Source organism: Pogona vitticeps, chromosome 3 (genome assembly GCF_051106095.1).
Source record: "Pogona vitticeps strain Pit_001003342236 chromosome 3, PviZW2.1, whole genome shotgun sequence".
Lineage (NCBI taxonomy): Eukaryota > Metazoa > Chordata > Lepidosauria > Squamata > Agamidae > Pogona > Pogona vitticeps.
Window position 1 is genome coordinate 178,269,750 of NC_135785.1, and position 72,089 is coordinate 178,341,838.

The 72,089-nt window shown below is 40.3% G+C and overlaps 2 long non-coding RNA genes across 2 annotated transcripts; one reads left to right on the plus strand and one right to left on the minus strand.

The window, feature by feature from the left end:
* Positions 1 to 8,306: 8,306 nt before the first annotated feature.
* On the minus strand, positions 8,307 to 22,902 carry LOC144588153 (uncharacterized). Its single transcript, XR_013543522.1, has 2 exons — positions 22,835 to 22,902; positions 8,307 to 17,762 (listed from the first exon to the last, which is right to left on the minus strand). It is a non-coding gene; the product is annotated as an uncharacterized LOC144588153 (long non-coding RNA).
* Positions 22,903 to 33,535: 10,633 nt separating this feature from the next.
* On the plus strand, positions 33,536 to 53,710 carry LOC144588154 (uncharacterized). The gene is made up of 2 exons (XR_013543523.1): positions 33,536 to 45,978; positions 46,465 to 53,710. It is a non-coding gene; the product is annotated as an uncharacterized LOC144588154 (long non-coding RNA).
* Positions 53,711 to 72,089: the final 18,379 nt, after the last annotated feature.

Consider the following 72,089-nt stretch of genomic DNA (forward strand, 5'->3'; position numbering starts at 1 on the left):
TCCAGAGATTCCATCTTTGTGTCCCCCGCCACTGTTACTTCCATATTTGGGGAAAATATGGGAGCAGGAAATAAAGACAAAATGCTATATTTTAATGTGAGCTTTTATGGACAAATCCACTTCCTGAAAACGCACATTAAAATATAGCAGTTAGTCTTCAAGGTGCCACAATGTTTTTGTTTTTTCTTTTTCTTTCGTTTTTACCTGATAGGCTAGATATAGAATGGAATGCTGTGATGACCCAGGGAGTTGACTCCATTGCTCCTAAATGTCTTCTCCGTATGAGGGCCTGCTCTTCTCCATGGTTTGTGGTGGAGCTGGGACCCCTGAAACATGCTAGAAGAAGGCTAGAGAATGCGGAAGAGAGCTCCCTTGGATGTTAATAAGGCTGCAATCAGAAGTACTTCTGGTTGCTATTGTAATGCCATCAAGGCTGCAAAGGGAGCCATCACCTCCACTGGCCTTGTTGTTAGCTGTGCTTTCTAAGGCCCACTTGATTTCACTCTCCAGGATGTCTGGCTACAGCCTTACCCCAGAGTAATCTCGCCAATTGATGGGGCTCGCCCCACCCTGTTTATGTACTTGCCCTGTTTTCACTACCTTTATGGTATTTCATATTTTAAATATTTTATTGTCTATATTTTCATTAGTTTTTTATCTTTTGTTATTTTGTTTCCATGTTTTCTGATTATGTGGGGGTTGTTTGTATTGAGTTATTATAATCTATTTGTTGTCCAGAATAGTGGCTCTGCCACTAGTTGGACAGAATAGATGAATGAATGAATGAATGAATGTGGTGTCTTGATGGATTGAATGGAACATGTAAGCCAGAAGCTGTGTTGACTGAAACAAGATGCATGCTGGGAATGTGGAAGTACATCCTTACAAAGCAAAGCGTGCTGCTTATATACTGACTCATAGCGCTTAATGCTTTCTGGGCACTTTACACTTTAATTATGCAGGTTACACATTCCCCCCCCCCCCCAGCAAAATAAGTACTGGCCTTTGAAGGATGGAAGGCTAAGTCAACCTCAAGCCAGCTACTTGAGCCCAAGATCAGACTCAGGTCGTGAGCAGAATCTTCACTGCAGTACTGCAGTTGAATCACTGCACCATGAGGCATACATTTAAGAGAGGACAATAAAAGTGCAGAACTGGCCTGGATGCTGGAGAAGTATGAAGGCTAGGGTGGGTAGAAAGATCATAAGGTCCTATATGAAAATGAATCATTACTGTCTTTTCTTTTCCCTGTAACTGTGATGTAGAGAACTGTTTCAAACCCAGTAGTGATTCAGAATGTGAACAAAACCTCTAACTATGCTTCCCCTGAACTAATGTAATTCAAAGGTCTTCCTGTAAGAACAACTTCCTTTCATCTTCCATTATACTGGATTAGTTGGCATTTTTTCATATGATTTGAAGGTTACTAATGGAAGAAGACATGTGTATTCTATGACCATTACAGATGCTGATGCAAAACTTTAGTGATATGACATGATGGGAAAGGACTACTCTCATACGGAATGAACACAATACACCTGAATCTGTTCTTTGTAGGACTTTCCCTGCAAATGGAGATGGAAGGCAGCTTAGAAAGACAAGACTGTTTTTAATCATACTTTTTCAAATGAAAAGAAGAGGGGAACCATTATGTTCATGAGCACAACCTTCTCTGAGTGAATAGTTAGAACATCTTGATCACAGAACCTATGGGTTAGGACTGAAATCCATAAGAATTAACAATGTAATCCAGGTTTCTGGTGTGGGTAGACTGAATGTCTTAACAAAGTGGCAGGGACCAGCAGTGTTGGTGTTTTCTGTCTCAGAAATCCAGCCCAGTTTTCTAAACATAACTCTCAAGACCTGAAGAATGATTTTTTTCATGCAAGTATTTACCCAATTATTCTTTTTAAAAAAATAATAATAATGAGCAGTAGGCATTTGTGTCACTGATCTTTTTTTAATTATGACCACCACCACCCATTTCAAAATAGGTATTTCAGTTTGAATGGGAATGCTGTTTTTCGAATCACAAATCCCAAGCTTTCTTGGATATACAGCCAGTGTTGTACAGTTGTCAGAGTGGGATACAGGAGGCTTGGGTTGAAACCCCACTCAACCTTGAAACTCACTGAATGATCCTGGGCCAGTCACACTTTTGGCCTGATCAGATTCACAGGGCTGTTCTTAGGATAGCATAAGGATGATGGGAGCCATGTATTTCACCTTGGGTTCATTAGATGTAAAACCAGGCTATGAATGCCAAAGCAGAGAGGAAGAACAAATAAGTTCTTATTCTCAAATAAGAACAAATTAGCTGATTAGTCCTCCTTCCTTTGCCCCATCAAAGCCAATGATTAAATGGCAACAAAAACACACTTTATTTTTAGGCTGCCTTTCTTCTGATACAGTGGCCCAAGGCAGCTCACAATATTATAAATCGATTCATGCTCATTCACAACACAAAATACCATCTTCCTGTTCTGTTTCTCCTTCTCCCCTTTCTTCTAGTAAACCAAGGTGAGGAAAGAAGTTACATATACATTTTATAAGACTTTTCCAAACTGCATTGTCAATGCTTCTTTGTCTGATAGGCTAACTCAGATTGTAAATGTGGCAGCCACTAAGTACGTTTCTGCATTGACATCGTTCCCAAGGGCAAAGTGTGCTCCTTATATACCACCACATAGCACTTAAAGTACCCTCTGGGTGGTTTACAATTTAAATATGCAGCCTAGACATTGTCCCCCCCCCCCCCCCCGGCAAGTTGGCTTTTCAGTTTGCCAATCTTGGAAGGCTGGAAGGCTGAGTGAAACTTAAGTCAGCTACCTGGATTGGAACTCAGGTCATGACCAGAGTTTTAGCTATAGTATTACAGTTTAACCACTGTGTCATGAGGCTCATGCTTGTCATGGTTCCATAAGAGTGATGTGATGTTTAAAAGTGAATAACCATGCTGTGTATCAACCCAGTCATAAAGGGAGTTTCTACAACTGTAGCACACTTTTCTGATTACTACTGCATGGAGGCTCTCTGTATAAGTGGGATGATCTGAAGTTAGTGGGTTTCAAACCTTTTGAAGTCTTATTGAAATCTCTTGAATCGACAATCTGTATATGTGACACTTAATCTTTGGCTTGTCATTTTAAGTCATCTGAAGAACCCACACAGAAAAAGTGTTGTTAGTGGATAGGCAATTTCCGCTGACTATTAGAGGGATGTTTCTCAAAGGTGGTATTCTAAAAGAACTTGCATGAATTTTAGCATAGATTTGTATAGATATTTTTACAGGTTGTAAGTCTGCAGTTTATATTTATTTGAATTTGCTTCTACGTTTTGATCTGTTGACAGCTGTGCATGACTAAATAAACAATATTGCTGCTGAGAGAATTAGGCAGCCTGCTAGATTTAAAAGAGGTGAAAAAGGAAGCAGGAGAGACTGTATTAAATTGTTATGAGAATTTAAGAGTATTGTTTTGCTGAAATTGCTTTTCTTTTATGGCAGTTTGAAGTTGAAGAAATCTTTCCCTTGGCTATAAAGTCTATACGATCATGTTCAGTTCTTAGCTTCTGAATACTGAAAAAGGAAAGAATGGATGAATAGGAACAGTCCTTTGTTCCAGTCTCTAAATTATATGAGTCTTGACTTATAAGAATTATAACTTGTAGGCAATAGCACTTCTATCTATATGTAATGAATGCAGATTCTGGACCTCAGTGTGCAACAAGACCATGGGTCTAGTTATTTTTGTATTGCCTGTAGCGGTATCTCAATAGCCGTGTGTGCTAGGAATGGGCCAGCCCATGCTGTCATAGAGGTAGACTTCTATTTGGAGCATTGTTTGTACAGTTTTTGCTGCATTGGGAAAGGAAGAGCAGGCATACACTCCTCACAAGAATGGATTGTATAAAATAAAATAAAATAGAACAGCATAAATGAATGAATTTGTAAAAAAAATAAGTAGGGGCAGATGAATCTCTTGGTTTTGCTTTTTCATGCATTCAGGTTTTTTAAAAACCATCAAGTTCTTTCCATTAAATTCATGGAGAAAGTTGGTAATTTTGGTAAGCTCTTGTTTTAAAGAATGGCCTAACTGAAATTCTCAGCCTTACTTATCTTCTGGAAGCCTCACTTGCACAGCATCATGCCTTGACTGGGCAGCAAGAGGAAAATATTAAAGGAGCTTGGTTCAGGTTGTGGGGACCCAGTGGAACTAAACATATTTAACCAGGGAGATCCGTGTCAGCAGTCCACTGAACAGGCAACAAGTGGGTCACCCTGTCTTGGTCAGTAGTGCTTATCTTAAGACACTTTTGGAACTACAAAGAATGCATGTGCTGCTATTGACACCAGAGACAGAAATAATCATATAGTTCATAAGAGAAAAAAGCTTCTGAGATGTCCCTTCTAAAAACAACGTGATTGAAGAACTCAATTAAAGTAATTACTGGGAAAACTAGAGCACTCAGTGCTCTATAACAGTGGTTCCCAAACTTGGGTAACCCAGATGTCCTTGGACTGCAATTCCCAGAAGCATTCACCACTTGCTGTGCTGGCCAGGATTTCTGGGAATTGTGTTCCAAGAACACCTTGGCTACCCAAGGCTGGAAACCACTACAGTGGTGCCTCGCAAGATGAGTGCCCCGTTTAACGACGAAATCGCATTACGACAAACTTTTGCGATTGCAAAAGCGATTGCAAAATGATGTTTCCTATGGGGGAATTTCGCTTTGCGATGATCAGTTCCCTGCTTCGGGAACCGATTCTCACAAAACGATGATTTTTGGCCAGCTGATTGGCGGTTTCAAAATGGCCGCCGGGTAAAAAAAAAAAGGCTCCCCGCTCTTTTCTGGGACAGATTCCTCACTGCACGGGCAGCGAAAATGGCTGCACTGTGGAGGATCTTCGCTGGGCGGTGAGTTTCAAGCCCATAAGAATGCATTAATCGGGTTTTAATGCATTTCTATGGGCTTTTTTATTTCACATTATGACGTTTTCGTTCTACAGCAATTTCGCTAGAACGAATTAACATCGTAATGCAAGGCACCACTGTATTCTATAATATTATAATCTCTCTTTTCTCTCTCTTACCTTGTATTTTCTTGCTGAGAGTTATCAAAGTTTGTGGGGCGAACAAAACTATGTCAAACTGTAGTTTCAACAGTTAAAAAAACCCTGAAAACTCTCCAAAGCTTTGGGACCAGGCTGCTTCAACTCTGAGTCACCTCTGCTTGGAGGCCGTCCTAATGTCTTTGAAATGAGCCACTTCATTTTGCAGTTATACTTCACTGCAAGCAGATATGTCCCAGAGTATCAAAGTAGCACGTACAGGCTTATCCTTACTCTAGCACAATTTATGATGTACCAAGCTAAATGCCACCAGCCTGGGTATTCTAGGCTATTAAAGTGTGACAAATGCTGTGCTTTCGCAGTTCCAGAGAAGCAGGAGTCAAGAAGTATATTGAACCCTTGTTGCATTGCCATTTCCTGAATGGAGAACTGTATCCCACTAAATGGGTCCATCAACTTGTGCAGGTCTGGATTATTGCACTTTATGTCCATATAATCTAGGATAGACTGATCACTAGTGAGCTGATTGTGCTTGAGACAAACCAAGACAGATGCTTTGTCTGAACAGGGATTTGAAACCTAGCATTTAGTATTATATGGCACTAGCCAGGACCATTGGATGTTTTGCTATAGGGATGTCTTTACTGATAGATCCATTACTTAAAATTCAATAAAGGATGTATTCATACCACATTCAAAAACACTATATTGTGAATATACTATATTGTGGAAGATGCTTGGTATGAGATTAGACCAGGGGTCTCAAACATGTGGCCCGGGGGCCATTTGTGGCCCGCCAGATGATAGTTTGTGGCCCCCGCCTTGCCCGCCCCCCAAAGCGCCCACACATCTTCTGCTGTCAAGAGTCAAAAAAAGCCTCACCTTGCTCCCCAGCTCTCTCCAAAGACAGCGCCTCTTGCACTCTCCATCCGGAACTGCAGCCTGTCAGCTGGCCCACCTGTCTGCTAGCAGGCAGGCTGCAATTCTGGATGGAGGGTGCAAAAAGGCATTGTCTTTGGGAAGAGCCGCCTGTGAGGCGCACTGCTGGCCCTTTTCACTGAGCGCCTGAGCCACCGCCAAGCGATGCCTGAGAGTGGAGTTCACTCCCGGACTGTCCTTGAAGAGTGCCTCTAAGCCACCAACAACAGCTGCCGTTGCCGCCGCCTCTTCCAGGGAAGCGGGTCTCTGGCTCTCTTTCTCAGCACCCTCAGCACCAGCCTGCCCAGCAGCTGCCTCAGCGCCCAGTGGTGTTTCCTCCTCCTCCTCCTTTGTCCTGCTTCAGCTGCCTCGGAGGCTGCCTGGGCTCACCTTGCAGAGTTTGCTCCTCTGTCGTGGTGGGGATAGCTGCTGCTGCTGCTGAGTGTGCCTTTTTTTGAGGGGGGCCCTCAGAGGAAGGTTTCCAGACCTCTATGTGTGTGTGTGTTTGTGTGCACACGCACACATGCACCTGTGGGGGAGCCCACTCCATTCTGTTTAATTTCGCAGGTACCAATGGGGGCTTTTCTCCTTTGGCAAGGCAATACTGTGAGGGTTTTTTTTTTTAATTTTGTCATGCCCTCCTCCCCCCCCCCCGGTTAGGCGGTAGCCGGCGCTCCCTCCCTTCTCTGCTTCTTTCTCCTGCTGGTGGTGGTGGTAGTAGTGAAGAAGGAGCTGGAGGGGGTTGTGGCCGGCGACAAGGGCTCGCGTGCCCCTCCTCTTTGGGCCCCAGCCGGGCTAAGCTAACTCCTGGGTGGCTTCCTTGGGCTCTTGCTCCGCTTGGCAGAAAATCTGATGTGGCCCACCCTCACCCAGACTCTGCCTCCAGCGGCCCCCAGGTAAATTGAGTTTGAGACCCCTGGATTAGACTGTCCATCGAATCTAGTATTGACTATTTTGGTTGTTAGCAAAATCTCAGGCAAAACATTTTCCCTACTGTTGTTCATCTAAACAAAGTTTTGATTCAGAGATGGCAACGAGGGTTCAATATATGCTTCAGTGTAAGTTTGAGGTGAGGTGGAGGAGTAGAAGTAGGCATGTACACTCTTTTCTGGCAAACATGCAATTATGGAAGTATGAGCCTTTCTGGGATAACCATGGGACAGAGCAAAGAGCCATTGACAGTGCTCTTCCACAGGGCTGAAAAACATTGCCATGGCTCTCTTATGTTAAATCTAGCATTCATGCATTTTGAGTAAAAACAGAAAGAGAAAGAAAAACTCGGACAGACATGAGTACTGTATTCTTTTTACTTTAGAAATGAATCTTCTTTGCCTTTCCTGCTGGGCAGCTGTTGATTAAATCATTGAAGGGTTGTGGGCAGAGCATCACTAATTTCATATTAAGGGAACAGGAAGGACAGGGGCAGAGAGAAAGGATGTAAAGAACAGGATGGCAGGCCTTGCCCTTTTAAGAAAAAATCAAGAATGATTGTAAACTTGCCTTTTGAATTTCCCTCCCCACTCCCTTCCTGGTGACTGCTTTAGGGACTTCTGAGACTTTCTCCTGGTGGTGGGAAAGGGAACAATAAAAATAAAACAGTACCCATCTCTGTAGACTGCAGCAGCTAACCTTTTGGTCCGCTTGCGCCATTAAGTCCATGCCCTCTGTTTTCAGTTCCTTGTTCACAGGAATGGGATATTCATTGAGAACCAGAACTGTATAAATACTGTCACAGCCCTGGACAAGGATTGTGTTGGAGTGTGACCAAAAGGGCACAGGGCAGGCAGGTCACAATCTGTATGCTATTTATTTGGGCACAGAACAAGTCTGGGGGGGGGGGTCCTCTGCATATTTCTAGTGGTGATTATGTAAAGGAATGCTTTCACTGGAGATATAAGTGCATCACTGAATAGTTCTGCAAATTTGAGGGAGGGGAGGGTCACAAAAATTAAAAACAAACCTTATTTGTTGTTTGTTGTTTAGTTGTTGTGTCCGACTCTTTGTGACCCCATGGACCAGAGCACGCCAGGCCTTCCTGTCTTCCACTGCCTCCCAGAGTTGGATCAAATTCATGCTGGTAGCTTTGATGACACTGTCCAACCATCTCGTCCTCTGTCGTCCCTTCTTGCCTTCACATTCTCCCAACATCAGGTCTTTTCCAAACCTTATTAGAGACATGCAATTTTTTCTCAGATCTATATTTGATTTGGTATGGATTCTATATTTACAGTACCAGTTCCCAACACTTAATGTATGCTGTGCTTTTTGAAAATGAAAGATCAGCATATTTCTAAAAGGTTTCATTTTTTTCCATGGCTTTATTTTTTTCCCCTCTCTGTTTCATCAGGTTTAGTATCCTTTAAAAATCATCACAACATTTTTAATATAAGTAACAAAAGTGTTGAAATGCTTACTTGTTTGTATTACACTCCCAGAATCCCCTAGGCAGCAAAGCTATTGGGGTTATGAGAACTGTAATCGAAAAATAACATTTCCATACTCAGATAAGTACAAATTTAGCTATGTATTCATGAACATTTCCCCCCACAAAAAATCTGTATTTTGCACACACTTTACCACCAACTACACATTGTATATGCTTTTTAAAGTAGCAAGCTTTACCTCAAAATTGAAAGAACTTTGCAAACCTAAAGGTAAGATATATTCCCTTCCATATGTCAGTCAAGGAGGTGTGGATTGAATCACTTTATTTTCAGTGTACAAACCCCTGAAGCATCACTGTCTACTTGTCTTAGTTTGTATATGGCCTTAAATTCACATTTGTCTGCTTGGTGAAGAAAACAATGAGGTCAGGTCCTCCTTCAAGTGAGCACAAGGATCCTGCTCTGTATTTGTAGTGACTTTTCGGCTTGATTCAGTGTTCTCTGCCTTCCTTACACATTTTCATACCAATTATCACAATTCCAGGAAAAATAATATTGAACACAGAGAGACCCACAGTGTCTGCTTCCCCCCACTCCCTGAAATCTAATATATCAGCACTGATGGAATAAATATGCAGTTTGTCATCTTATATTAACAATAAAAGGTTTTTACAAATGATAGAATATGGCGTGTGTGCATGTGTGTGTGCGTGTGTGTGTGTGTGTGTGTGTGTGTGTGTGTGTGTGTGTGTGTGTGTGTGTGTTCCCTAGTAGAAAAGTGAAAGAGATGTGTCTGCAATTTTTACCCCTGTGGACCTAGGTTGCCCTAGTTAAATGTATTTAACATGATTTGCAAGTACAATTTTCTTAAAAGTCCTTGTCAATCATATCCAAATAAGGCACAAGTGTGAATCTTGCTGCAATTTTTGGACAGCACAGTTTTTACCATTTCCAGGGGCTAGAGCTGTATGTCAACATATTAATATCAGGGAAATTAATAATCCTCTCTTCCCTAATCTGTTGATTTACGTGCCTTTTACGTCACATTATATAATTTGAGGTGCATAATTTTTCACATTTTCCTCAAGTAATCTATGCAATTTACCACCGTTCAAGGACTTCCATGGCCATGGATGGTATCCACTGCAACTAGCCAGTGGTCCTGTGATAATCCCCAAGGCAAAGATTAGTGGGATGGAAAGCCTTAGAACGTGACTGGATTTGGTAGCCTTGGCTCAAGACTCATTGGAGAATATTTCCAATATTTCCAAGACTTACTGGAAATTTTGAAGAAATAAAGTATGGATGAAACTATGAACACATTTTTAAATGGGAATGGCTACAAATGCACATAACTGAAAAAATGTACATACATTTTTAGATAAAATGCATAAATGAATGTGCACATTAAGGAAATTGAAAAAAAATTGTATATATCACTGTGTGAGAAGAAAAGAAAGACTTGCAAATAGGAGACTGTTAGAAAATACAGGTGCCGTGTTTTGAAAAAATGAAATTAAATCAGAATGAGAGATTTTTACATCCTTAGCCTCAGTGGTATGATTACTGCAAAAGCCAAATATGTGTTTAAAGACTAACTTTTATCATAGAAGATTTGGGACATTATTGCTGTAAAAGAGTACAACAATGATCTTGGGCTGGCAAAAAGAAATGTTGCCCCACATGCTTCTTTCTATTTGAAAATAATCCAAGTTAAGGGGCTGAAATATTAATTCTCAATTAAGACTTTTCAAAGGGGAAACACAGCCACTATGTTATAAGACTGAGCATGTGTGGTACAAGCTGACAAGCAGGAGATCAAAATGAAGCATTATATACCTTCATACGCAGTGGAGGGAAATATGTATTAATAAACTCCCAGATGTCCTGTCATTAACAGCTCTGCCCGGAACTTGCAATCCAAGAATGTTGCATATTAAGTTGTTCTCTCTTCTGTTCTCTCTTCTCTCTGCTGCACAGAGGGTCTGCAGCAACATCTCAGCTGTTCTTGGTTCTCCCCTCCCCCAACAACCATATAAAAGATCATGTGATGGATCATCTTCTAGGATCTTCTAGCACTGGGTAATTCTACATGAGGAAAGCTGGAATTTGTGTGTTATACTTACGTATACTCATGTATACTTAAACTTCCATTTTAAAAAGCCACAACATCTCACTACCATTCACAAAGAGACATCAAGCAAGGGAAAATCTTGGAACCTAACTCCTTCTTTCATCACTTAACCATTTCTCATCCAAAACCAAATCAATTGTCAGGGTTTTTTCCAACAATTTTTCTAGGTATCTATTGCTTGGAGCCACAAAGTAATCAAATGCCTGGAAAAAATGATAGTGAGCACAAGTGGGTGTCCTGTAGGCCATCTTGACTGCTGCCATTAGTGTTGCCAACATTGCCAAAGGCTTCCCTTTGATGTGTATAGTTTGTCATTCTTTTTTCCTCCCAGTAGCATGGGCATGATATTGTGCAACAACATTGTGCCATTTTGAACCATGGATACAGAAGCACAATATCCCATACTGATAAACTGAATGTTTTAGAAAGAATTGAATTTGGGTCAAGATGTAAGAATTTTGGAAACGTGCCATTCTACTCAGTAAATCTCAAATGATTGGACTGTGTTTTTAAGTGATATTCTGGCTACTGATAAATCACTCTTTGGGTAGGTGGTCTGATAATGCATCAATGGAAGTGAATGAAAAGAGCCATTTGCCTGATAATAGGTGGTCTTCAGTATTCAGGAAGAAGCCCATGACAGCATAGGTAAGATGGCAACCCAGTAACAGAGGACAGGAGATTACAGGGACTGAGAAAAAGAAAAGAGTGATTGATTAGATAGATTACAGTATTGGAATGAATGGAGCAATGGTGAAAATTGTCTTTTTTCTTTACTCCCCCCCTTTTTTTTTCCAACTGGGAAGTCAACATAGAATTTTAACAGGAAAGTGAATTCCTGCATGGTACTTGAATGGCAGGGTGACACATGAACAAGTTGCCTACATTTTTTCTTTTGCAGCCATCTTAGAATTCTAGGCCTTTGTCCTTCTATCTTGCTCAATGTTTTTGTTTAACCTTCTGTGAAATTGAAGAAACCCATCACAGCAGCGAAAGCAAAGTGAATATTGTGTGCGCGCGCACACACGTACATATACACTCTTGTTGAAATTCAGTAAATTGAGACTTTAGTAATAACCACTCTTTATAAATGGAAAAAGCCTCTTTTGTGGAATGGCTTCATACTTCTCATATTACCGACAAAAGCTCTGAGTGGAACAGTTTCATTTTGAAAGGATTTGGTGCTTCGATATATACTTCTTTTGATTTGTCTTTGCTTAACAATTTAAATGCAGGCCCCTGGGACTCTGCATCCACTTTGTTAGCAGAAGAAACTATCCGTATTCTGATAAAAGAATCATAGAACAAAGCCATCTTTTCTTTATTCATATCAGAACATTGGACAACTTAAAATTATGGATGTTAACAGAATAGAAGTCAAATTTAAAACAAATTCAAATGTTAAAACAATTAGATTATTTTTGGACTACTTCAGTAGAGTTATCCCAGCCAAATATTTGCTACTTCTTCTTTTGTATACTTGGTGGGTAGAGATGGGTATGAATCAGAAAAAAAAGGTGATTTGTTTTGATTCATGATTCATCAAGGTCAATGAATCACAAATTACAAATGTACATTTTTTCATTTATTACTTTAAAATCTTATAAAATGCTCCCCCAAACACCTAGAGACACCAAATTCACAAGGATGTGCCCCCTGACTCTACTCTACAAGCCCTGTACAATTGGTGAAGCTTGGACTTCAGAGGTCTGAGTTATACACCCACAACAATCATCCCCCCAGGAAAGCTCCCCTCAGGCACCTAGAGACACCAAAATCATAAGGATGCTTCCTATGACACTCCTCTACAGTCTCTCTGAGTTCGGTGAAGATTAGGCTTCAGACATTCAAGTAATATTCCCACAAAGTAGGTCCCCTCCAGGAAAGTGTCCTTCAGCAGCTGACTTTGGAAAATCCAAGCTTCAAAAACTTGGAGGGTTTGTAGAGGAGATTATGGGAAGCTTTACTCTCATTTTGGAGTTTCTAGGTGCCTGGGAGGGACTTTTCTTGGGGGGCCCTCACTCTGAATATTCCTTTGCTCTTTTATTTTATCACATGTTGGTTGGTCATCCCTTCCAGGAACAGCTGGTATGCTATGGGTTGAGGGCAACATTTCCTCTAAGATGCATGGGTGTGTAGCCAAGCAGCACTGCACTGGGGCCACACACCCACAGACGGTACTGCCGCCCATTTGGCTCGGGTTCTGGCTAGAACCACACATACATGGGGCAAAGGATCTGCCCAGCACCGGTGGAAAATTAGAGAGAACATTAGTTGGAGGTTATATTTGCATACAGTGTCCTTTGGTTTGGATCACTGTCCAGTCTTTTCAATGCCCTCAAAGCTTTCTGGCTGCTTCTTGCCATATCAAGCTCTGTGATAATGACTATCCAGCGACTTCTATTTGTTTCTGCAAAAGTCAAGGCCATATTTCTCTCAGCTTTTGCTGCATGCTCACTAAAAGGATTTTCTTTGAAGTGTGAAATATAATCTCAGCATTGGGCATGTGTTTCTGGAATGAGACCCAGGATGTAGTTTAGACCATCACTTTCTTGAAATGGAAGCATGCAAAAATTAAAATATGGAAGTTACAATTTGATCACAGTTTTCTGGTTGAGGGGAAACCTGAAGCACAGCAGCATTTAGCCTTGTTATAAACTTTCCCCCGTTGGCTTTTTGGATATCACGTCTCCTACGGAATGGTGTAGATTGAGGTCAGATGGCTGAGTAGATATGACTTAGAATGGGTCTGTGCTGAGTGTTTGGAACTGGATCACTTATGCTCCTAATGCATTGTTGAGGTATAGGCTCAGTAACAGCATTTAGATCTGGATTGTAGCCTCTCTGCCACCTGCCACTGTCAAATGAACTGGGTAGTTTAGGATCATGTATAAGGCACATTGAATGTGATTCTGCCCATTTTTATAATGACAATACCATTTTTGTCATCACATTCCTAGCCCCAAATGTGACGGTTGCTGAAATTTCTGATTAGAAAGTGAGTGTATTGGTTTTCCACATTAGACGGCTTCTTAAAGCAGAATGGTATATTAGGAGGTTTGTAAATGTATGTTACTATACATACTAGACACATCTCAGGAACTTTTGTTCAAAACTGATATGTTCCTCTGTGAATTTCTGTGGCATAAAGGACATCACATTTCCATTCACAGCAAACTGAAACTAAGAGGTCCTCTTTAGATGAAGAGATGCCCTCTATATTAATATAAATTATTATCATGGTCATTTTGCTCTTCAGAAGGTTTGCAGAGCAACGCTTCTGGAAATGAAGGATCGGCCAACTGTATGCCATTGCCTGGGGGGGTACCTGAGTGTACTTTCAATGCTTTTGCACCATTTGGAGTGGCTCCTTTTATGACCTCCAGACCAAAGCCATGCTGAATGTATGTACCGATTGCCATAGCTTTTCTAAAATGAGAGCATTGCTATACTGTGAGTCATTCACATTTTCTGAAAGCAGGTTTTTCCTTTAAGCTTGAAAAAAAGAGAGAGAGGTGAGGTGGGGAACCTGGAGGCAACTGCCTTTATTTTCCTGTATGAAGTAGCTTTCTAGGGGAGAAAAAAACAGTCAGTATATTTCTATCCTCCAAAAGTCAGCTAGCTTGAATTGGTTATTAAAGGGAGGCTGCTGAGCTGTGTAAACAGATTCATCAGACCTGCTGCAGTGTGCGTATGTGCAGGTGTCAGCAAGTATTAGAGACAGCACGTGCCAAAATAAGTCTATCTAGCAGAGCTGAAGGGGCCATAAATATACTAGAAAATGTATCTGAAAGCTTTTTTAAAAAAAATGAAAACGAAAAACAAAATTTGAAACCTTTCCTAAAATGCTGCGCATGTTGACTCTTCAGTCTTCAGGGTGTGTTTAACATGGCCATCATTAGCAAATGGCAGCGCAGCACCATCGGGCCCAACTTAGAAACCTTAGCGAAAATAGCTGATGTTTTAATGCTATTGATTGCTTGGGACACTTCATGCCATGTTAATGTTAGTCACTGTAGTGTGTGTATGTTTGGTGACACCTTGCTAATGCGCTATTAAAGAATTAATTTTCATTTTTTAAAAAAATCATTGAAAAATAGCCCCAGGTCCCCCTAAAAATGACTCCCCATTACTCACTGAAACAATGAACAAAGTTGGAAGTCTTTTCTTTCACCCATTCTGTGAGTGCATAACTGCCTGTTGTGTGTATGGCCAGAGTTTTTCCAGGCTTACAGGAAGTGGTATAGTGTATCTCTCTGTGCAAGCATGAATCACATTTTTTACAGGGAGTCTCCAGCATGAGTAACAGCAAGCTTGTGGTTGTGCAAAGCAGTATGGGTGAAAACAGAACACTCACCTTTCCACAGTGTACTGGTCTCAGTTACTTAAGATATGAAAACCCACATTGTGTTAGCATCAAGACTAGAATTTTTAGAAGGGATTTAGCTATGCCTTCATTTTCACACAAAAAAGTTACTGTCCTGTCGTTTCTTGAGAACGGGATGTTAAATCGATCTTGGGCTATAAAATCCATAACCATAGAATTGCTGAAATATGCTTTATGCATCCCTCACACTTAGTTGTAGCACTGGGGTTTGTATTTCTATCACACAAGGGGCTCTTCGAAGGATCCTTGTCTCCCTCCAAGAGATATAGGGCAAGGAGTGCATCTACCCCCAGGGAGTTGCAGGGTGTCTTGTCTTAAGCCTCCCCTACTTCAACCAGTACGTTCCCTTGGGGCAACCACATTTTGACATTTTGCTTCTTCCCAAAAACTGGGAAGTCTCGATAGTGAGTGTCAATCCCCTGCCAGTTCTATTGTCCTTGGAATTATCCACATACATATTCAGGACCTTTTCTGGAATGGTAGAGAACCCTTAGGGAACTGCCAGCCTATTCCACAGACCCATCCAGCAATCTGGATGTGCAGCACACATGCCAGCCTCACCTTTGCTTACCTCTTCTGTGGATCTGGCCCATTGCTTCTGGCATTGCCAAAGAGCTCAGCTTTCCTGGTTCAACATCAAGCCTTCTGGGAGAAGGTTGTCTCTGCAGTTCATACCAAGGCCTCAGTCACAGGAACTACCTGGTTGGCACAGCTGAGCAGAACAAGTAGCCCTTGGCCATGGACAGAAATCTATTCATACAACAAGAACATTTGTCCCCTCCTAGTAAGTGAAGAGAAGGGCTTTTAGATTTAAAAATTAGTCTCCCACATCATTTTATAAGCACTTTAAGCACCATTGAAAGTTTAAGGGGAGGAGACCCACAGTGTTTCTTGTGCAAAATGTAAATTTTCATTAATGGAAATAGTTCTCTTTTGTCCAAATCTTAAAAATCTGAGGCTAGGGAATTGTATTGCAACTTCTTCCTGTATTTCTTTTTTTCCTCCTTTGAGTTTTTAGAAGCCTCATTTGTATTGCTGCATTGGCAAATAACAGATGGCCATCCTGTTAGTTTTGGCTTTGCTCTTCCAGGCTGCTATCTGTTTCAGGATGTGCATCACATCTGGAAATGTGGGTGACAGAAAGGGACCTTGAGACTTGGAATATTTTACAAGAATTCATATCCTTGATGTGATCTGAATGTAACAATTTCCAAAGAAGAAGAAGAAAAAAAAGGGGGGATGGAAAAATTAAAAAAAAAAGATTTTTTGGGACCTTATCTCCATTTTCGAAGGTTCAAGTGACATCTTGGTAATAAATTAAAATGATATTAAAAATAAATGATTTGTGATCTTCAGGCCTCTAGTTGGAGGTAATGAAAGTGTGCTGTGCAGCTGTCTTAATAAACTTCAAACAACTACCATATGTGCAGGTGTCAACACATAAATATCATGAACATTAATAATGCCTTCAGTAAGAGCAAAGCAACCAAAATGAGCAAAGTTATTTTTACTGTGTATGTTCTCTTTGAAGAGATCTATGCATGAGTTTATCTTTGAAAAGGTTTTTTTAAGAATGAATTTATACTCCTCTTAGGACATCCTTAATATTATGAGGTACTGAAATATCAAGCCCATATGGCACAACATATTTCATAAATAGAACAGTGAATAATGAATAAACTTTACTATATGACTGCAGACTGGACATAAAGTGTTTTCAGTCTGTGGCAGCTTCTGAGGGAGGAACTGAGGCAGTGACTGGGCCTCAGACTACTCTGTCTCTTCACAGCTGCTTTCTGCATATGTACTTGAGTGAAAATAATTCACAGTCTCTCATAGCTACAATCACTCTTTCTTTTCTATGACATTTCCCTCAAACATTTTTGGGGCCTTTATTTTTTAAAACAACAACAACAACAACAACAATTATAGTCCATCTTTCACCTTAGCCCATTCATTCCTCAACCAACATTTCCCTCCATCAGTAGGTATTTCTGCAATGATGACTGTGTTGTGTAGGTCAGTCATGCTTCCAACAGTAGAACTGACAGAACAAAATGCACAACTGGCAAGGACAAGAAAATAAATTAGAGGGGGATGGCATGAAAGGTGACATCAGACCAGCAGCATTCACACTCCTGTTGTTGGTCTAGGTGGAGTCACTAAACAAGTCCAAGAAAGTGGCACATGTAAATTGCATATTTTTGCCTGTCTCTCTCCTGCTGTATGCCTCCCCCCTTTTTTGTGTGTAGAAAGACTCATTAAAGCAAGAAATTTTAGAAGTAACAGCATTGTTTGGTATACCATTATGTGCAGAAGCATCAAGTGTTTGGTGCAGAACAAACATGAAACACACACTCTTCCCTGCATCACATCATATCCCTACAAACTCATCAACTATGAAAGAAAAAAAAATCTAGATTTAATTCTAAAATGACCTTTTTTGCATCTTTGAAATTACACCATGATCCACAATGGTACTGTTCTTCCATGTCCCACCCAGTCCCCAATATTTGCTTCTTTGTTTTGGTGTATTTATTTTCCTTAACATAATATCCACTCTGAAATTGAGTCTTACAAAGCCTGCTAACTTCAGTAACTGGCTATTCCCAATGAAGGTATAATCCTGTCAAACTTTTATTTTGAAAAATTCTACAAAATTATTTTGTCCACTATAAAATCATTTTGCTTATTTGCAGCAATCTTACTCACTTGCCACTAGGGACAGGAAAGAAGTACACTGGAATGACATTTTCACATGGAAATATCTAATTTTTGCCTCTTGAGCCAGTTAGTGGAAAAGAATACATCTTGCCTTGGAAATCCACACATTTGCAAGGGATGAATCAGGAAAACATGGGATATATTCTGGAGAGAGAGAGAGAGAGAGAGAGAGAGAGAGAGAGAGAAGCCATAGAATGTGCATGCATTTTCAAATATTTGCATGACTGAAAGTGTATACATTTGAAAAGTGCATATAAAATGTGTCTTAAGTCCAGTGGCTGCCAAATCTGGGGCTATAGATGTTCTTGGACCACAGGTCATACAAGTATGGCCACTGGCTATACTAACTATAGTGTTCAGGAAGATATAATGTAATATATCTGGGATCCCAAGTTTGGGAACCATTGTATTAGTCAATGTAAAAATTAATACACAAATACATAATTCAGGAAAAAAAAGTTTACCAATGTTTGCTCTGCCATGGTGCTGAGTCACCATAGCGAGACCACTTTGCCCTCCTGTCCTGGAAAAGCAGCATTACAGTCTAATGATGCCACCTCCAAAGGGGTGGAGGAACAGAGCCTTTAAGAAGGCAGGGTCCCTCCAGCTCAGCCTCCTCCTTTGTCTGTTGAGCATCCCTCTCACATGCCCTAAAGGTAAGAGTGAGACTAGCTGGTTGCCTATGGAGCCAGATGGGAATTTTTGACCTGCATCCTAATAGGCCTGTCAGATCCAGGTGCATTTTCACCCAACCCATTATTATCGCAGGGTGTAATAAACTAAATAAGATGTTAATAGTTAAAGTCACTTGAGGTCACAGTGGTGGGTAGTGCGAAGAGGAGGGTCGGGGTTAGCTCATGGAGGACATGGGTGCAAAATTATTCCATTTCTCGGTCAGGTGGAACCAAGGTGGCATCTGAGGAGAGGTGGGTTTGTTCATAGTGTGACCCCCCCCAGTCAACAGTTCACTTAAGGACATGAGGGTTGGTGGGCTGAGATGATGGAGGGTAGCATCATCACTGAGCACCTGAAGGTGTGCTGTACACTTGACAGCACAATTCAGAAATAGGAGCTTGCTCTGCTCCATAATAATCCAGAGACCAAGACAGCTCCAGATTTGGAAGAAGATCGCACTACGTTAGGCCCCCTTGCAGTTGGGGGATTTTAGTTTAAATAGTTAATAATGTTGTGGCCCAACTTTAACCCAACTATCTGTGTCTGACCTCTTTATTTCCGGGCTGGGAGGGCAAAATTCTGGAAAAATTCAGGGAGAAAGAACACACTTTTAAATGGGGCTGTTTCCTGCTAAACAGAAACAAGAAATAATGAAATTATTTAAAAATTTGAGAAATTAAGTAAGAATAAGATTGACTGAAGTTCACACATCCTTTGATGCTTAAGAGCTATCTCTCTGTCTCTCTCTGTCTCTTGCTTCTACTTCCTTGGAGTATTTGCTCCTGATTGTTTTGCGGTAATAAGGATCCAAGAGTTGACAGGGAGGCAAGCAACTTCCTGCAGAGACTGTCAAGGGATCTGAACTGCATTTTGAAGTAGGAATACTTCTTGCTGTGAATTCCACAATCCTGGGTATTGGCATTCAGAAGGAGGGTGAAAGGTGAGGTACTGAATTCTGCCAAGAAAATAAATTATTCTGCCAATAATTTAACTAAAGGCTTATGCTATAACTATAGTGAGTTCATATTTGGAACAGTAACGTTAAACTAATGATGTGCCATGTGATCTTGTGTACGTTTACTCTGCATATCCATACCTATGCATGTTTACTCCACTTCGTTCCACAGATCAGTTTCAAAGTAAGGAGCGCATAGGCCTCCAGCTTTAGGATTATTGAGATACTCTGGCAACAACTTTACAAGCTATTCAGTAGAATAGCTTTTGTTTTTAGATTCAGTGAGAAACTGGTGCACCTTGTAAAGTGCTGTACACTTCTTCTCCTCCTACTTCACCTTTCTGACAAAGTTTTGAATTAATGCCAAGTGGTACCTATTTGATGGAAGCTTTGAAGTCAAGGAAGATATACTTCTCTGCTTTTCTTTCCCTAAATGAATATCCTCTTATGGCTTCCTCTGTTGCCATCTTAGTAACCTGTCATCCAAAAAAGCAGCTAAAGTTAATAAAGTTCAAGAAGCAACTCCTTTGGCCTTTGACAGCTGCTTTCAAATGAGCTGCATTCCTTTGAAATAAAAAAGGTACACTGAATAATGGAGAATGCAGAATTTGAACCAGGCTTGCTCAAGTAAATATAAAGGAGAGACTATTAGAGATACACACTAGGGTGGAGGTGATAGTGACAGTTTGGAAAACTCAGCAGTGGCCAGAGGATTGGAAAAGATCAGTCTACATCCCAATCATAAAGGAGGGCAGTGCCAAAGAATGCTCCAACTACCGTACAATTGCACTCATTTCACACACTAGCAAGGTTATGCTCAAAATCCTACCAGGTAGGCTTCAGCAGTATGTGGACTGAGAACTCACAGAAGTACAAGTTGAGGAGACAGAGGAACTAGAGTCCAAATTGCTAACATGTGCTGGATTATGGAGAAAGCCAGAGAGTTCCAGAAAAACATCTATTTCTGCTTCATTGAATACACAAAGGCCTTTGACTGTGTGGACCACAACAAACTATGGCAAGTTCTTAAAGAAATGGGAGTGCCTGACCACCTTATCTTTCTCCTGATAAATCTATATATGGGACAGGAAGCAACAGTTAGAACTGGATATGGAACAACTGATTGATTCAAAAATAGGACAGGACTACAACAAGGCTGTATATTGTCTCTTTGCTTATTTAACTTATATGCAGAATACATCACGCGAAAGGCTGGACTGGATGAATCCCAAACTGAAATTAAGATTGCCGGAAGAAATATCAACAACCTCAGATGATACCACTCTGATGGCAGAAAGTGAGGAGGAAATAAAGAACCTCGTAATGAGGGTAAAAGAGCAGAGTGCAAAAAAAAAAAATGATCTGAAGCTCAACATAAAAGAATAACTAAGATCATGGTCACTGGTCCCATCACCTCCTGGCAAATAGAAGGGGAAGATATGAAGGTAGTGACAGATTTTACTTTCTTGGGCTCCATGATCACTGCAGATGGTGACAGCAGCCACAAAATTCAAAGATGCCTGCTTCTTGGGAGGAAAGCAATGACAAACCTTGACAGCATCTTAAAAAGCAGGGAGATCACCTTGTTGACAAAGGTCCGCATAGTCAAAGCTATGGTTTTTCCAGTAGTGATGTATGGAAGTGAGAGCTGGACCATAAAGAAGGCTGACTGCTGAAGAACTGATGCTTTTGAATTGTGGTGCTGGAGGAGACTCTTGAGAGTTCCCTGGACTGCAAGGAGATCAAACCTATCCATTCTGAAGGAAGTCAACCCTGAGTGTTCACTGGAAGGACAGATCCTGGAGCAGAGGCTCCAGTAGTTTGGCCATCTCATGAGAAGAGAAGACTCCCTGGAAAAGACCCTGGTGTTGGGAAAATGTGAAGGCAAGAGGAGACGGGGACGACAGAGGACAAGATGGTTGGACATTGTTATTGAAGCTACCAACATGAATTTGCCCCACTCCAGGAGGTAGTGGAAGACAGGAGGGCCTGGTGTGCTCTGGTCCATGGAGTCACGAAGAGTCAGACATGACTTAAAGACTAAACAACAACTGAAATGCATGACTCAGCTAAGATTTCTTAACTTATGGCAGATCATATCTAAATGTTACTGGGCAACACGACTTCAGCTATTGTATTTCATGTAGTATTTCCAAATTATTTGTATGTAGTGAGAATAATTCAAAACTTTAGATGTTCACTCGTAGATATATTTGGGCTCTGTGAGTGGATGGGCACAGCTGGAATCAACCTCTGAGTCTTCTCTGACACTCTGGGGTCCTAGCCAAAGATCAGTGGAATGGCGTTCCTCCATAGACCACTACCTAGGAGGAATATGACAGAATAATACCCACACAAGGAGCCTGCAAAGACGATGGAGGGAGAACTGGACAAAGATAGAGTGGAAAGGACTGAGGTTGAGACAGACACAGAAAAGGAGGCCAATTATACACCTTTTCCCCTACTGAAGTAGTGCTCCCCAAGTCAGGAAGGGTTGAGTACTGTAGTTCATGTCCAAAGGAAAAAAACCCTACCATGAATCAACAGGAAACCCTTCCAGTTGTACCTGGTGAGACCCTATCTATGAAGGTCACGCTGACCCAACTGAGAAAGTTTTGATGGCAGAGACAGTTTAAGAGGCTATACCCGATGGTCCTGGACATGAAAGAAGGAAAGATGTGAGCAATTTCCATTTCTGTGTATACTTGAGGATTAATTCCACCAGGAGTGGAGTGGAACCACCAAGGTGTAATTAAGGGACTGGAATATAAGGTAGAGAAGGGTGAGGAAAGTATCCATGGGTCCAATGACCTCTTCGTAAATGGTTCTACACTTTCATTGGTGGTAAAAGTTGTTGGACCTTCCTTATGATTGCTAGTATGCCCAGTGGTCTAACTCAACATCCATTTCACCATGGACAGACCGAACACCCTCACAGTCTGTCCTTCTGTGAGCCAGCTAAAGCTGGCTGGAGTGAAAGAGCTAAGTGCCAGTGTGGGCGGGCCCCCTCAATAACAACAGGACTGTTATCTGTCAGGAAAACACCTGAGGCGGGGGAGAGTGGAGGCCCTGGGCTGTCCCCCAGTGAAACAGCTGCAGCCTTTGGAGAAGTAGAAATAGAGGAGAGGGATCAGAGAAAGGGGAGGTTTTGGGACCGGACATCTGGGAGGATGCCTGGGAGTTCCCACCACCTTTGTCCGAGAAGGAGAGTAGTCTGCCAGAGGAGACTGCTATCAACAATCTGGGAGTGATTTTTGATTATTAAAAGCCTACTCCCCTCCATCCCAAGGCTCCCAAAGTCTGCCCAGGGCAAAGGGGAGCTGGAGGGAAACCTGGAAGCAGCAAAAGGGAGAAACAAAGCTTCAAATTAAATTAAATCAATTATTTCTTGCACCCAGATCTAGTTTATGCTGGCAGAACTATGCCACCAGGATTTTGCCCAATGACTCTCTTGTGTTCCATGAGGGGGTAGGAAAATGATCTGGATCAGTATGTCCCATGCCTTTGACTATGGATAAGAAGAGCTTTGAAGTAAATATAGGATGCATCACAAATGTACCGAGATAGTTATTTATATTAAATATACCTGTCATCAGGTTGGGTAGACAGAAGCTTCCAACGGTGGCAGCAGGAAGTCCCGCTGAATCCAACTTGCTGTATTCAAGAACAATAATGACAACCTCAACAACAATTTTAAAAGCTGAAGAACTTGCATTTCTGTCAGTGTATGACTAAGCAATTCAGTGCAATAGTTGTTATTATTATTATTATTATTATTATTATTATTATTATTATTATTATTATTATTATTATTAGTAGTAGTAGTAGTAGTAGTAGTAGTAGTAGTAGTATTAGTATTAGTATTAGTATTATTAGTATTAGTATTAGTATTAGTATTAGTATTAGTATTATTAGTATTAGTATTAGTATTATTGTTATTGTTGTTGTTGTTGTTGTTGTTGTTGTTGTTGCTGCTGCTGCTGCTGCTGCTGTTGTTGTTGTTGTGGTTGTTGTTGCTGCTGCTGCTGCTATTGTTGTTGTTGTTAGTATTATTAGTATTATTATTAGTATTATTATTAGCATTACTATTATTATTGCTTTTGGAGGAAGTCCAGGTTAAGGCAATTTATACATTCATTCATGCCCTGAAATCAAGTAGTGTTATATGTTAGAGAAAAACCAAACAAACAGTGCTTTCCCAAGATAATTTATATAAAGCCCTTCCTGATTCTCTCGACAGTTTCTTCCATGTGAAGTGTAAAACAAGGTTTAAGGTTAAGAGTGATATTCTAAAGGGAACACAGAAAGAGGAGCTTGCATTCAAAGTCTTCTTTCTTCCCAGATTTCTTTGCATTGCTGGCTGTTTGTGATGCTATTTTTATATCTGAAACATCTAGTTCCTTTTTTCCATTAGCACGTTATAGAACATTGGCATTCTAATGCCTGTAAAGTTCATTATGCACTTGGAAAGTGACTGTCTGAAGTAAAATATTGTTGTTACAGAACATTTCTGAGATTTTCAAGTGCCCTTGCTGAGTTCTATCCTCATTAAACTACCCAGTGTGTGTTCTCAGCTGGACAGCATCTTTATAACTTCCAAGCAAGTCAAGTGGAGCCTTTGCTAGGCACAGAAATGCTTCAAGACACAAGGTAGAAAGGAAGGAAGACTTACTTGTTACAAACAACTCAACTCCACATACCACTGTCTATAAGGTTGCTTCAGATTTGGCACTGTCTCTTGACAAATAAAATCTGCATAGGGTGTTTTGTATTATGAGTGATAATATCCACACAATCATTTCTGGAAGTACAAGGAACCACTAATAGATTTGCAAGCCGACCTGGCTTGCACAGAGCAAAGGACCAGTTCTATGAATCAGTACCAGAATGTAATTCAGTATCATTTCAGAAATGTAACAAGCATTTCTTACATGTGCTGCTGTCATGCCTTGGGTGGCACTTGTTCTTATTTTGTTAATCTTATGATTTTTTTGGTTTACTTATAATTTATCATTGTATGTTTTATCTATTGTTGTACACCTCCCACAATAGTACTTTGCACTAGAGATGGGGGCTTCGTATTCGTAGACAAATACAAAGTCTGTCAGCACAGGTGTCCGGCCTCATTACCTCCCACCCACCAGAACCTGCCGGTCCACTTACAGCATGATGCGTGTAGTGGGCATCATTGTCAGTGTGCCAATTCATGGCAGTAGCCTGGCTGCCGCAACCTCATTTCCCTGCCCACCCGGCTACTCTGCCAAGGGGGCAGGAGGACGAGTCTCCCTCTCAGCAGGGAGATGGGGTGTGGCAGCCATCATGGGATAGGGATGCTGCTGCTGATGCTGGCCATGCATGCCATGTGCCATGCTGTAAGTGGACAGGCAGGTTCTGGGGGTGGGAGATAATTGGGCCTGCGACCAGTGCTGGCGTGTTTCATATTTGTCTATGAATATGAAGACCCTATCTCTGCTTTGCACTAATGGGGTGGTATATAAATCAGATAAATAATAAATAGGAGAGAGAGCTATGGTGTAAATCAATGGGACTATGTGTTTTCCCCCTCCACGTTATGTAACTAGCCCAACATGGTCCTGCATAATTTTTTGAATATGTTTTGAGGATTTTTTTAGTACAGGGTTTCAGGAGAACCATTACCTAATTTTTAAAAAATTATAACCCAAAACATCTGTAAGAAGTTATAATTCTAGCAAAAGGGCGTATTATCTATTAATAATACTGTTGTCTGTGTTTACTTTCTTATTCATTGTTACATATTGCCAAGTTGGGACCAACTTATAGAGACCCTGACAGGGCTTTTATTTAATGAGTGGTTTTACTAGTTCCACTCCCCCAGTGGATTTCCATGACTGAATGGGGACTCAAACCGTAATCTCCAGAGCCCTAGTCTGTCACTCTGTCCACTACACCAGTGGTCCCCAACCTTGGGCCTCCAGATGTTCTTGGACTTCAACTCCCAGAAATCCTGGCCAGCAGAAATGGTGGTGAAGGCTTCTGGGAGTGGTAGTCCAAGAACATCTGGAGGCCCAAGGTTGGGGACCACTGCACTACACCACCCAAAGGAGCTCAGAATCGTGTGTCCATTGTTCTATGATGGTCTCTCTTTCAGAAACTCTTGAGGGAGAGACACTTTGCTCCAGCCACTGGATCTTACATCTGTCCATAGAAAAACACTGGTGAGCAAATTTAGACACGTTTCTCAGAAAGCAAGTTCCACTGCCCTCAGTGTAACTTGTTATTAAGTACATGCACATATGGTTATGACCTAAACAGTAACTTTTTACAATGTAATTTTAAACTGGTCAACACAGAAGGGTTTTTGGTGGGACTTACTCCTAGAAAAGTGAGTATAGTACTGCGACCTTAGTGCTTCATGGGAGGCCCTTCAAGAACAATATGTATGCTAGGAAAGGTGTGTCTATGGGTGTGTGAAAATACACATGCAGGTCTGAACATGAAGGTATAAATGTGCACATATACATACATTGATATACATTTCAATTAAAAAAAATCCCCACCCCAATGAGAGGTTGCACCATTTCTTTATAGTGATGAACCTGAACAGATATGCATGTATAAAAATTTATTTATTTATTTATTTATTTATTTATTTATTCATTCATTCATTCATTCATTCATTCATTCATTCATTCATTCATTCATTCATTCATTCCATTTATACCCCGCCTATCTGGTCATATTGACCACTCTAGGCGGCTTACAGCACAAAACACAAAATACAAAACCAATATATAATTAAAAGCAATTTGTACACGATTAAAATTCCACCCACCACCACACTGAGATGAATACTAACAGACTTGTTAAAGGTCCTATCAGTAGCTGTTTTGGAACTCGAGATACCTGGGTGGGGTTAACAAGTTGCCTGGTATAGTATTGCACGTGAAAAGAATTGATGGTTGGAAAGGTGCATGCATCCTCTTCCAGCACACAAATTCTTTGTTTCAAATTGAATCCTTCCAGCGCTGCTTGGCCACACAAAAGATGTGTGGGATAAGGTCTGTGAGTTCCATTGTTTAACCCAGTATACTGCATAGGTTCCTGCAAGTGCACTGTAGATGTCAAAAGGCAATGGTCTACAAAGGAACTGTGACTTAAATAATTGAATGATCAGTTTACGTGTACAATCAGTACATTATTTGTCCACTGCCATGATGCACCTTTACGTGGCGTATTTTATTTTCATCTGTTAAAAATCAGTGAAAGAGGTGGGTTATTTTCAAACTTGCTTTGCCATTTTCCATTATGGGCACCATCATCAATGACAGCTACAGTCTCCAGACCCCAAGTTCCTAGTGGCAAGACCACTCTTAGCCCTGTTGCAGTCAAGGAGACCGTCATCGCATGCAAAAGTAACCAATCAGCAGGTATGGATTCCTCTAACAATACAGTAAAGCATGTGCTGGAACTCTACACTGGAGACAACTGTAGCGGTCATGTTAGTCTGTGCTAGCTTATTGGGCAAAACCAAAATAAAAATATAAATAAAGAAGACAAAAATGTGGTGGGACCCTAAAGACTAACTGCTATATTTATTGGTCTGAGGAAGTGGACTTACTTGTCCATAAAAGCTCACATTGAAATGTAAGTGCCACAATGATTTTCTTTATCTTTATTTTCTTTTTGCCTGATATGTTGGAAATGTAGTTAGATCTGAAAGCATGTTCATGTTGCAGAGAGAGAGAGCTGAAGTAGTCTTTCTGTGTTTGTGAAGAGCCTTCCGTGGAATCCCTTGTTTAAATGCAAAAGACCAATCACTAAACAAAGTTAGCTAACCTGCATAATCCTGGAAATGAGAAAATTTCATGCTGTGACACTCAAGAGATTAAAATTCATGAGCTATTTGTAAGGAGAGGGCTTCTTTTTATACACCACAGTTGCAGTCCAAAAAAATGCAAAGCTTTCAGGCTGGACTCAACTGGTTTTTTTTCCTGGCCATTCAGAAACAAGCTACTATTTTGGATCAATGTGGGCTAGAACTTGGTCCCTTTACCCCATTGATCTGAATTTACTCATGCCTGACTTCTCTACTTGTAGTCAGTTTTCTACATTGGTATATAGTTATAGTATATGGTTCTCTGAGAGCACTGTCTGGCATGGGAAAAAAGACCTCACCCACTTGTGATTCATTGAGATGCAAAATAGCTCATTGTTCTGCCATCCCAGACAGGTACTAAGAGTTAACTAGATTGCACTGAAGATAATGATCTTAAGCACTGGCCAGATCCCAACAAATTTCACAGTGTAGACAGGCCCAAAGAAATCCAGCTAAACAGCTTCCACACCATAACATGTCCTCTTCCTTCCCACTCTCTCTCCTTCCCTCTCATGCCCTTCCCATTCTCTACCTTATCTCTACTACTTATCTGCTTCCCTCTCTTGATATTGCCTGATTTGGTAGTGCCTCATTCTGTGAAGAAGAAGGTGCTGGTTTCTTTCTAATGTGAGGAAAAGTCTGCAGGATTTGAAGGAGAGGGTAGAGTTATTAGATTTGGGGTTTTTTGGTTCGGTTTTGGTTTTTTGGTAAAACTATGTGTTATAAGGACCCTCCTAACAGGGCAAAATAACCCTGAAATCATAGAGAATTAGGAGAGATTTATTCAAAAGTCCAGTAACATCATGTGGATCTGTTAAGCAAATCCAAATGAATAGGGAATTGAACTTCTCTTAAACCGGAGTAAATAGAATACGAGGATATGTTTTCAGCTGCTTCATAAAGCAGTGCAGGAGCAGGACATCTCGGCACCTTTGTTGGTCCTTAGTAGCCACCATCCACATCTGATTGTGATCTTGAAATACAAAGGCAAAATGTGGTGTATGCACATCGTTTATGGCATCAACTGTATCCGCTATTTTTCTCCCTTTGTGGCTTGAACAAACCTGATGTAGCCTCAGCTCTTATCTTAAACTGGAAGGCTTTGTTGTTGTTTTAAAACACTGAAAAAAATAGAGGTGTTGATGGTGACATGATGCTTCCTTGAGAAATGAAAAAAAAAACTGGAAGGAGTTGGGCTATTGGGGGGGGAATGATGAATGTGTTAAGCCTCCTCTGAGCCACCCTACTGGCGCAGCACTAATTACTAGCACTAGCCCCAACAGTGTTACCACAAATACATTAGCTGCCCACACAATATTTCACAACTATCCCCCAGGTGGTTTTCTGTTGTTGTTGTTTTCAACTGAAGATTCAAAGACATCTATGTTATAGGATTGTCACATGATAAAGAATATTACCAATCAGCTCCAAACTTTTAAATTGTCTTCAAAATGATGAAATTCAGAGTACAAATGAGGCCCAGGGCCTTTTGCAAATTTCCATTTTTTCACTGGCTTGACAGTTCTCTTTCCTAGCAACAGAAGCCTTGTGGATCAATAAGAATTAACCTCCTAGGGCCACATTAGTATTGTGTTCATGTAATACAGCACTCTCCCAGAAAGATGTACAATTCCGCAGTATAATTTAGTTCTTCTTCTTCCTCCTCCTCCTCCTCCTAAGAATACAGTTTCAATTAAGGGAAGATCAAGTGCTTCCTCCAAAGAATATTATCTATATCGAGCAGCAGGATTTCTATTTTGTTGAGCAAAATGTCACTGAAATTAGAAGTGTCAGGACTTAACAGTGCTCATTGCTATTTGTCACAATTATAATTAATGAAACAAATTAGGAATATTATGTTCAAGACATTAGTTCTACACTCCAGACCAGGACATTCTCGTTTTGTCAAATAGTATTTTGAATGTCTTTTTAAAAAACCTCCACATAACATTTTCAGTTGAAGCAGCTCCTTTAAGTGCGTGCGTGTGTGTGTGTGTGTGCAGATAATAATAATAATAATAATAATAATAATAATAATAATAATAATAATAATAATAATAATAATAATATAGTAGTAGTAGTTGTTGTTACTACTACTACTACTACTACTACTACTACTACTACGCTCCATACAAGAGCACATTCCAGTAGTAAAAAACAGTTAAAATGCAACCGTAACATAACATGACATACTGTAATTACAACGATAAAAACATACAGTGAGCATTGGCAGCTCTGCCAGTGAGCATGCTTTGCCCAGCGGAGCCTCTTTACTGCATCCTCCGGAATAGCGCAAGACAGCTGGGTTTTGTGAACATGAGCTGGAAAGGAGAGGGAGGGAGCGTGCATGTAAAAGGAGAGCTTGGGCCCCTTTTTCAGCCTCTTTCAAGGCTTGCAGCCAGCAAAAAAGGATTGTTACACCTGGCAGCAGCAGCAGCTGTGAGGCACTTTCTTTCGACACTTCTGAGCCGAGTGGGAATGCATCACTTAGCTAGTGGCGGTTTCAGCAGATTTAGTGGATGGGGGGCTTGCACAGCTATAACAATAATTTTTTTTAAAAAAAGACCAATAATAATTTGTTGTTGTTCAGTTGTTAAGTCATGTCCAACCCTTCATAACCCCATGGATGAGAGCATGCCAGGCCCTCCTGTCTTCCACTGCCTTCTGGGGTTTGGTCAAATTCATGTTGGTAGCTTCAGTGACACTGTCCAACCATCTCGTCCTCTGTCATCCCCTTCTCCTCTTGCCTTCATATATTCCCAACATCAGGGGCTTTTCCAAGGAGTCTTCTCTTCTCATGAGATGGCCAAAGTATTTGAGCCAAAGTTTCAGGATTTGTCCAGGGGAATCTCAAGGGTCTCCTCCAGCACCACAATGCAAAAGCATCAATCATTCGGCTGTCAGCCTTCTTTATGGTCCAGCTCTCCCTTCCATACATCACTGCGAGAAAAATCGTAGCTCTTATTATGTGGACCTTTGTCGGCAAGGTGATGTCTCTGCTTTTTAAGATGCTGTCTTAAAGGTTTGTCATTGCTTTCCTCCCAAGAAGCAGGTGTCTTTGAATTTTGGGGCTGCTGTCACCATCTGCAGTGATCATGGAGCCCAAGAAAGTAAAATCTGTCACTGCCTCCATATCTTCTCCTTCTATTTGCCAGGAGGTGATGGGACCAGTGGCCATGATCTTAGTTTTCTGTGCTGTCCTCTTTCACACTCATTAAGAGGTTCTTTAATTCCTCCTCACTTTCTGCCATCAAAGTGGTATCATCTGCATATCGGAGGTTGTTGATATTTCTTCCGGCAATCTTAATTCCGGCTTGGGATTCCTCCAGTCCGGCCTTTCACATGATGTATTCTGCATATAAGTTAAATAAGCCAGGGGACAATATACAGCCTTGTCGTACTCCTTTCCCAGTTTTGAACCAATTAGTTGTTCCATATCCAGTTCTAACTGTTGCTTCCTGTCCCACATATAGGTTTCTCAGGAGGTAGATAAGGTGATCAGGCACTCCCATTTCTTTAAGGACTTGCCATAGTTTGCTGTGGTCCACACAGTCAAAGGTTTTTGCATAGTCAATGAAGCAGAAATAGATGTTTTTCTGGAACTCTCTGGCTTTCTCCATAATCCAGTGCATGTTAGCAATCTGGTCTCTAGTTCCTCTGCCCCTTTGAAATCCAGCTTGTACTTCTGGGGGTTCTCAGTTCACATACTGCTGAAGCCTACCTTGTAGGATTTTGAGCATAACCTTGCTAGTGTGTGAAATGAGTGCAATTATACGTCTTGGGTGTCCCTGCACAGCATAGCCCATAGCTTCTCTGAATTAATCAATTAAATAATTATACTATAATTAAATAATTATACACTGTTTTATTTATCTTACATAATAACATACTTATTGCGGTGTACATCTTACTTTAACACTTCTTAGTGAATATGTCTAAACATCAACAAGTAATGTGTGTAAAACTTTGTACAAAAATCTGTGATATAAATAAAAAAATGATGTTATTCTACTTAATTTTGCACAAAAACATTGGCAAATGGTGACTAAGTTCCATGACCATGTTACTGAGGAAAAGTAATTAAGTGAGCTGGGTAGATCTTTTTAATGTTAGTAATCTAGAATGTTTGTTAAAGTGAGTTGCTTATGCCAAAACATATGGCAAATTGACTAGATTCTTTCTCTGTGAAAGAGGATCCCCCATTTTCCAGTTTTCCTCACCCTACCCAGAATACTCATTAGTGGCTTTTGGGGGATACAAAATGTTATAGTGGGACAAGTTTCCACCTGTTGGTGATTGTCATGATCCAAATTGCTGCCTATCATGAAAGCCTGTCGGTGACATGCCATCACGTTCATTCCCGCTTACAGCAATACGAGTAGGCTTTTCAAGGTATGTGAGATATATAAGGAGTGGTTTCACCAGTTCTGTCTGACCTCAGTTGAGTTTTTGTGGCCCAACAGGTGTTTGCACCCAGGTCTCCTGAGTCCTACTCTCGATCCACTGTGCTACATCGGCTCTCACAGTGCAAGGGTGATTTTACTCAGAGAATGAGAGTGAGACCCATCACAATGAGAGTGAGACCCATCACTAAAACTATAGCTGTGTCCCATAGTTGCATATTATATAACTGCTAGATCATGTCACCAAGCAGGAAGGGAGAACACTATGTTGTTTTAAATGGGTTAACACAAAAGCAAGTTCCATTTAGTTTAGTGAGACATAGCTCTGTGTAGGTGATCTTAGGATTCTTGATATTGATGGAGAAATCACTCACACTAGCACCATTCCACCTTAAATAACCTTTGTAGACCCGGGGGAGATCATCACTGCATGCCATCTGTCTATCCTGCTGTGCCCTGGGCTCTAAGTCATGACAACACCTGCCTACCTTGGCATGATTGTTCACTCAGTTTGGCAAACAACTCAGGAACGCAGCACTTCAGGGAAGCAACTTCTGTAGGCTCAGGTACAGAGAAGTTCCCCTCTCCTGGTGTAACCTGAACTAAAGCAAAAAAGTGAGTCTCCAAGATTACAGTGGAAGATAAATACCGTTATGTTCCAACATGTCTCATAGAATAATTTTGCACAGTTTTTAATTAGCAGATTGAAAAGCAGTTAAGAGCTAGCAGGGGGACATTGTTCCAGCCTCACAATGTCCCCCCATTGGCTCTGTTCTTATAGCCAATCACAGTGGTCAGAATCCTATTGAGTCTGTGTGCTGCGAACCCAAAATTGTATAACTGACAGATTTATCATACTCGTGTCACATGCATGGAGATACACAGGTCATATACTTGGCTGCACACAACTTGCAGTGGGATTCTGGCTAATAAATATATTCAATTATTGCTTACTGTGAGCGACAAAAGAGATTTCAGCCCATGTGTGCTGGCTACCTATTGCTGAGGGAGCAACAACGGGCACAAGGTTTTGTTTGTTTGTTTTCACTGTGACTTTTATGCTTACCCACTCTATCTGTGCATGAGAATACAGAACAACATCCGCAGACAAGATCTATCACAAATGTCCAAATTTCACTAAGCGCTCTATAGGAGCAAATGCTGAAACAATTCTTACTTTATTTGTCTTATCCCATATTCTCCAAATATAAATACACGAGCCTAGTTGCTACAGAAGGTCTCCTCTCCTAGAAGATCTTTCAAGATGCCATAGGTACGTGTGAGAGGGTGACAGAATTGCATGTGCCTGACCTCCTCTTTTGGTGTGGTGGTGTAAGTTTAGGAGGCATGCGTACCTTACATAGTTCAGCACCTTGTGCACAAGTATATGTGTACCATGAGCTCTTTCAGAGTTTGTTTAATGAACACAAGGAGTTCAAGAGCATAGAAGACTGCTCCCCTCTCCATTCATTCCTATTTAATTGTAAAAACCTGCCCGTTTAAGACCAGAATTAAGGACCCACCAGAAAGCCAGGAAATTGGAAGCTAAGGGTAATGCCTTGACAGACATACCACATGTCCAGAAACAGTGTTGAGCACACCCGCACATTGTGCTTGCTTACAATTTATCTTCTGCCTTCCTCTTTCAAATACAAATTGAGATGAGGAAGAGAGAGTGAGACTGGAAATGGCCAAAAAGAAATAAAAAAAAATGTCCCACTATGTCCTGGTCATAGTATGTCTGATGCTTACCTTTGCTCTTTTGTATTGTTTATTTTTGCCTATTTTCTCCATACTGTATAAATTGATGTATGCCCATTTAGTGTTTAACTTTTTAGAAGTATATTATGAAGCCATGTATTCCTGGATAAGTTATAAATGCCCCCTTTGAATACTGCTTCTGACCATGACTCTAACAAATTTCAATTTCTTAGTAAACACAGGAGTAGTAGCTGTTCAGATTTATCTATAAAGAAGGATGTATGGTGTGTGTACATTGAAGAGAGTGCACAGTGGCAAACACATATTTTATTCAGTAAACATAAATCTATTTTTTCAGGTGCTGAGAAAAATATATGGTAGATATTTTTCTACTAGATATTTGATATCTATCTGGCTTGCTTCATATCTATCTGGCAAAGCCCTACACCCCTGTCGAATCAGGCTCACACAGAGGATAGCGATGTTCAGAATGCCCCTTCTGACTTCAGAGCTCAGAGGAGTCAGAGTGGAGGAAATTGAATTGGAGCGCAGGGGCGCTGGAGGAGAGGAAGAAATTTCAAGACTGTTATCAGTCCTAGATTATCCCTTGAAATCCCTGCAGAGGTTTCATTTGGTCACGGGCACAGTAAGGCAAATTTCAGATGGAGACAAGGATATACATTTTACATCTTTACCTTTCCACTTCTTGTTACCACTCATTAAAATATATATATATATACATTATATATATTATATATATAAACTAATTGGTCTATCCAATAATTAAAATTGGATGAAGCCAAACTCAACCAAAGTCAATTAAGTGTACAAAGTGAAAATCATCAATGAGATAAAACGATATCATAAAGCAGTTCAAAAAGATGTGCCGTCACACCTTTCCTAAAAAAGCGTTGAGACTAGAAGCTGAGGGAATGCGTTCCACAATCTCGGAACCACATAGGAGAAAGCCCTGTCCTGCATGCTTGCCAAACAGCCCTTTGTGGTTGCTGCTGTTCTGAAGAGGGCCTCTCCTGAAGCTCTTAATAGCCAGACAGCTTCATACAAGACTGGTGGCCAGCTAGATCAGTGGTTCTCAAACTTGGCTCCACATATGTTCTTGGATTTCAACTCCCAGAAATCCTGGCCAGCACAGCAAGTGGTGAAGGCTTCTAGGAATTGCAGTCCAAGAACATCTGGTGAACCCAGTTGAGAACCCCTGAGCTAGACAAATCTGGCCTCAAATTGTCTAGGATGCAATATGGGCAAAACGTCCTATGTAGCTGTGGAAACCTTCACTCTAAACCCAGACATCTCTAGTGCTACTAGATATTAGCCAAGGGAAAGCTACTCTCAAACCTCTCCAAAATATTTGGGATTCCCCCTTTAACTGTGCCATCCATCCAGTCCCTTCCTGTCCTGGTATGAATTTATATTATATTTTTTTGCTGAGTGAAAAGATTTGTTTTGTTTAACCATCGTCCTTTGGAACTCTGTAGACTGCATGAAATGGGTGTAATATTCACTATGTCTACACTGCTAAATATTTTTCTTAGTTGCACTTAAAACACAAATGATGAGGATAGTTTTATTTATGAACAACTAAAGGGATTTATTTGGTAAATATAAATAAATAGAAGGAATGTATTCTCGAAGGTTTTCATGGCCGGGATCTGATGGTTGTGGGTTTTTCGAGTTCTTTGGCCATGTTCTAAAGGTTGTTCTTCCTAACGTTTAGCCAGTTTCTGTGGCCGGCATCTTCGGAGGACAGGAGTCAGAACTGAGCATAGACAGAGTTCTGACTCCTGTCCTCTGAAGACGCCGGCCACAGAGACTAGAGAAACCTTAGAAAGAACAACCTTCAGAACATGGCCAAAGAGCCCAAAAAACCCACAACAACCAAATGGAAGGAAATTTAAACATAAATCTTGACTTTTTAATATTAAGAGTAAAACAATTATAATATGCATATACTTCTTTATTTTTTAACACACTCCATAATTTGTTCTCCTGTATCCAAAACTCAAGTTTAACTAATCCACAGATTCCACACAACATACTGTCTTAAAGAGTCCTTTCTCTTGACAACCCACCAAGAGACTCTCTCACCTTCACTGACACTCTGCTTAACTACCAGTTTTCATCACATTCCAAATACATCAACCAATCAGCATTCAGCGATGCTCCCTACATTCTTTCTTCCATCTGCCAATCATCCTAGCACTCGGCCTATGCATACTTACCAATCATGCACCCAAAGTTACACTACATATAAACTTTTTATCCTCCTTTACATGTACTTATACATATATCTTGGTAGACTGGGTTGAATTGCCACATAGTGCAAAGGAGGATTGTTCACACTGGCTTCCAAGAATGTAAAAAGCCAAAGCATTCTACTGATTTGTAATACACTTAAGACAATTCTGATTAATTCCCCTTTAGCTCTGTAACAATACTTTCCTGACTTACATTAACATGAAGAAGTTGGTTTGCATAACTTTCATGCCTGGTATATAGCAAGAGAGGTTGCTATTTTCAGCATCTCAGGGAGCAATGATTACATCAGGTGCTGACAATAAGAGCACATAATTAGCTCAATAAGGATGACACAGGGACTGTGTTTCTGAGCTTCATTAATTAATACAGTGAAATACGTTCTCAGTTATAAGTGTTTCTACCTCCCGCCTGCCAAAAAATAAAAAATAAAAAATCCCCACCCTCCTGAATCTGATACCTAGGACAGTGTAATATCCCCATTAAGGTCACAAGAAAATTTGTCTGGGAATACCTTGAACAATTTGTATTCAAAAGAAGAGTGAATTCTGACACAGGGAGAGCTGCTTTAAATGTTTCAGCAAGACCTGAATGCACCCGCAAGAAATGAAATTTTTCTCAAGGGAGGGTGACAGTGGCAGTCTTCCTCTTAATGTTCCCAGTGCATGGCTGCTAATGTTGTTTCACTAGACAATGTCCCATGGTGCTGGAAACTAGAAAGACAAACCTCATCTTCTGCTGCAGTGGTCATCACTGAGATGCAGGACCTTGTCCATAATGAGCACTTGTACTGGTACTGCCTCCCATTGTTCACAAAATGCAGAGTGAAAACTGGTGCTAACAGTCTAAGTGTGTGGCTGGGAGACGATTTTCCTTTATTTTGCTGTTCTTGTTTATGCCAATACTTCATGCTAGTGTATTTTTGTTCTACTTTGCTCTGTTTTGCTCAAGTGCAGGATTTTCTTGTGCATTGTTCTGGATTGACCTGTGTATCTTTTATGTGAGTGTAATTTGATAACCTTTCCTTACTGGCATTTTTCTGGTAGCCGGTTTCCACCTACCTGTAGTCTGTAGAAGGGTAAAATAGGGATGGATGGAAGAAGAGAGTGAAGTGAACAGGGAGTGGTTGGAGAAGACAGGCAAAACAGAGGGCAACATGTTCTGCAGTGAGACACAGGGAGCAATTCTGGGTGTGTATAGGGAGACAGGTACAGACACAAATGCCACAACGATTTCTTCAAATCCACAACAAAAGCATGAAATGACCCCAAACAACTGAAAACAATAACTGAAGACAACACCATTGTGTGCATAAGCGGAGTCAGAAGTCAACTGAGACAATATTTTTAAGAAATGATTAGTGTACTTACTGTCATAAGTGTACTGTGTATTCACAAAGTATTTTCCTGGAGTTTTTATGGATCAGTCTGAGAGTAAATGTACTGTACTAGTTTGGATTGAAGTCTACTTTGTAGTTTTGTGACAGTTAATTCAAACCTTCAACCTGGTGTCTCTCTGATTCTTCTAGGTCTTTGCACATGCCTGTAATATATCCGCATGACCCAGAAATTTCTCTCAAGCTTGGCATCATTCAGGGAATTTCAGTTAATTCAGCTCTTGTGGTGGGTTGCCAAAAGGCCATCACTGTTGTGGATATTCTTGTAAATGCAGCAGGGGGTGCATGTGAACTTGAAGGTTGCCCATCCATTGTCTCCATGACTGAGGACACACACAAACCTGATAATGATTCTGTAGGAAACTGGAAGAAATGTCATAAAAGACAGCTTGAATGTCTGCATCAGCAAACTACAGCTCCTAGGGTGAATGGCCATGTACTTTTAGCAGAAGATCATTCTTGCAACCCACACCTGCCTAATAACTGACTGTTCCTCCTAGTGGCTACGAATTTGGTCTCGGTGTGAAAAGGGCCTGTTTTTGTACAGGTATAGGACTTCTCAGCAAGGGTGGGAATTGAGTCCTCTGAATATACATCTCAATATATCATACTGATATGATGTATATGGCCCTTGTAATCATGGTCAGTGGATATCATTGGTGTCAGATGACTGTGGCTTGTGAGTGAAATCCTATTCTAATTTTGCCCATGTTAGTAAAATTAAAGGGAAAACAAGGAAGGAAGGAAGGAAGGAAGGAAGGAAGGAAGGAAGGAAGGAAGGAAGGAAGGAAGGAAGGAAGGAAGGAAGGAAGGAAGGAAGGAAGGAAGGAAGGAAGGAAAAGAAAGAAAGAAAGAAAGAAAGAAAGAAAGAAAGAAAGAAAGAAAGAAAGAAAGAAAGAAAGAAAGAAAGAAAGAAAGAAAGAAAGAAAGAAAGAAAGAAAGAAAGAAAGAAAGGGGGAAACAAGAAAAAGAAAAGAGAGAATGGTGAAATAATTGTGGCACTTTGTAAATTAATAAATTTTATTCCGAGTGCAATCAAATGGGCCTCTGTCCAGCATTTTGGTCTGGAATCAAAATGGTTCATTTTGATGGTTCAAAATGGTTCAAAAAGGTTGGTTCATTCCTTTTTCTGGTGACCACATGAGATATTTGCCATTGCTAACAAGTCCACACCGAATTGATACCTACCAAGAATTATTTGGGTGCTTGTCAAGGGCTACATTTTCTGTGTGCAGGTAGGATCATTCCATTTTGGTTCAGTTCCAGCATGTGTGATCACTGGGATCCAACCAAAATGTCTGCCTGGCTGTCCTTCTGCTGAAGCTGCTTAATGATGTTGAGAAATGGAAAGCTTCTTTTTCTGCTTACCTGTGGAGAGGAAGGGAAGCAAAGTTTCCCAAGCTTTCACGAATCCACAGTTGTAGCCAATACATCAGCAATGCTTTGAGAGGGCCTTTTCTCCTCATTAAACAAGAAATAGTCAACTTCCAGACATCCGGGGATGTTCAGGCCTTGGAGACCTTCCATACACTCCAAAACACATAACTATCCTTTTACAACCAAGGGTTGCTTGTGGCCTCAAGACTAGGGGTGGCGTTGTGGCTGTTTGGGGTGTATGTGTGGGTGGGTGGGGGGTTGTTTCAAAATAATCAGATATGATCACGGGTCACACTTTAAATCTTCCTCTCTCTTCCTTCAAACCAGTGGACTCACTTGCAAGTAACACTAACACCTGCAGGAGCCTTAGTGGTACTTCAGATCATGGGGGTGCTTTTGTTATTTTACTTCTAATTTACAAATTTATACATTTTTTGTATTTAGGGATTCTCCTGGAAAATAAATAAATATTCTCTCCCTCTCCCTCCCTCCCTCCTTCGCTCTCCCCCCCTCTCTCTCTCTCTCACTCACTCACTCACTCACTCACTCACTCACTCACTCACTCACTCACACACACACACACACACACACTTTACTGCCCAACATCTTTGTTGGAGGCAATTATATATCCACATATTTCCTCACATGGATTCCTTGCACAGGCACCAGAATTATAGTACAGCTTGGTCCCTGCTAGATGCAAAGGAGTCAGAATGTAGTCTGTATGGTCAAAGATTTGTTACCTTGCCAAATCTAACAGAATCGTCAGGATCCATTTTCAGTACAGAGGATCATCTCCAATGACAGTGAGGTCCTTTGTAATCTTAAAACCGAGTGACTGAAGGAACCGTGAGTAGACAGCCAGCTTCCAAACCCTAAAATGATTTGCAAAAACCTATTCCCAGTCAATCAGCATTATCCTGCAGTCTCATCACCAACAATTTGCTTCTGTAGGCTAGCAATTTCGGTGATGCAAAATGAAGGAGATTGTTTGCATTTCTCATAGCCCCAACTAGCATTATCGTCTTTGATAGAAAAATACATAATTTTCTGCAAATTGAAATTGTCTTCTTAGCATGTCAGATCGGCTGCCATCACAAACACAGTCTCCATAGTGATTAATGAATACTATTGTGGTCATTGTGGAGAAAGCTTGCTTCACTTTGAATAGAAATGAGTTGCTACAGATCATTCTTCCTTCAGTAATCTGCCTCCAAGGCAACCTTATTTATTCTGACCTTAATATTTTGACTTGCATTAGAAAGTCAAACACATCTCACTTATTGTTGAACAAAAGGGTACAACCTTAGTTCATCCTTATCTGAAGCACAACCTGACACCTAAAAATAAATAAATAAGGACTTGGATGAAGCCTGTATTTCCTCTGTCAAAAGACTGAATTGACAGAACAACAATGCTAAACCAATCCATAATTAATTCTAAAGCCGAAAAAACACATATTTCAGCTAAAGGCAGAATGGTCTTTAAAAGGATCTCTTTCCTGGAGAGCAAACAGCTCTCTAACTTTACATTCTCTAGGCCTAGGGAAAACTTCATGTACGTGTAGGATAGAGATGGAAAAGTATTTGTATTCTTGTGAGGTAATAGATGATGTGTCATCATTAATAGCCACAGGAAGAGCTTGGCAACTCAAGCAGAATAAGGAATGGCAGTGACAACCCATCACAGCCTAATGAAGCTGAGAAATTAAAGGCATTCCATCTCAGCATTTTTACCAGGATATCAGGATTCTCTTTATTAAAATTGCATTTGTCTAATAGTCCACTGAAAGTTTTTTTTCTCTAATAGGCATTAGATGAGCTTACCTGAATATCATTGTCACTAAGAGTTGAGCGTTTTTCTTACAGTAAAGCAGCACGTAAATTTAATAAATTAGTAAACATAAGACTGAAAAGGTGTTAAAAGAATCATACATAGCAAAAGGTGGGACAGATTTTCTGTGCACAACAGAAAATGAATTTACAGATGCTAAATAATTGTTCTATGCAATCCTACAGAGCTTTTAGACAATTACCTACGCACAACTAGCTGCTTGAAATATGCTCCTTTTTCCAGTAATCAAGACACAAGCAAATCATGTTATGATGCAAATTAATGAGCCATAAATAATTTAACTCCTTTTGCCATGAAACTGCAAATGTGAAGTTCTTTTTACATATTTGTTTATTATTTATTTAAAATAATCATACCCTCAAGAGGACCCAAGGTGGCTTTTATAGTGATGGAGATGCAGCCTTCAGCAAATGATGGCAGATGTTTGTTACAAGACTCAACCATGACTTCTGCCTCAAGCTGCTGAACAACAACAAAAATAATAATCAGATTTTAAAAAAGAAAAATAACTAACTAGAAAGCAACTGTTTCTGCTACTCCCCCTCCCCCCAAATATGAAATCTAAGAGATTCTTTTCAAAAATTGCACCTATGTCAGTCACTGCAATGGGGCATGGGAACTACAGTTATAACCAGTTACATTTGCATAGTAACTTTTTAGGCTCTGCAGCTCTCCCTACATGGAAAGTAAGTATGCGCTTGTGGTGGTGATATGTCCATTATGACATACACCACAGTGGGAGGGAGGGGGTTTACCATGATACAGTGCAATAGCACTCTCTCAGCGAGGACAAGGGTGCTGATAGTATACCGGGAAGAAATATCCAAGTACACCTTGGGAGATGTAATTTATCCTGTGGTTACTGCTGTGGATGTGAGACTGAAGAAAGAGAAGGAAAATAGCAACAAGGGCAATGAAGTCTCCAAGGCTAAACTATGGTTAAGTTTAGCAAGCCTTAATGGTGGGGCAGGGAGTCACTTAGATGTATTAAGACAAATAAGAATAGATGTGATTATATATTTATTCCTTACAATTATATCTTTCCCAGTAAACTCAAGGCAGTGTCATTGGCTCCCCTCTTCCCTATGTTACTGTCAAGAAAACCCTATGGGGTAGACCAGGCTGAGAGAGAGTAACTGGCCCAAGGTTACCTAGTGAACTTTATGGCTGAGTGGAAACTTGAATTGGTGTCTCTCAAAACTCTGCCCATCACTCCAGCTATGATGCGTCACTAGTTATTTGGACAGAGAATTTTGAAACTGTCTATTTATTCTCATAATTGTGGTTGTCCATATTTGGAAATAGTGTGGTAGTTTCATACGAATTGTGTGTGAGATGCAGGGTTTTACTAATAATGTGTGTGTGTGTGTGTGTGTGTGTGTGTGTGTGTGTGTGTGTGTGTGTGTGTGTGTGTGTGTGTGTGTGTGTGTGTGTGTGTGTGTGTGTGTGTGTGTGTGTGTGTGTGTGTGTGTTTAACATTGACAGAGATTTCCATTACAGGACATGTAAGGATGTTCAATTTAGATGTAACATGTTTAGAAACAAACAGGCATATTTTAATTTTACATAATTAAATTTGCATTACATTACATATAATAATATTTTACTTAATGAAATGTACTATTACAAGCATTCAGTGTGTTCATATCATAAATTTGCTTATTGTTCATTGCATCATGTTGCTCATCTTAGCAGAGAAATCAAAGTCATTTCTCAATGTCATTCTTTCTGTTGACTAAAAGTTCATCCACTTCTCACATCCTGCTACCTGATTCAACAGTCATTCACCATCCAATTATCTCAGACTCTGGAAAGTATTGGACTACAACTCCCATAATCTCCCAGTCCTCATTCTGGGAGTTGTAGTCAAACAAGTTACTTTTTCCAAGCTTTGGATTATTTGAACAGACAGAAATCTATTGTTGATCCATTGTTTTTATTCTAGGTGGGCTAAAATGTAAAATCTGGATAAGATTTGTAATCTTCAGATTCAGAACAGCACCTATAAATAAAGATTGATGTCTAATTTTCTGCTTCTTTAGCATGTAGCATTATGTAATGGTTTGCTTTTTCTCTACATGTTGGTTGCTAAAGAAAAAGTGCTAACTCATCACACTGGGGGCCTGTCCTCTTTGGGAGGAAATGCCTTGTTCAGTTATCTTTGGGAATATACAATGACTCTCTTAAAATAAAAGTATTACATCTTCCTACTGCCAATTGTATGTGTATGTAAAGTTGTAATAGGAATGATACATATCAAATTAGACAGTATATATTTAGAAGAGGTGCTCCCTCAAGAGGTGAAAAGTGTCTGTTACGCCATGGATTTTTCTCACTTTTGTATCTTGCATTTAGCATGCTTGTTTGTGATTGGTGATTGGAAGCTAATTTGCTGAGGCATGATTTTCTGAGAAATCCTGTTGCTGAAGGAGAAACAAGTTTTATGCATTCTCAACTCTAGCTTGACCAGAAACTGGCTTATGTAGAGTCACTATAGAAGTACAACTGCACAGCAGCTCAGAAGAGTTTCTCTCTCTCTCTCTCTCTCTCTCTCTCTCTCTCTCTCTCTCTCTCTCTCTGTGTGTGTGTGTGTGTGTGAGAGAGAGAGAGAGAGAGAGAGAGAGAGAGAGAGAGAGAGAGAGAATCCATACATACAAAGACTCAAAACAAGAGTGCTCCCTAAAACTGGAGTCATTAGAAGACTATCTCTAGACTGGAAAGTAATAGGCTGTCCTACTTTTCTATAGCATACCCAGTTTAACAGGAAAGTCTGAAGCAAAAGTGTAGGACGTGGTTATATGAAAGCATTCTACCCTACAATGCAAACAAAGATACCTACGTGTTGGTATCATCTTTACTGCCATTTATAATGGCTTATAGCCTTCTAAATGGTAAACAGAGATACACCAACAGAGGTCCATCACAGAAATGGGAAGCATAATGAATGTTGCTCCCTGAGCATGATACAAGTTTGTCACAACTTTTCTAAACAGGATGACACAAAGTCATGGTTGGCATCCCAGTGCAGAGGGACAGCAAAACAAGGGTTTCAAAATATTGCTTATCTCTTTCGGATCTATTACAAAAACCTAAACATACAGCTGTATGGTATTTACTGGTTACATCATGGGAACTGAGTAGAATTTATGCCAGGTGGGTTGTTCGCACAAATGGCATAAGAAAACACAGTGTTTCAGCTGCTCCACACTGTCAACTGTTAAAATACCTAATGCTTGTTATCAGAATGGGCAAATAGTGAAGACCAGCAGGCAAGCTGATTATGATAGGTTGCCCTGGTGAGCACTCTGGTGGTATCTAGCTACTGAAGCTTCACTCACTCAACCAATGTTTCTCCTTCTACTGATTCAGGGGGAAATGCCAAGGGTGTTGCATTTGAACCCTAGAGCCTTCCTAACCTCTGACACTGTTCTTCCTGAGTAGAGGAGAAGAGAGCACTAAGGTGCCTCCTCAATGTTTTGAAGGTGCTGAAAGACATAAACAGTTAAGTGAGTGAAATTGATCTGTTGCACAAAGGCATGGTGTTGTTGTCTAAATAAATGTCAGTAGGAGATTCTCTCAACTCAAGGCCTATTCAGGGTTACTTATATGTATGAATTCAACACACAAAGGGGGGGTGCCTAATCCTGCTGTCCTGTGCATCATCACTCATGTTGAAAGGCATGCATCTGAAAGGAAAAGTTCCTCTTGCAAACATGTTTCTTTGCGCATGAGGGAAGCAGTGACAGAAGGGGAGGAGATAAGTGCTCTCTATGTGTTGAATCTGTTTGTGCAGGTAACATCTGAATGCAGTCTCCATTGGTGGGATATGGAGAAATGCTAAATGCTCATTACCACAAAGAAATGTTGAATATTCATTGTCAAGCAATGTATGTTAATTTTATACTCCTTTCATCCCAAGCACTGTTTCGTGTCTGCATTTTTCAGTCCTGCCCCATATCTGTATGGCAGTAACAGTTGCTTCAGCAATGACACAATATCCAGAACTGCTGCAGAGCACTGGTGCAATGCCATCACATTTACTGGGTGGGGCTTCTGACATTCTTGCACCTGATCTTGCACCTTTGCTAGCACAGAGTCAGAGGATCTGAGTTGACAGCCATATCACTAAACTATAGAAAGATGACAGGTAGTCATTAACATGAGTTGGGGGAATGTGTCTGGTTGCCAAGAGAAAATAAACAGAGATGGAAAGAAACTGGAAGATTTTAATTAAACCTATTATAAGAGTCACATCTTATCTTTGAAACATTTATATAATTTTGTTTTATGTTTACACAGGCTTAGACACATTATCCTCCAGAGGTTTCAATGAATCCCATCTTTTATGTTATGGCACATTAAAAAGACTTAATATGTCACACAATCAATTCTTTATTTGTAATGCCAATATTGAATACAGGGGATTAGGCCTAGACATGAATTCCTTGGAACAGTGGATCATCCTAATTGGATTTTATATAAACTGTAGAAAACAAGATAAAATACAATGAAATGGCCACTAGTATTCCATGTAATATTGATACTAGAGAATCTTTTGGTATTGTTCACATATTATGAAACTGTTGTTTATAGAAACTGTGTATAATAATGTTATTGACATAACAGATACTTTTAAGGTGATGTATGCATAGTGTTGTGTGCTCAACCAATGGCAACCCTAAGAGAGTTTTGAAGGCATGTGAGATATTTAAGGAGTGATTTTATCACTGCCACTGCCATTCCAGGAGTTTCCCTGGCCAAACAGGAATAAAACCAGAAATCCATCAGTCTATCTTCTACACCACACCAGTTCTCTTGACATGCTGCAGTTAAATTGATAGGGGGATATAAAAAACTATTGTCAAGCTAAGGCTGGGGATGTATGTGAGTATATATGAATCAAGGCCTGGAAATTTTGAAGAAATTGGAAGGAGATGTAAGCTAAAGGAGCTAGAAGCGATAATGCATTGAGGCTGTAATTCAGAGTATGGATGATCTTGGCCTTTGTGTGGATGGTCTTGGCCTTAGCCTCCAGTGACACATCCTTACTCTTGATTATCTTTTCTAATTCCTTCATTGCTGCTCTTCTGAGTTTGTCTTCTGATTTCTTGGCTACAATTTTCATTTGGATTGATGACATAGCCAGGGTATACAAAATCTTTAATAATTTCCATTTCTTTATTGTCTACATTAAAGTCATGTAATTCTTCTACAGTCATGATTTGTGTCTTCTTCATGTTCAACTCCAGTCTTGCTTTGGCACTTTCTTCTTTCATTTGAATAAACTTGAATGGAGCTTAAAAAAATGGAATCTATTGACAATGCTTATTCTATTTTGTTGCCTAACAAACCAAATCCCATGAGGCTTGTATCTCCTTACAGCTCTGCAACCAAGGCTAAAGGGTCTGCTATCCAATGCATTGTTTACCACTTATTTGCCATGTCCTTAAAAAATGCACACACACACGGAAGAAGAAAAAGGTTGAAAATCCAGCTGGTCTTTTTTAACTAGTATGTTCAGCATAACTATATTTTTGCAATATACATTCTGTTTATTTAATTGACTGTTTTATCTCTAGTTTTAACCTATAAAGCCCTAAAAGCCTTCAACTTAAGTTATCTCATGGACTGCATCTCCATTTATGAATCTGCTTGAGTGTTCAAATCACCAGGAGAAGTCTTCCTCTCAGTCCCACCCTCTTCACAGGTACATTTGGTGGGGATACAGGAGAGAGACATCTTTGTTGCTGCTCCCAGACCATGGAACTCCCTCCCACTGGAGGCTGGACAAGCCCCATCTTCATAGTCCTTCCACAAGCAGATGAAGATTTTTCTCTTCAGGCAGGCATTCTCTGAGTGAATGGTTGGTAAGTGAGATTTGTAAAATGGATTGTTCCACCTGACTGCATTGAATGTGTTTTGGTGTTGCTTATGCTTTTTGGTATTGTACTCATTGATTCTTTTAGTATTGTATACTCATTGTTACTGATTTAAATATTGTCATTTAATTGTTTTAAGTCACCTTGGGTTGTTTTTAAGGAGAAAGGTGAGTTAAAATATAAAAAGTAAGTAAGTAAGTAAGTACGTAAGTACGTAAGTATGTAAGTTCCATCTTTAACTTACCCTGGGGGTGTTATTTGATGGCACCTTCCAATACCTTCAACTATGCCAACTAGATAGATAGATAGATAGATAGATAGATAGATAGATAGATAGATAGATAGATAGATAGATAGATAGATAGATAGATAGATAGATAGATAGATAGATTGATTGATTGATTGATTGATTGATTGATTGATTGATTGATTGATTGATTGATTGATTGATTTTTCTCTCTTTTTTCTCCCAAGAATGAGACTCAGTAGTTATCCTGAGGAATCCATCCAAAGGAAATATATCCTCTGCCATACATGCTTGCCCAAGACAATGGCAGTGTATGTGATTATATGTATGGAAATCTAAGCAAGCCTAACCAAGCCAACCTAGTCCTGGAGATAGAGTGCTGCTGTCCAACATGGATTAAAATCTTGGCTCAACCTAATGCAAAATACTCTACATTGACCTGTTCTGTGTTTTAACTGTTGCACATGGGGAAATGATGTGAGGTTCCACCATCCGGGAGTGTGGTCTAGTATTCCTTAAAGAGTAATGCAGGAAATATTTATTAAGAAAATGATAAATAAATCTCACTTTCGCACCCTCTGTCTCATTGAGTATGTTGAACATTGCCATGTGTGGGTTATTTTACGTAATAGCTGTTGATATCTGCTGAATATTTGGATGTGTGGATACTTAACTAACTTCATATAAAGACATCAAAAATGATGAAACTGTCATACTTTGGGCACAGCATGAGAAACCAAGAACTGAAGGCAGCAGGAAAAGAGGAAGACAATATATGAGATGAATTAACTTGATAAATGAAGCCATAAATTTGAGTTTGCCAGGTGTGTGAACTGTTGATAGGATCTTGTGGAGGTCACTCATGCATTGGGTAACCATAAGTTGGAGGTGCCTTGATGGCATATGACAACAGCAATGTATAGTTATCAAACATGACAGCGATGCTTTTCCAGAACAGGAAGCCCAGTGAGATGGGTAGGAGAGTAGGATGCAGAGTGATGGAGATGTGTAATAGAAAGAGAAGGAAATCACAAGCCAGTCAGTCACCTAACAATGATAAAGTAAGATAAAAAAATGCTACCAGAAGAAATTTAATGAAGTTTGAAAGGACCCTGACAATGAGGTAGAAATACAGAAGCTTTCTGTATATGTGTAAGAAAGCAACCTTTTGGGAAACTGGAGTATAGATATTGAAAAGGTATACATTCTTGATATCTCCTGCTGATGGGATAACCCAATTTATGACAGTTATTCTTCAGATATCACATGAAGCTCTATTCATGGTGAATGGGAGTGGGTCATCAAAATGCAAAACATCTGTAGAAACTGAGTGTAAATTGAAAAGCTACAAAAATAGGGAAATTTCAGCTTTCTTTTGTTTCTTCCATGAGTTGGAGCACTTTTCTGTGGACATTGGGGTTAGGAGTTCAATTTTCCTTTGTGCCTTTAGTAAGCCACATTTGAATACTTTCTAGTTAGAAAAAAATGTGCAGTGGCTATAGATCTGAATCAGGTTGACAGCAAACTATTATTACTATTATTAGATGGATTAATACTAAAATTGATTTAACTTGTGAACTGGCTTTAAAAACTTGTTTACTTAAGGAAGGGCAGTGAGGCTCACAGCTTTTGAAACTCATTCCTTTTAAAAAGGGTAAATGTCATGTACACTTCAGAGTAAAGAGAATAACTCTTAAAGCCCTCCAAAACTGTTCAGAACACAAGGGCTGATGAAAACAAAGGGCTTGTACATGTTTAAGATTCCATAAAGCTTTAACCTTGAAAGCTGATGCGCTCTTCTATTTTTTTAAAGTATACTATTCTGTTCTTTAGATCTCTTCTAACCCCATTGTGTGCTTAATTATGGCAAATTAACATTCTGGTTTCTTTGTGTGAAGGAAATAGACAGTAATATGTAGGAGACAATGGCACTGTTCTCACTTCCATTTCTGAAGCCTCTTCTTTTCTTATTTCAATCTTTCCTCCCTGAAGCCTTTTAATACTATAGGGCTTCCGGCATTGCATGTGGGATGCTATTATCAAGGTCAAAAGATAGCTGAAGGAATTTATCATGATGCTGCAGAGAGTGTATGTGAATTCTGGCAAGACTTTCCTATTTTCTTGCCCTATTGTTAAAATGCAATTTGCATGCTGGAAACATAACTCAGAGAAAATGGTACTTAACTCATATTCTATGGGAAAAAAATCACTGGAGAAAGGAAAAAAGTGAGAAAAATAAATAGACAATCAAAAGTCACTGCGGTATGAGAAAGACATCTATCAAACTAGCACGCCATTAATAAGCTATGCAAGAATATTTTCAATGCTGCATTTTCAAACACATGTGAAATGGGATAAGAGGAAGAAGAACAGATAGCCAAAATGTAGATTACCTGTAAACTTTTTTTTCTATTGTGGATGTCATGTGGCTGGCTAAATTGCTCAGTGGTTTAGGCAATTGGCTGCAGAGCTGGATGTTGGGAGTTTGATCCTCCACTGTGCATAACAGAAATGCCCTAAATGGCCTGGGTCCAAGCTATCCCAAAAATTGTAACTCCCATTATGAGCCAGCTTGGGAGTTAAGATTATCAGTAGAGGCCTTTCTCTTGGTCCTGCCATCTTTACAGATGCATCTGAAGGGGACACAGGGAAGAGCCTTCTCTGTTGCTGCTCTCAACCTTTGGAATTCCCTCCCACTGGAGGCCAGACTGGCCTCATCTTTGTTATCATCCATAAGCAGGCAAATACCTTTCTCTTCAGGCAAACTTTCCTCAGTGACTAGCTACCTGTTGTGTGATTTTTTTTAAAGATGGTCTGTTAAACATTACTGCATTGACTGCATTTTTAGTACTACTTGTCTTTTCCATTTTTGGAAAGACAGTGGCCTTATAGCTGGCTCTTATTTATTTATTTATTTATTTATTTATTTATTTATTTATTTATTTATTTATTTATTTATTTATTTATTTATTTATTTATTTATTTATTTATTTATTTATTTATTTATTTATTTCACACTGCCTTTCTCTTTGAATAGGACCAAGGGGGCTTATGACATTGAAAGACAATATTTAAAGCTAGGAACAATAGGTATAAAGAGGCATCTTATATCATTAAAAGGCAGTATTATATACTGTACTTACCATTCTTAGCTTTAATATTGCCTTTTAATAATATAAGATATGACATCTTCTGGAGACTCAAATTAGGGCCATGGGATGTGTTTGTGAAAGGAAGCAGAAGTGAACTCTTTCCTTCCATCTGGGCATATAGCCATTCAAGTGTTTAGAGGAGTGCAATTCTGAAATTTAAAAAAATTGTTGGAGGGCTTGCTGGATCGTATTAGAGGATAATGAAAGATTTACTTTTGCTTAATACTGAAGGCGTGGCAAAACCATAGTGATGTAATCTGGCTTTAGTTCTCCTTATCATTAGTCAAGTGATGTTGTTCAGATGCTGGACCAGATTTTTATGCTACAATGGGTTGGTTGAGAGCCAATCCCAATAAGATGAGGCTCCATGGATCACTAAGAGCTGTGCAGGGCTGACGGGTAAGGCTCCTCTATGTCCCACTACTGAGAGCAGTACAGTACAGTATGTAGAGAAATGGAAGAGGGCTTTCTTAGCTGTAGTACTCCTAGTTGTGCTATGTCTTCCCCTAAGAGGTGTGTCTGGAACTGATGCTTGCTTTCTATCGAACTAAAAAACGACTGTTCATGGAAGTGTTTGACATATAGAGATGTCATGGCTTGGACTTCACTCTGTCCATTTAGTGCCTTTGATTTCATTCAAATTATTAAAAATGTTTAAAGTAGGCAGATTTATACACTTTAAAATATTTGGATTATTTTGGACTATTTAGTAACTTAATGTCTATTCATTCAAAACAGATTAGAAAGATCTAAACATTTTAAAAAAATTAGTCTTCACTGTCCTGACTTACTGGCGCCATCAGTGAAACTGGAATTGCTTATGGTGATGGAGATATTACAACTGGATGTCCACATTATTTTTTAAAAAAAATTCTCTTTTCTTCTTCCTCTCGAGAAATGAAGAAGACATTTTGCTTCGCCGTTTTCCAGGCCTCTGCCATGTAGACCTGTGTCCTGGAACTTTTGCCCGCTCAGAAGAGCTACTGTGCCTGCTGCCAGATTTTGGCAGCAACTACTGTATAGCAAGAACCTCTCTGTTAGCCACTGAGTTTCAGCTGCAGGGGGAGCCCCTGTCACCTGTCTTGGATACCTGACAGCTGGAAGTGGCCTATACCTAGCCTGGAAGGGTACTTGCCTGCCTAATTTTGTTAATCATTTAATCAGAGGCAAGCATGAATTCCAGCTTCAAAACAATGCTGAGGAAATGGAGGATTCTACTGACTCCAGCTAGAAGGAACTGAACATGTTCTTACTCTTATGGTATGTACTGAATCTAAAATAGGTTTGTGTGGTAGAACCATAGTTGTTGTTTTCAAATGTTTACCACAAATAAGGGGAATACTGTAATTTTAAAATAAAGTAGTGGCTCCCCAAACTTAGGGCTCTAGGAATCCCTGGGCTACAACTCCCAGAAGCTCTAGCTGGAACAGTTAATGGTCAGTGCTTTTGAGAACTGTTGGTGAGTCTAGGTTTGGGAACCTCTGGTATATATAGCTCTAAGGCAACTACTTTTCCCACAGACTAACTGCATCTATTATTCCCCTTGATTTGTGGTTAATATATCAAAAGACCAGCTATAGTCAGTCAATGGTCAATCTCTCTCATGGAACACACCCCCATATGTCTCCTGATGCACAAGTGGACAGCTGCTTGTTCTTGGCTGAATCTCAGCCACATTGCCTAAAAACTGATTAGCAAATGGAAATGTGACACTAAAAACTAAGGCATGCACCATAAGGGCATTGATCGTTTTACAGCTGCCTTCTCTTGCTGAGAACTAAGTTATGAAAATGGTCAGCCAACTGTGTTCTACCAATGTATGTTTGACGAGGATGACTCATATTCATTCAAGATAATGACCTGAGACAGGAATTGATTTTGCTCTGGTTTGACAAGATGAACAGTATTGTGAGTTTATGCATAATAGAAAGATCTCTTCCCCTTGCCCCCTTGTGGATGAAATTTCACTGAAGAAAGTATGGAATAAAACAAGGGAAAATAATGGCTGATGGTATTAACAGCCCATTTTGTAAAAGCAGAAAAATATATATTTTTTTTTAAAAAAAGAGAAACCATCATCTGTCTCTTTCAGTTCATACCCTTTCCTTAAGTCTTCCATTCCATGTCTTCTTAACAAATGATTATGATCAGAGTCCTGTGTAATCTAGAGATGCTGCTTCCAAAGCTTAATCCATTAGCTTTCAATTAAATACTTCTTCACAGTAAAGCTTCTTCTGAAGGAGAGTCAAATCACTCCAAGTACGTGTAGCTTTCAGTTTCATCTGGCAGGTACACATATGAACATGTCTCAAGAGTATCTGTTGTCACTATTGCCCCTGAGAGGACTGTGTTGCCAACACAGTATGCATCCTTTCTTAAGCTTCGATATTGTGTCCATAGGAAGACAATGGCTGCCTTTTTCAGGAGTAGCCAAGCAGTCTTTCCTACTGTCGGGTATTCCATATCCATCCGGGTGGGCAATGGGTTCATTGTATTTGAAGGTAAAATTTCTGCCTCAGGATAAAATATTTGGTTCTAAATCTTGGGTCTCACTATGATTTTGGACTGTAAGTCCCAGAAGTCTTCACCACTAGCCAGGTAGTCCAAGAACATTTGGGGACCACATGCTCTAAGGACTGCATGAACCTCCAAAAAGTCACACACAAACCTTCAGAGGAAGGGGGACAACTCCAAACCAAAAGGGTTTGAAAGTCAACTTCTGTTTTTGTGGAGAAAATCTCTCTCTCTCTCTCTCTCTCTCTCTCTCTCTGTGTGTGTGTGTGTGTGTGTGTGTGTGTGTGTGTCCTCTCTCTCTCTCTCTCTCTCTCTCTCTCTCTCTCTCTCTCTCTGTGTGTGTGTGTGTGTGTGTGTGTGTGTGTGTGTGTGTGTGTGTGTGTGAGAGAGAGAGAGAGAGAGAGAGAGAGAGAGAGAGAGAGAGAGAGAGAAGCATAGGAGGTGTAGACCCTGCTATCAATTTAATGAATTGCTGCTCCTGGAAGGCTTCCAGAAATGACAGAAACATTTTTCACTGGGAAAAACCATTTTTGGGTGTGGCAATGAGAAGTCTGATGTTGCTGGAGGCGAGAGGGACACACTTTGCTCACATTGATGTAAATAATTTACATTTTCACTAGAAAACAGATTAGGAGCAGTGAGACATTTTAAGAAATTAGACTGGGAATCCGACAGTTCTGATCTACTCAAAAGCAAGACTGACTGAGCTCACTAGGACGTATTGCCAGGTGATAAGGATCACAGGTTGAGACTGTTTAGAAACAAATAGGATACCTTACATATTTCTTTATTGAATGTATGTCCTGCAAGGAGCTCAACGTGGTATACAACTTGATTTCCCCATCTTATTTTTATATTCACTTCAGTTGTAATTTTTTTTAAAAAAAACTTGTGAGGTTGATTAGATTGAGACATAATGGGTGGTTTAGGGTCAACCAATGTTCTTAAGCATTGAGGCTGGAAACATGTTAGAAATAATTTATCATTGATAGAGGGAGATGCTGAAAGAATGAAAGACACTATTACAGCAAAAGATTCTCCCAACTTTGGGAATATGCAGATTTGCTTTCTTTGTTTGGCTTTAAATCCTTTTCTACAATATTTAAGTATGGGATTCCTTTAAAATCTGATTTTATAAACATGGAAAGTTTATAAAATCATGCCTTAATCTTCTCTGACACAAAAACATGCTTTCAGCTGTAATTGCAAGCTATCTTCTATTCTTGGTCTGAGGATTTGAAGCTGGGTCTCTCCTAATCCCGGTTCAGCATTGCAGTCACCACCCCTCTCATCCTTTCTTTTTGTGGTGAGTTTCTCTCCGGGCCTTGTATGTAATATTGCAACTGTGCCTCATTGTGTGTATAGTACAGTTTTCAGGCTGTTATTGCTAGGGGCCAACTTTATCAAAGAATCTTGTTATCCTCAGAAAATAATCTTATGCGGTGAAATGAGTATCTCATTTCTTCCTGCTTAAAGAATCAAATGGCTCCAGAAAATGCAGGGACTTCATAGGCAACAAGACCATGGATGGGTGTGCTAATCCTTACATGACCATAAAGAATATTGACCTTAATTAAGCTTAGTTATCAGTAGACAGATATAGTATTTGCTATTAATTGACGTATGTGAAGCCAGGGACTGGAAGTGGAATTTCTAAGTAATCCACTATTATTTGGAGTAACATAAAGGTAGCTACTTTTCGTGCATCTTTCTTTTTAGGTCCTTCCTATGTAGTCTTTTGTGATTCCACCACTATGTCACCGGACCAGTGTTTAGGGTTTAGCACTCTATGGCTGCATAGTGATTCACGGTCAATTTTTTTCAAATTAAATCTGGAGCTATGACATGACAGCTCTCATGTGCCATCATTTGGCAAGAGAAGTGGGGGGAAACTCTCATTTGGCAAGAAAAGTAAATAAAAAAGAAATCTCTCCTACAACATTAATATAGTATAGAATACATAAAACAATTTCTGTATAATCTAAGTACACAGTAAATAGCCTTATGATTCATAACACAGGGTATATGAGGCTATTCAACACCTGTGACGATAAAGCTATTTGAATTTTGATGTGATGGTATCAGGCTATAGCTGGAGGCTTATGACACAGCGTATGGAAAACTGAAGAAAAGTAAGGGCAGTAAATTTCATCCCTTGGTTAAAAAGGAACAAAGTAGATAACATGCTTTTAAGTATAATAAGCAGTTTTGCATCCATGAACTCCAATCCTAACCAGAGTTACATTACAGTGGTGCCTCGCTTAACGAGCGCACCATATAACAATGAATCTGCATAGCGATCCCGTTTTCGGGATCGCTAATGCGGAGGCATAGCGTCGGCCCCAATGGGCAAAACTCGCATAGCGAAGATCGGTAAGCGTTTTGCTTACCAATCTTCACTTTGCGACTCCCGCAGATCAGCTGTTTGCCAGTTTCAAAATGGCCGCGCTCAGCATTTTCGCGCCCTCCCCTCGCTTACCGAGGGCGCGAAAATGGCTGCCGGACCCTGGAAACTTTGCTAAACGGTGAGTTTTGTGCCCATTTGGAACGCATTAAACGGCTTCCCCGTTCCGTTTAGCGAAGTTTTCACATAGCGAAGGTTAATCCGGAACGGATTAACCTCGCTATGCAGGGCACCACTGTATTTCAGTGCTGCACACTCAACATGTTACTCTGAAAGCCTAAGCATGCTTACTCTATTAATTTTGAAACACACCTAAGAAATAATCACTGGTTTGGTACAAGTTCAAATATCTGTGAATGCAGTGATGCCTGTGGATATTCTCTCTTTAGCTGCACATAAAGATGATGAGAGGAGAACATGTTAGGGGAAAGCAAAATTTTGATACATATGTGGGAGTGGAGAAGTGGATATATACTGTACTGAAAGAGTTCCACTCTTGATCTGTTCTGCTCATAGCAGCTTAAAGTGTCTCCAACTCCCCAACGTAATAACCCTTTGCCCATAAAGTAAGAGTAGACCTTGGATAAAATATACAATGGTAGAATCTAAAACTTGTATGCCTTCTGGCCCAGGTTTAGTTACATCTCACTTGGATTACTGTAACATGTTCTATGTGGGGCTACCTTTGAAAAGTATCATTTTGGGGATTTCTGTCTTCCACAGCTGCCCTTTGAGACCCCTAAATTTTGTTCACTGAAGAAGCGACTTGGCTGCCAAGCTTTATGGCCTAAGCTAGGCCTAAGTTCTGATTTGAAAAAGACACAGCCCAATAGTTGTTGAGAGACATCCCAGCAACCATTGGGGCAGCCAGTGTCCTTTTCAAACAGGAAGTTAGGCCTAGCCCTGCCCATGAAGTAGGCTGACCACTGCTCCATCACTGAAAAAGAGGGCATGAAAGACAACGGACACAAAAATGGAGAGCATTTTGGTTTTAAATTTGTATATGCCAATTTAAGCTTATATATGCAAAAATAATTAGAATTAGGCATTATAACTATAATTTAAATGGAAATACACTACTGCAGAATCAAGAGACTTGGGTTCAAATCTCTGCTTAGCCAGAGAAACTCACTTGGATTGGTTCTCAAGCTTTGGGATAGAGTGGTCACGTACATAGCATCAAAAAGTAGGCCATGCGTCCAAAAAAGAAGAAGACAACACTTCAAATGGACATGCGACTGCCCTACCATGAAGCCTCCCAGCTGAATCTCCAGGTGACCAAAATCTCAGTGTCTACAGATGTGGGTGTGGCAGGTGGAACTCTCAGAATGGATTTAAATAAATAAATAAATAAATAAATAAATAAATAAATAAATAAATAAGTAAGTAAGTAAGTAAGTAAGTAAGTAAGTAAGTAAATAAATAAATAAATAAATAAATAAATAAATAAATAAATAAATAAATATCAACAGATACATCCCTAGCTCAGCTTGAATTCATCATTAAAACAACATGGAACATGGTGATATCTTGTCCTGTAAATATTGCAATGTTTTAAAAGACAGTTCTTTTAGGTCATTCCATGGCTTTTTGAGGATCCATTCGCAACTGAAAAATCCAAGTTCCTTTGAGTCTGTACTGCAGGCTAAACCACATGATTAGCATGCTAAAGAGGACCATAAAATAAACATTTTAAGATGGTAGAAACGGAGTGCTTATGGGGAAAAGAAATGAGCTAAACTGACCTAAGAACTGCCATGTTCATTTAAATGGGAAAAGATTCAGAGATGAAAATTAGAAAGTGAAATATGGCTGGAAAGTCAGGTGATATTTATAATTTATTGAATCTGTTTATATCATCCTGAATCCTGGCAAGGTGATCTCAGCCAAAAAATAATCAACATCAATGCTACTATGTCTAGACAGAGTGTATCAGATATACTGAGCTATATTCAGAGGAATTTAATATTTAGTGCTCTTTCCAAATGGGTTTTGGCAGTATTGTAAATCGAGGTAGTTTAATTTTGGCATCATCCAGACGACCCCTTTCTTGTGTTATAGAGGTACTCAAATTATTTATAAACAGGTGAAAAAAATAGATTACTAAAAAAAATATCAAGTTTAGCCTTTCCTATTTTTAGAACACTGGGATGTGTTTGATCATTTCAGTTTGTGTTGACATATGGTCCCTAGGATACTCAAGTCCATGCATGTTAACATCGGATATGATTTCCTGGCAGTGACTTTTTTTATCAGTTGCCACAAATTGTTGACATTGTAAACAGAAAAGCAAGCACATAGCCTCTATGTGTGCATAAAAAATGTGGTCAATTTTGTTTTGGCCCACAGCCCTGGAATGTAGGCACAAAGCACAACAGATGGTATAATTAGGATATGAGGATATAAATGTTACATTTTGGGGGGGCCGAAATCCCCCAAGGCAGTTACTATGCTCCTCGGGGGAACTTTCTCAAGTTTTGGTTTTGATTTGCACCATTTCGTTCTTACCCAATTAAATCCAAATCTGATTCACACAGAGCAAGTTATGAATCGCTGTCAAGGGAAGTGTAAATGGCATCTTAACTGTTCACTGTATATTGTCTGAGAGAAGTGTGTGGAAATCAACAGATACACCCCTAGCTCAGCTTGAATTTATCATTAAAAGAACATGGTGATATATTGTCCTGTAAATGTTGCAATATTTTAAAAGTCAGTTCTTTTAGGTCATTCCATCCAGAATCAGTGCAGACGATCAAGCAACCAAGAAAGTACAGTGGTGCCTCGCTTAATGAGCGCACCGTTTAACAAAGAATCCGTATAGCGATCCCTTTTTGGGGATCGCTATACGGATCTTCCCCAATCGCTGCACTCGCTTTGCGACGATTGGGGCGTCCGGCGGCCATTTTGGAGCCGCCGAACAGCTGATCGGCGGCTCCAAAATGGCCACGGATGGCCCGAAATGCCCCCCGCAGCGTTTTCGCGACCTCCGTAAGCAAGGGGCGGGCGCGAAAACACTGATAGGGGGCCATTTCGGGTCATACGGCGGCCATTTTGGAGCCGCCGATCAGCTGATCGGCGGCTCCAAAATGGCCACCAGACGCGAAAACATCGCTGGAGGGGTAAGTTTGAACGCTTATTGGAACGCATTAAACTAAGTTTAATGCGTTCCAATAGGCTTTCCTTGCCCGTACGGGGCACCACTATACGGGGCACCACTGTATGTTCCTTGGGTCTCCTTTCCTACTTCTTGGAGAGTAAGAGCCCTATGTCTCAAACTGTATAAAACAAGGGCAGGATGTAAATATAATAAATAATCAAATGAAACAAATAATGTAAAAAAAAAAAGTTGGCCACATTCTCACTATGCAAACACATGTTGAGAATATTTTGTTCAAAGGGTTCCTAGAATGGACTCCTCCTTCCATCCACAAGAAGGCAAACCTGTACTGGAGCAGGTCCTTTAGTTTGATGGACACGGCCACCACTTCAGGCTGGAAAAAAAGACTGTTCTCCCTCTATGGAATCCCCCATCCACAGAGACTGTCACTCTCCATCATGCCAACCAAGCCCTGGAACATCGGAATCACCTGGCTAAGGATGGCTGTTTCTCCACTAAGGTTCTGGCCTGCACTTTCAAAGCTTCGGAGGATGGAGACCACTCAGCTCAAAATGTTGCATTATTTTCTGCCTGGAGGAGAAGCCATACCAACGAAAGTATATGCCTTCCATACCCTGCAAAGCACCTCAAGCTACTAGGTTGAGAGGGTGGGCCATTCACCACACCTCTTTCATCTTCCCAGCCTGCAGTGCTGCCACCAGGTTTGCCCCATTGTCTGTGACAAACAGACCTTACCTATCTTTATCTAGACTCCAGTGCTGCATGCAGTATCTCCTTCAGAGCCTCTTGAATGCTGTGAGCTGTGTGGCTGCCCTCCATCACAGCCACATTCAAGAGGGTCCACCTGTATCCTGCCCTTGCATGTTACCCTGTGCCTCTATCTCCCGCCAATGTCATTTCAGGGAGACAGGCATGTTTTGCACACTGGCTGCTCCAGGTGTCACTTGTCAAAGGTACCAGATATGCCCTGGCCAACTGCTGTTGTACCATTTGCCTGACAACCGAATATAAATCTGGTACCACCCTGCAGCTAAGGATCATTCAGGATGGCAATTGGTCATGGGATGCCGATTTTCCTACAGACCTAAGGAAACCATTATTCTCCATAAGAGAGAATGGCTGGTCATCCAGGGCCATTATCGCTCCTAGGCAATAAATAATCCTGACATTTTTATGTTTGCCGAAGGCCTTTTCCTGCACTTTTCCAAGTTCCTCCAGGAGCCTGGAACTTGAGATGTGGGTCTGGTATTTGCAGCCTCCCACCTCTTCCTATTTACCCATCTACCTTCCTGCTTCCCTGGGATAGTGGCTCAACCTCTGCCCTCTGATGACTCTTGCCCTATACAATTGCCACTTGCCTCCTCAGTATCCACCTCATTTGCCAGGAGCAATGCCCGGTGCTGAGTCTTCAGGTGACTGAGCATATTTCTATTGGAAAGGTGGCCCAAGCCATGCCCATGCTTGAGCTCCTTCTTGTAGTGCATCCACTCAGCCATATGATCATCTGTTGCACACTGTTGGAAATGCTTCTTGATTATTGATTTCTTGGGGAGCTCCAGTTATTGGCTGCATGTACCAAACAAGGATTGCAAGCGTCAGTTTGTTACTAAGCTCTGCAACTGACTGTCCTGAATAAAAATAATTCTGGGGGGCAGGGGAGCCATATGGGGCTGGGCCCTTGACTCTACAATAACAGGGTAGCCTACTCTCCTATCTCCTGCTGTTGCATAGAATGGCAATCACTAGAATGCAGTTCCCTAGATTTTCCTTGCACTGTCAGGAAACCAGCCAGAGGCCTTGGTGATAAAATCAAATGAGGGAGGAAGCTAAAGGTAAACAGCAAACATATCCTGTTTCCTCCTTCTGCCACAACGTATCTCCTATTTTCAGCAGGGCAATTAATGCATTAGCTTTTCATATTTATACTTCCACTTTCATCTACTCTTTTTATTTAAGCCTGCTTTTTGCATGCAGTATAACATCAACTGCACGGTATGCCTGAACAAACAAGCCTGCAGTACAGTTCCTCTTTTATTCTCTTCTTTATCATTCAATAAAATCCTCTGCATACAGATTAACGGTGTTTGCACAACATTTTTTTCCATACCTGCTTGAAAGAGGAAACATTAAATGCTTCAATAAAAGGATTACAAGGTCATGGAGTTTCAAGTAGCTTTTCTAAGTACCTCACTGCGTCATCTGAAGAGTACTCTGTTCTAGAAAAGCTCTTATTGTAGGGCTGGAAGGTTGACATTCTGGTAGCTAGCTTATTGTAGCAGGAGGCATGAGGGATGTCTCGATTTCACTTATTATCATCATCAATTTAGAGCTGCAGAGTTGAAAGGGACCCTATGGCTCAATGGGTCCAGCCCCTGTTTAGAAGTCACAGTGGGGAATCAAACTCCTAATTTCTCACTCTACGGCCAGAAACCTACACCACTGAACTATATTGTCTCGAGGCCTTGTATATACTGGTGACAGTGCTTTAGGTGAGTTTGAATTCCAGGATACCAGTGGCCTAAATATAAGGAAATGAAAACAGTGGCATTCCCTTGGCTATTCCAGATGGACATGTGGTGGTGTGTCCATGTGCTAGGATACTGTGTTGCACTAGTAAATAAGACAGTCCACACCAATTGTTTGTGTAACCCTTGTTCTCGTTACTTAAAAGAGATTCCTGATGGAAAATAATTTGGTATAGGGTCCTCCCACCCCATGCACATGATTTTGGATTAGTGGTTGTTGTGGGTTTTTCGGGCTCATTGGCCATGTTCTGAAGGTCAGTTTTGCGTAGGACCATGACATCTAAGAACATGAGAACAGGGAATCACTACACACAATAGACCAGCTAATGACACCCATCAACCACAGCGACAGATAATCTCTCCTCCTTATCACAACAATACACCCACAACAAGACACACTAATCACCCATTTACAGAAAAAGACAAAAGCCTATCTCACAGCCATAAATACTCCACTCCCAAGCCAACTATATCAGAGCACAGAGTGCTGTCCTCTGAAGATGCTGGGCACAGAGACTGGTGAAAGGTTAGGAAGAACAACCTTCAGAACATGGCCAAAGAGCCCGAAAAACCCACAACAACCATTAGATCCCGGCCATGAAAGCCTTCATGAATACATTTTGGATTAGGCTTCTACAAGCATTGCATATGCTAGTGAGAAGACACAACTGAACAACCCAACCTTATGCTGTTTTACATCAGTTGAGGTTATTTACAGGTAGAAGGTGCTAATTCTATCAATTCAATTACATCATAGAGCATGTCTGTTTTTTCCCCCATAAAGAGATTTATGTGTGTGCATTTGTAGTAAAGATAGATGGGAGAATTGCAAGTGGAAGACAGCATCAGATAGGCCTCAGGTAAGGTGCCACAAACAATATATGGTGATTGCATGATAAAAATGTTGTCTGGAAGCACCTTCAGAAATTGTAATAGTAATTACTACTCAAAACCACCACAGATGGCAGGAAACTGAGAAATGCTTCTACTGCTTCCGGTAGTGCTGTCACCACTATCAAGATCTTGTTATGGGTGGCAGCAACTGAAGAGGTGAGCCAGGAAGTAGTTTCAGGAAATGCTTCTCACACAACCCTGAATTTCACCTATTCTACTCTAGTAGAAGGTGCTGGCTGGGTTAACGGCTACTCTGTTGCTCATCTTTATCATCTTTATTGCAAGCTAGAGAGCTCAGTGAGTTAGACATCAGGAATTTGTTCCCCACTGCGCACCCCATGAGCAAGCTGGGCAGTCTCAGGACACTCCTAGAAGAAATTGCCCTTGTTTTTGTAAACAAATGTTGTTTTAAAAATATCAACAGTTTTAGAAACTTTCATTTGCCATAAAACATGTGGTTTCAATTTCTCTCTCTCTCTCTCTCTCTCTCTCTCTGCAATATGTGCATGTGGTCAAAAGCTGTTATCAGGGATCAAGAATACTGAAATTTTCAAGTAGAAAAATATTTAGAATCTTTCTGACATAGACCTTTTATGCACCATCGTTTGGTTAATCCTTTGCCTCTAATTATGGCTTCACCAGATTCTTTTCTCTCAGTTGAATATGTTTTGAATAAACCTTGTTTTGGAGGCAGTTAGAGGTTGTGCCCCTAAAATATGCCTAAGTATATATATTGTACAAGGGGAAAAAAGGTTTTCTTAAGCACAGTGTTTATTCTATGTTTGCTCTACAGCAGGCATCCCCAAGCTTTTTCATCCCGCGGACTGGCTGGGGAAGGTAGGGCACCACCCGCGCTTGTGCGCATGCATGAACAGCGGTGCGGCACTTGTGTGGGTGCACACTCACTCATGTGCATGTGCAAATGGTGGCGTAACACTCACATGGGCATGCTGGAGCGTGTGCTCATGCGCAAATCAGCTGTGTGGGGATGAGGCAGGAGGTCTGTCTCCGCGGTCCGGTCCAGCTCAGGCCACGGACTGGCACCAAGCCATGGACCGGGGGTTGGGGACCTCTTTTCTACAGTACATGTGTATCTGTGTATTCATAAATACTGTTTATCATGTCCCTCTTTTATTTTCACTTCAACAGAGAAAGATTTTGTACAACTTACAGCAAAGGTCTCCAATATTTGGGACCGACCATAGTGAGTATGAACGAAATGACTGACATGTTGTGAGTATGACAAAATAGCTACAACTTCCAAAGCAATAATGCACCAAAAAATTAAAATGGCATATGTAGCGAATCAAGCAACTTACCCATTCCTCTGTTCCCTAGCCCATGTACCTCATAAATGCCAGTCATGTTCATCTGTTCTCTTCTCCAGCCCAAATAGCTCTTCCCAAGCCGCCCGCTCAACATGTTTCCCACCACTTTCTCCAATCTCTGCAGTTCCTCAAGGCCTTCCACAATATATGCCTTCCGCAGTGCTCCAGGCTAACTTTTCCAGCACCCTGAAAAGTGACTTCTCCAGCACCCCAAAAGTGACTTCCAGTAATTTAGACAGACTCCAGTGTTGCTCCTGATCATTCCAACCCCTGTAGGCTGCTGAGACTCCCCACACTTGACTTCTGTGCGGCTGTCATCCTCCATTCACTCCTTGTGTATTCGTTTGTTTAGTCGTTTAGTCGTGTCCAACTCTTTGTGACCCCATGGACCAGAGCACACCAGGCCCTCCTGTCTTCCACTGCCTCCCAGATTTGGGTCAAATTCATGTTGGTTGCTTCAGTGACACTGTCCAACCATCTCATCCTCTGTCGTCCCCTTCTCCTCTTGCCTTCACACTTTCCTAACATCAAGGTTTTTTCCAAGGAGTCTTCTCTTCTCATGAGATGGCCAAAGTATTGGAGCCTCAGCTTCAGGATCTGCCCTTCCAGTGAGCCTTCAGGGTTGATTTCCTTTAGAATTGATAGGTTTGTTCTCCTTGCAGTCCAGGGGACTCTCAAGAGCCTCCTCCAGCACCACAATTAAAAAGCATCAATTCTTCGGTGGTCAGCTTTCTTTACATATTACTTCTTTTTAAAGTTTTCTCACTGTTTTGGAGTAAAGTGCTTTTGTTATTTACTTTTTTCTGTGAATATGTATTGGTTTATGTAGGACCTCGTAATAAATATGACATTGGAGGATGGTGCTTCACTCTGTGGGTTGCCTTACCTCAGTTTCACTTTTTAATACCCCCCATGCAAAATTATCTTCGGGACAAGGTCCCTCTCTACTGCTAACAGGGATTCCTGTATGTGCTCTTCCCTTAGAGAGAGCTGGTTACTTTTAAGAGTCACTATCTGGAAGGGTTCTAAGATCCTTTGTACTGTTTCTGATCACTTTCTCCCACATTCTTTTTTTTTTTTTTTTGTAATACATGTCTCAAATTCTTTCATCTACATTTATGAAGAAATCACTGAATGTTGTTAAGTTCATAAAAAAGATGAATCAAACATTTCCCCTCATCTGCACCAGCTTATTCTCGATATGGAGTGTGGTTTCTGTCTCCCCCAAAGCCGTTAAAGGTGAAGAGCTTATTGGGGTGGGAAAACCCTGATTTAAACGAACGAAAACCCTACCCCAAGCATGGCTGGATAAACACAGATTCAAGCCTAGACTTTTCAAAGTGAAGCCCGCAAAGCCCTCCACCTGAAGGGACAACTTTGTGAGTCCTTAGCTGAGGAATTTGGCCAAATCATGGCACTTCAATGTCCTGTAAGAGGAAGAGTCTCAATCATGCAGTCCCATGAATGAAGGAAAGTCAGCAGAGTTCATAAACAGCATAGTTCATAAACACAAATGCTGTTTCCCCATGCAAATTCATGGAATGGAAACAGGTGAAAAAAGAGTTTGGAAAAGTTACTTCATTTGTATTACAGCTCGTAGAGAATCTCCTTTTCCTAAAATGACAGTAATCAGGCACATATGCCGTATTGCTTTGCAATTCTATTCAAATTCGGTGAGAGCCAATGTATTGGGCAGCGTCTCAGATTAGGCCTCAGAAGACTTGGGTTCAAATCCCTATTTAGCCATGGCACCCTTTAGTGGGCTTGGCATTGGTAAAACTGCTCTGTAAGTATCTCAAATACCTTGGAAACCCAACTAGAGATGCCAGAACTTAGTTGGAACTGACTTGATGACACATAACATACACATTAATTTCAAAGTTAGTTGAAACATGTGATATACTCTATATTCTTCTGTTACCATAGGGAAATTTTCTTTACTACTTTCCAGTTTCTGAAAAGAGAGTTACTACAGCCATCTTCATTAATGCAGCTGCCGTTAAGTATTTCTCATGTGCCAGCATTTTAACTGATGAGTCACAAGTTTTAAACTTTGAAGTGCAAACATTAATCCCTGATAGATGTTTAAGTTATTGCTCTTACTCCAGTTACCTCATTATTTAAAAACAGATCTGAAAACAGACTCTTCTCCCTTTAGGGATGAGCTTCTAAAAGCTGTGATAAAGGTCCCCAAAGTCCAGCTTGATATAGTTTATATATTCTCCATTTAATTATTTCTAATAGTATATCTTTGCTCTCTTAATTTTTTTTGCTCATGCAGTTCTAAAAGTAATAAACATCGATGAAGCTAATAAAACTGATTAACATGAAGCTGAAAACAATGAATGTCCAATATTGTATTGTAACAACCCTCTCTGTATATAGCAAAAATAAAAACAAAAGATTTGTGGCACCTTAAATACTAACATATTTCTTTCAATGCAGCCTCTTGCAGATTGCAATTACTTCCTTAGAAATGTGGAGCATAACAGCTAGGCCTATTATGTTTAGGTCTAATTATTGTACTTTGTATTTTTGAGGACTTGAAAGGTCATGCTAAATAAATCTTTTATTGTTAAGGAACCTTTTAAAAATACAAACCTGAAAAAAAAAAAAACTATGGTCGATGAATGTAAGTTACTGCTTCTACATCCACAATTCGAAACACCAGGAAATGACCTGACATTAACTTGCAATGTCATGGCAATTTTGTGAGAAGGGAAAAGGATGCAAACTTTACCAGCCAGAATGTTGATGACACCAATGTCTGCAGTCTAGATGGTCTACACCAGTGGTGTCCAACCTTGGCCCTCCAGATATTCTTAGACTTCAACTCCCAGAAATCCTGACTAGCAGAGGTGGTGGTGAAGGCTTCTGGGAGCTGTAGTCTAAGAACATCTGGAGGGCCAAGGTTGGACAAACCTGGTCTACACAATCCCCATTTTCACCCAATGTTATTCATAAACAGATACTGAGCAAGGGGAAATTCCAGAACTGGCTGGTTTTTCCTATGCAGAGATTGGCAACCTATTTCAATATGGGTACAATACTGCAAAGCAATTTGGGCCTTTTCTTGGCATTTTCGATAATTGAAGTAGAATCACTATCTGCCACTCATAAGCTGAAGGATTTTTTTTAAAGGTTGGATTTTCTGACTTTTTTAAATAGAAGTTTTAGCCTCTGAAAGTAAGTCTTACTAAATTCAATAAGGTTGCCTTTTGAGTAGGCTCACAAAATATTCCAGTACAAGTGTTTTTGGCACTTACATTTTGACAGCCCAAGAAGAGAACACATTTCTGGACAATATGTCCAAAATTGATCCTGCCTGAGAGCATACTCCAGGTCCAAGGAAAATCAATGACACTTATTTATGTGATAAGTCTGCAATCCTAATTTAGCCTCTTGCCCAGAATAAGCCCAATTTACCTCAAAAAAATTTATGGCTGATTTCATAGGAATAGAACAACAGGCTAAGTTACCTCTTAAAAATAAGCCCTGTTAAACTGAATAGGGTTGATAATTACACCAAAAGTTTGCTTTATCTAAATACCTGAAAAAGAAAAAAGAAAAAAGAAAAAGGAAGAAAGAAATACAACCAGGAAAAAGAGTTGCTTCAGATTTCTATGCCCACAAAGTATTCCAGAGACGCCCTCTCCATTTCTGGCTCCTTTCTTTGTGGTCTTTCTCTCTTCCTTGCCCTCTTCCCACCTGGTATCTACTCTTTTTGTGTGCTTATTTGTTCAAAAACACTTATGCCTGCGGTAGAGCTGAAGCTATAATTTACCATCTTACCCAGAAGTAATCCCCATTTTCCTCTGTGAGACGAATTTGTTTCCTGGAGTACTGGCAAGATGTTTGGACAGTGGCTATGGAATTTTTTGATAATCATGTGCAACCACAATTTATGAAAAATTCCCTCAGTAAAATAAGCATATTTCAGGTTCTGTATCTTCTAAACAAAAGTAAGGATCAAATTCAGATTGTTTTTAAAGCTTGTAGTAGGAATCATTTACATCCGAAGAAGCATTGCTAAGCATCTAAAGAATAACTACTGAATTTGTTATAAGCTGACAAATATACAGTGGTAGCAAAATAAAACCCAAGGGGTGAGGTTAGCATAATAATCATCTGCTGTCAAGTCAATTATGATTCATGGCAGCCCTTTTCAGGGTTTTGCAGGTAGAGAATACACAGAAATGGTTTACCATTTCTTTCTTTTGGAGGCATCCTGGTACCGTATTATACAGCTTGCCCAAGGCCACATAGGCTGGTTCTACTCACAGAAGGAAGTGGGGAATCAATCTCTGGCTCTGCAGCCAGATACCTAAACCATTGAGGTATCCTGCCAGGTAGGATAGAACCGTGGTTCTTAACCTTGGGTAACCCAGGTGTTCTTGGATTGCAAATCCCAGAAGCCCCAACCAGCATAGCTGGTGGTGAAGGCTTCTGGGAACACCTGGGTTACCCAAGGTTAAGAGCCACTGGGACAGAACACCTCTTGTGCTTCTAGAGATCAAGGCCAGCACAAACAACACATTGATTGAAGCCAAGTAAGGTATTTCCATATGATTGGGCACATGCAATGACTTCAAAATGGTATCAATATTTCAAATGTTTGGAACTAAAAACATTAGGAAGTGGTTACCCAAGTTTGGGAACCAATGTTCTAGTGGTCAGTTCTGATAAATCATCAATCTTGCACATAATCTATCCTTGCAGTCACATTTACAATCATTAGGAGAGCCCTTCCTCTTGGTCTTGCCATCTCTTATAGATGCATTTGGTGGGGACTTGGGTAGGGTCTTCTCTGTTGCTGCTCCCAGACTTTGGAACTCCCTCCTATAGGAGGCCAGGCAGGCCCCATCTTTACTGTCCTTCCACAAGCAGGTGAAGACTTTTCTCTTCAGAAAATTTTCCTTGACTGAATGGCTGGCGAGTGGGGATTTTTAAATGGATAGCTGTACCTTATTGCACTGAATGTGTTTTGGTGCTGCTTTTGTTTTTTGGTATTGTATTTATTGATCCTTTTTGAATTATTGCTGACTTTAATATTGTCTTTTAATTGTTATAAGTAGCCCTTGGGGGTTTTCTAAGGAAAAAGACAGGTTAAAATATTTCAAATAAATACTGTAAATAGAAAATAAATATTTAGAAAAATATAAACAGTATCTGGTTAAGATGTCTGAATGAGGAAACCGATAAGAATACAACCTCTCTTTCTTTTGCTTCTTAAATTCCAATAAATACCTGCGGCTTTTAAATACATTGCTGCATGTTTCTTTTTAAGTTTATCTTCCCACTTGGTTGTTTTCCTTTTTGAGCTGATCTGCAATTTTACAACTGTGAGGCCCCAGACTTAAAAAGCCTGTCCAAGGAAGGAGGAGCTCACTCCTTTCTTGGACAGAGGAAATGGTGAAGAAAAAAATGATCTCAATACTTAAAACTATGTGTACACGGCTTTACATAACTAAATTGGTTGAAAGCTGTTAATGATCCAATACAACAGCTTTGAGGTGCTATGGATATATTCAGGGCAGAAGCTTAGCATGTTGAGACTTGGATTTCATTTAAAGACTCGAAAATTGTCCATTTGCAAGTGAAACAACGGATGCTGCTTCTTATAACCTTTTGTCTTATCATATTTCTCAGCTAGAGGGTCTTGACCGCTGTGCCAATCTTGTATATTGGGACTTCCTAAACAGAAACTACAAGGTAGACTTACAGATTTTTTAAATGAAATTCTCCAACTTCTACCCAATTTTAAACCAACCATAGATCAGATTTACCTAGTAGTCTTCAGCATAGGCATCATGGACAGAATCTAGTTTTTGTGAACTTTTTGAAGATTTTGGTAAAAGGCAGAAGTAAAAACAAAAATGCTTCCTTCCCAACTTAGGTTTGATAGGAACATAATATAAAACCTGAATAATTCTGATCACCAATACTTTTTAAATGCCTTTAAATGTCCTTCAAAAGTACTTTTGAATGTAACCAGAAAACTTACTTAATAGACATAAAAGTAACTTTCCAACTCCTTGTTATAGTGCCTTAAAAGGAACTTTTCATTAAATTAAATGACTTCTTTCTAAAAAGTAACAAATTGCAGGCAATTAAATTATGTATAATTGGTAGTTACTTCCAACCTCTAACTAGATGTTTCTGTTCAGCAGAATCCTGAGGAGCAGAAGCTGTTGTTTTCAGCATTGGCTCAGCAGTTACCACCATCAAAGGGTCAAACCTGCTGTTAAAATTGAAGGACAGTTTGTCACCAAGACAAGCAGAAATTCTTGAGAGAAACAACGAACAAAGCTGTCACTGTGTGCCTACTGCCACATTGCCCACTTCACTTCCCTGCCCTACATCTCATTTTTTGGACGGCAGCCAGTGCTTTAAAACTTGAAACACTAAGCTTATATTCATTGCCATTTTAAAATACTTTCATGTCTTTTATGTGTGTTAAAGTATCAGATTTATAGCTGCTGGTGCAACAATGGCAAAGTGTCTCAGAGCATACTATAAAATAAAAAACAAGTATTATTTAGGGTGAGTTTAAATGCTCATTTTCAACAGTCAACACTTATTATGTTGTGACTTCCCCCATCATTCACCTATGGCTCAGCTTCTGTGAAAAGGTATCTCTGCATGTTCCAATTTATATTTAACCAGATTGTTGAATGTGCACATTACTTTATAAAACAGTTAATATAGAGATAATTCTGTAGGGGTACATTTACAATAATGACAGAATATCTGAGCAATGGTATTATGAGGAATGACATAAAAAGCCCTATAATTTTTCATTCACACTGAAGGTCAGAAGAAAAGGGAAGTGGACTCCATTCACACCTCATGTGTGTTCCCACACAGACCAAGAACCAGTGCCCTATTTCTGCATGCAACAGTAACAGAAAGTGCATGTTATTCTCCCTCCCTCTTCTGATGTAGCATTCTTTGACACCCAAAAACTGACCAAGCCCACCAGAGCTATTTCTGTGATATCAAGAGGACTATAGAAGGAAGAGGATTACTGAGTGAAGTGGTAGTAAGACAATACAGAGGAGAGGCACCACTGGATTCTCACCTTACATACTGAGGTGCACAAGAACTATTTCTTCCATGTCTGTGATATATGTAAAAACCTAAACCCTATAGGCTCTATTTATATAAGGAAAGTGAACTTGGTGAAAGAGGAAGGAAGGTCATAGGTTTAACCTCACTCCAGAAATCTCATCCCCACTATCAAGAGGAATCAACAGTTTGATTCCACTTCAGTTCATATGGCTCCATCCTATAAAATCCTGGAATTTACAGTTGGATTGGGGGCCTTAAAATGATTTGCTGTAGTTCAGGGGGATCCATCAAAGTCCTCTAGCAGATATTTCTTAATATGCCATCATATTGCAAATCCCAGCATTTCATAGGGAAATTGCTATAGTAATCAAAGTAAAATGAAACCTCTGTATCCGTATAGTATGGATTTAGTGCTGCTTCCCTGTATTAATTGTCAACATATGTCACAGAAGTATGCAAGACATTATATAGGCTGGGCGAGCAGGACATAGGACACAAGGGTAAACAGTTCAGGTCTGGCACAGCATAGCAATAAGGAACGCATCCGCAAGGCCTGGCAGATTCAAGTACAGACTCTACTGAAAATTTATTCCCAGCATGGAGGCGTTGGGCACCAGTTGCCTATATGGTAAGGCTTCTGATACTGGGAGCTCCTCCATAGGCAGCCATCTAGCTTTATCTCAGCCTGTCAGCAGAGGCTGGCTCAGAGGGAAACTGTTTAATCCAAAGAAATGCCCTATTCACAATATCATTGAACTGTCAGTCATGTGGGATACTGTCATGGGAATCCAGTTCCATGTGGCTGCAAACGTGTAAGGCCATGATATCAAGTAAGGGCTTGATATCAGAGAGCTACTTTCCGCACCTTTTTGACACTGTTCTTCCCAAGACTGTCAGTGTGATTCATTATAAAGTAGAGACAGAGAAAGTTCTTTTTTGGGGGGAGTACAATGGGCACTGTAGTCAGTTGTAGTCAGAGAAAACGAACTTCCCCCATGTTTCTTATATAACTTGACAATGAGGTGTGTTATTACTAGTAATTTTTCCTGTTCTGTACTTCTCTTTCACTTACTTTGAAAGACTAATCACTTCTCTCTGCTTGACTGTAAAGAACTGGGTTGACTACCGTGTTCCCCCCCAAAAAAATAAGACAGAGCCTTATATTAATTTTTGCTCCAAAAATGCATTAGGGCTTATTTTCAGGTGATGTTTTATTTTTTTTTCATTTGCAACCATCTATGTTTATTCATAGATGAATTAACTCCAGTATGTTAAGGTGCTACATTCAATATGCCAGCAAGTTTGGAAAACTCAAAAGTGGCCAGAGGATTGGAAAAGATCAGTCTACATCCCAATCCCAAAGAAGGGCACTGCCAAAGAATGCTCCAACTACCGTACAATTGCACTCATTTCACACACTAGCAAGATTATGCTCAAAATCCCACAAGGTAGGCTTCAGCAGTATGTGGACCGAGAACTCCCAGAAGCACAAGCTGGATTTCGAAGGGGCAGAGGAACTCGAGACCAAATTGCTAACATGTGCTGGATTATGGAGAAAGCCAGAGAGTTCAAGAAAAACATCTACTTCTGCTTCATTGCCTATGCAAAAACCTTTGACTGTGTGCACCACAGCAAACTATGGCAAGTCCTTAAAGAAATGGGAGTGCCTGACCACCTTATCTCCTGAGAAACCTATATGTGGGACAGGAAGCAACAGTCAGAACTGGATATGGAACAACTGATTGGTTCAAAATTGGGAAAGGAATACGACAAGGCTGCATATTGTCCCCCGGCCTATTTAACTTATATATGCAGAATACATCATGCGGAAGGCTGGACTGGAGGAATCCCAAGCCGGAATCAAGATTGCCAGAAAAAATATCAACAACCTCCGATATGCAGATAATACCACTCTGAAAGTGAAAAGGAATTAAAGAAACTTGTAATGAGGGTGAAAGAGAAGAATGCAAAAAAACAGTCTGAAGCTCAACATCAAAAAAACTGAGATCATGGCCACTGGTCCCATCACCTCCTGGCAAATAGAAGGGGAAGATATGGAGGCAGTGAAAAATTTTACTTTCTTGGGCTCCATGATCACTGCAGATGGTGACAGCAGCCACAAAATTCAAAGACGCCTGCTTCTTGGGAGGAAAGCGATAACAAACCTCAACAGCATCTTGAAAAGCAGAGACATCACCTTGTCGACAAAAGTCCAAATACTCAAAGCTGTGGTTTTTCCTCTAGTAATGTACAGAAGTGAGAGCTGGACCATAAAGAAAGCTGACCACCAAAGAATTGATGCTTTTGAATTGTGGTGTTGGAGGAGGCTCTTGAGAGTCCCCTGGACTACAAGGAGAACAAACCTATCCATTCTAAAAGAAATCATGCCTGAGTGCTCAGTGGAAGGACAGATCCTGAAGCTGAGGCTCCAATACTTTGGCCATCTCATGAGAAGAGAAGACTCCTTGGAAAAGACCTTGATGTTAGGAAAGTGTGAAGGAAAGCGGATAAGGGGACGACAGAGGATGAGATGGGTGGACAGTGTTATCAAAGGTACCAACATGAATTTGACTCAACCCTGGGAGGCAGTGGAAGACAGGAGGGCTTGGTGTGCTCTGGTTCATGCAATCAAGGAGAGCCAGACACAACTAAATGCCTAAACAACAACAAAAATGTATTCGCGAAGGCTTTCATGGCTGGGATCTAATGGTTGTTGTGGGTTTTTCAGGTTCTTTGGCTATGTTCTGAAGGTTTTTCTTCCTAACACTTCTCCAGTCTCTGTGTCCGGCATCTTCAGAGGACAGTAATAGCACACTGTTTATTCAAATATAGTCATGTCATCTTCT